General features: G+C 37.6%; 5 protein-coding genes across 7 annotated transcripts in view; 3 read left to right on the top strand and 2 right to left on the bottom strand.

Annotated features, from left to right (window-relative positions):
- The window catches only part of LOC311285653 (ras-related protein Rab-38-like), a 42,496-nt gene extending 37,199 nt beyond the window's left edge, over positions 1-5,297 (top strand). Inside the window, exons 2-3 of the mRNA XM_084401409.1 lie at positions 1,787-2,067; positions 3,311-5,297. Of these exons, the coding sequence (XP_084257535.1) occupies positions 1,787-2,067; positions 3,311-3,463 (434 nt within the window). The 3' untranslated portion in view covers positions 3,464-5,297. The remainder of the gene's footprint in view (positions 1-1,786; positions 2,068-3,310) is intronic.
- Positions 5,298-28,845: 23,548 nt separating this feature from the next.
- Positions 28,846-39,798, bottom strand: tmem135 (transmembrane protein 135). Its single transcript, XM_084400821.1, has 15 exons — positions 39,616-39,798; positions 37,730-37,857; positions 37,233-37,325; positions 35,761-35,794; positions 35,481-35,546; positions 35,288-35,334; positions 34,697-34,738; positions 34,381-34,548; positions 31,988-32,057; positions 31,581-31,748; positions 31,358-31,421; positions 31,203-31,279; positions 30,459-30,557; positions 30,073-30,140; positions 28,846-29,990 (listed from the first exon to the last, which is right to left on the bottom strand). Exons 1-15 carry the CDS (start codon positions 39,754-39,756, stop codon positions 29,858-29,860), a joined length of 1,398 nt encoding a protein of 465 aa, XP_084256947.1. The 5' UTR covers positions 39,757-39,798; the 3' UTR covers positions 28,846-29,857.
- A 901-nt stretch (positions 39,799-40,699) lies between these two features.
- cct8 (chaperonin containing TCP1, subunit 8 (theta)) lies at positions 40,700-49,921 on the bottom strand. Of its 2 annotated transcripts, none has more exons than XM_084400382.1 (15): positions 49,413-49,921; positions 48,261-48,351; positions 48,083-48,162; positions 47,424-47,573; positions 45,645-45,825; positions 45,480-45,541; positions 45,243-45,380; positions 44,893-45,071; positions 44,708-44,774; positions 44,467-44,554; positions 44,088-44,203; positions 43,926-43,997; positions 43,683-43,847; positions 41,696-41,815; positions 40,700-40,940 (listed from the first exon to the last, which is right to left on the bottom strand). In XM_084400382.1, exons 1-15 carry the CDS (start codon positions 49,470-49,472, stop codon positions 40,869-40,871), a joined length of 1,641 nt encoding a protein of 546 aa, XP_084256508.1. In that variant the 5' UTR covers positions 49,473-49,921; the 3' UTR covers positions 40,700-40,868. The 2 variants fall into 2 exon arrangements, with proteins under 2 accessions (XP_084256508.1, XP_084256507.1); XM_084400381.1 differs by having other exon boundaries at positions 40,700-41,572; positions 49,413-49,640.
- A 495-nt stretch (positions 49,922-50,416) lies between these two features.
- Positions 50,417-58,956, top strand: map3k7cl (map3k7 C-terminal like). Of its 2 annotated transcripts, XM_084400379.1 has the most exons (5): positions 50,417-50,703; positions 51,160-51,241; positions 53,038-53,096; positions 55,417-55,532; positions 58,376-58,956. In XM_084400379.1, exons 2-5 carry the CDS (start codon positions 51,166-51,168, stop codon positions 58,554-58,556), a joined length of 432 nt encoding a protein of 143 aa, XP_084256505.1. In that variant the 5' UTR covers positions 50,417-50,703; positions 51,160-51,165; the 3' UTR covers positions 58,557-58,956. The 2 variants fall into 2 exon arrangements, with proteins under 2 accessions (XP_084256505.1, XP_084256506.1); XM_084400380.1 differs by lacking the exon at positions 50,417-50,703 and having other exon boundaries at positions 51,054-51,241.
- A 712-nt stretch (positions 58,957-59,668) lies between these two features.
- Positions 59,669-67,082, top strand: bach1b (BTB and CNC homology 1, basic leucine zipper transcription factor 1 b). Its single transcript, XM_084400276.1, has 5 exons — positions 59,669-59,795; positions 61,661-61,911; positions 62,086-63,177; positions 64,585-64,791; positions 65,913-67,082. Exons 2-5 carry the CDS (start codon positions 61,672-61,674, stop codon positions 66,357-66,359), a joined length of 1,986 nt encoding a protein of 661 aa, XP_084256402.1. The 5' UTR covers positions 59,669-59,795; positions 61,661-61,671; the 3' UTR covers positions 66,360-67,082.
- The last annotated feature ends 2,267 nt before the right edge of the window (positions 67,083-69,349 follow it).

Raw genomic sequence — 69,349 nt, 5'->3', positions numbered from 1 at the left:
ATGTTAGTTGATCTTATTCTGCAACCCAAAAAAGAAGTCTCTCTTGTTTATCGTCCTCCTCACGTGTCAGGCACGCGCAGCTTAAAGAACTCGTTTTCCGCGTGCCCGCATGGAAAGGTCTCATGTGAGAGAGATAGCACGCGGATGACATTGTAGGGAAATCTCTGTAGGCAAACCACGGGTTAGTGTACTTCCAGCACTATAGGCTACTATTGAGAGATGAGATGATAAACTTGCCATACATAGTCATAAACTCCTCATTGTTGCCCTGGAAGTCACCTGACATACAATTTCATGAAGTGAAACATGCTGAGTTCATTTTCCTTGTTAGTGACTAATAGTTTTCTCTGAACGCACGCACGTTGCATGTTGTCAAGTTAGATGACCATAACAATTTCATCAAATTTAAGTCAATGATAGCAGTAACAGCAGCACATCTGAAGTTTTCAAGTGCACATGATTTCATAAACACAACTTGATTGATGATTTACATTATAATCCATTATTCATAATTCATTGTTGTTGTTGCTGTACAACACCTGTGTAATATCTCAAAAGCCCATATGGATTATCAAAACCAATACAGCATCTCGTGTTTCGTGGTTCATAGTGTGAAGCAGACTGCTGTCAGACTCATGGAGATCAACATGCACCTCCTGATTCTAATTTAGAATAAATAACAGAACTAACTGAGGGAAACAGCTGTCCTAGGGAATGTTGTGTAATGCTGGCAGCCCAGAAGAGTGGCTGCATTCAGAGTCAGACAAGAGAAAGGCACACAGATGGAATGTGCCATTAGCTGGAAAAAAAATCCGCAGTAATGAGCATAGTCGACTGAATAAGAAGAACAAGAAAGTTTGCTGTGAATAGTGCTCAGAACGATGCACGTTGCTGGAAATTACTCAATGAATTGTATAGACTCATGTGTTTTTGTCCTGTAGATTCATTATAATAAATGTAATCATGCCAAATTTATCTTGGCACAGGCCTTTTCTTAGAATTTGAGAGTGTCTGGCATGAGCTGCTAAAATATCTTACTGTGTCTGTCTATGCAATTTATTTATACAATATACACTAGTGTAGTGTTCAAACGTCACTAAGATTTTTCTGAAGAAATAAATAGATTCATTCAGCAAGGATGCATTAAATCGATCAAAAGTGACAGTAAAGACATTTGTAATATTACAAAACATTTATTCTATTTCAAATAAATCACCTACAAAAACACAGTGTACCAAACTGTACACTTTCAAAGAGCTCAGATAAAAAACAAATAAAGAAAGAGATAAAAAAGAGAGATAAAACAAGAGGAGAAACAAATAATAACATTTTCTACTCAATAAAGTATCCTGAAAAAGCTGTATCTAGGTCTCCAAAAAAAAAAAAAAATTTTTTATTAACATTGATAATAATAAACAATATTTCTTGAGCATCAAAACAGAATGATTTCTGAAGGATCATGTGACACCAAAGACTGGAGTAATGATGCTGAAAATTCAGCTTTGCATCACAGGAATAAATTACAAGTAGAAATTTATAAAAATATCAAAGTTGTTTTGAATTGTAAATAATTCTTTCACAAAATTACTGTTTTTGCTGTATTTTTTATCAAATAAATGCAGCCTTGCTTGGTGAGACTTCTTTCGAAAACAAAACAAAACAATCTTACCAACCCAAAACTTTTGAACAGGAATATATATATATCTGTGCTGCATCTGGCTTGTTGTGTTGTGCTTTTTCCAATTGTTTTGTACCTTTTTTCCTCCCTCTCCATCTGCACTGGAAGGTCAGGAGAGGTTCGGGAACATGACGCGGGTTTATTACCGGGAGGCCGTGGGGGCATTCATTGTTTTTGATGTTACCAGACCCAGCACGTTTGAGGCAGTCTCCAAATGGAAGGAGGATCTGGACTCAAAATTAATACTTTCAAATGGCCAGAGTGTCGCCACAGTGCTCCTGGCCAATAAGTGCGACCAAAATAGAGACTTTCTGACTAACAACGGCCTGAAGATGGACCAGTACTGCAAGGAGAATGGATTTGTGGGCTGGTTTGAGACGTCTGCTAAGGTAAAATATAACATTTGCTATGATTTTAGATGGAGCAACAGTAATGACAGAGAATGTTTGTGTTCAAACTTGCTAAGAATATACAGAACCATGGTATAGTGAGGGTTTTAGATGCTAATACCATACCATACCCTAATTTTATATATGCCACTGTACTATATTCACTAAGTGTATTCATGTATGGAATTTAAACTAATAAAAGAGACGTTTTTGGACATGGTATCAGGGTAATACAGTGTTTTGCATGGTATTCTTTGGAGTACCTTGTAAATACTCTGGTTTATGAATATAGTAATTATCTCTACAATGTTAAATATCAAATACCATGGTTTTACCATCTGTTACCACCACCAGGGCACCGCCACAGTACTAGTTTGGAAAGTCATTGGTTAATTTTTATTTCACTGATTCAACATTAGTCTTAGAATTCATATTTGTCCTTTTGGTGTGAATAGTGCATCACGCAAAAGCACATTTTTGTATTTGCAGGTGTATTTGTCACCAACAATAAATTGAATCCAATTGTGAAAGTGTGTGGAGGATTACCAACAAAGAGAGTTTGCCATGTGATGGCTGCCCGAATATTTAGTCCTAACCCTACCCATAAGTTAGGGAAATGATTGGTAAATAACACTGATGTAGAAGCACCTAAACCTAGTTGTAATCTTGACAAACTGTAAACTTGTCCCTCAAATCTGATTGGTTGATTGAACGTTGCACTTGGTGAAATCACGTTCAGGATTAGCCTTTATGTTGGCTACAATAAAATAGCTTTTCTCGCCTGCTGACCGCATACTAACAAATATCTTTTGATGGAACTTGTATTGTCAGAACCTTTAGAGCTTGATTAAAGCTTCTGATTGAAGCTTATTAATATTTGCACGCTAATTACAGCTGCCACTCACATGCAGAGCAGTTGCCGAGGGAAACGGGAGAATGGACTTTTGGTACATGTAGGCCATCTCATTAAATCCCATTGAGATGTGTCAAAGGCATATATTTATTTATTTATTTCAGAACCTCTATTCATTCATTCTTAATGAAGAGTCCAGTCAGTCTTAAATTAATCTCCAGCTATGAGCATTTTCATGGGTTTTAATAATTCATTACTGTTCCCAGGTCAAGTTCAATGGGAGATGAGATCAAACACAGTCTCCTTCCCGAATGATCAAACTGAACATTTTGAAACCTGGTAATCAAAAAAAAGTTTCATGTATGTTCTTTCTCTCTCTCCAAATTTAAGGAAAACCTCAACATAAACGAAGCTGCCAACTTCCTAGTGAAACACATCATTGCCAGTGAGAACGATATCCTGAAATCAGTAGTTCCAGATACCATCTCTCCTCAGCTCAACTCTGGTAAAGAAATGACCTGTTCTGCATGTTTCAAACCTTGAGAGGAGGTGGCAACAATGTATGGCAGCAGCATTGGTGGTCCTTGGACTGAAGAGGATGTAGATCTTCACATCAGAATCCCTCTGATTCCAGCACTATTGTCGACCATCGAAAAGTCGCAACCAGCAGAAAGATCTGTCCGTTAGATACACCTGTCTACAGCATTAAATTACAGACACTTTGAGCTTGCACACAGAGTAAATGTATTCATGTTTGAAGCTGCACCTTATGTTTTTGTGAGTGAATTAGGCGAGTTTTTTTGTGTTGTTGTATATCAAAAACCTGGGGAGTTCTGGACTAGCATGCTTGACTGCACAAGGTGAGAGATGAGAACTTCTCTCTGTCAGACACAGACATATGGCTGATTATGCCTTTAGAAGTCTAGAGTCTTCAGTATGTAATATAGTTGTGTGTGGTTCTGGTGGACTGGGGTTGTCAAATTAAAATGTACAACATCAAGATATTTTCAGAACTGGTTTGCATCTGCATTTCAGCTATATTTCTGACTAAACTCAAAAACATTTTTAAAGACCCCATAAAGTTGCACTAAGAGCAGTTTTATTCTCTCTTTAAGTTTAAGCAGGACATACCACAGGGCTTGTTCTTTTTCTTTCTTTCACTTTTTTGTTTAAATAAACAGGTATGCTTTAGTTATGTCACAAGGTGGTACAGGTGGTATTTGTGGGAGGGATATTCTCACTCTAGAAAGCATTTGATTGGACAAATATATGTGTAGTGCAGGATGAGTCATCAATATTTTGCTTTGGATTTCTCATCAGCGACAACTGCTCATTTCAAAAGCAAAAAGTAATTTTTGTTAAAGTTGGGCCAGACTTTTTCAATTATTTAGCCTGCTTTAACTCCACCCCTTTCTTACAATTGATTGCACAAGCATTAAGATCCGCCTCCATCCAATCAACAACCAATGGACCAAATCCCCACCCAACTTTCTTTTTCTTTTTCGATATTCCGTTACACTTGGATAATATACGTCACAATACAGAAAAAAAGATCTGTCGCTTCTTCTGTTTTATTTCAACTTTAATGTTTAGGAGTTCACCTCAAAGCTGAAAAAATTGACTTAAAGCTTATGGTTTTGATTTATGTGGGGTGTTTAGACCAGTTCACTATGAAATATATTCTGTAGTATGCTTATTTTACCATCCTTTATATTTATTGACACTGTTAATGGACTGGCATGCTAAGATAAACACTATTTTATGGGATTTCTATCATTATTATCATGGGATCTGAACTTGCATTCTGAGGCTTGCATGTCTAGTGTGTTAATAATCAGGCTAAATGTCTATTAAATGTTTGCAGAGAGTAGATATTTCAAACTGTATCTCTAAAAAGAGAGCTGCCAACCTCTTCCCTCATCCACTCCATCTCCTAACACCCTGGCTCTTCTTATCTACTGCCATCCTTCCATTTCATCCCCCCTTCACTCCCATTCCACTCTCTGCATCTCTCAGTGATTCAGTGTATGACTCATTGACATTATATAAATCTCCCATGATTCCCTACATCACCATGTGCTTTATTTAAATCCTTTAATGTGTATATTGATCCACAGCCTTATCCATCTGCACCTGCTGCAAACAGAGTTTTTTATTCTCAGATAGTATTTGTCTATGTGGGAGGTGTTGTATATTAGGGATTGTATTGTATTGTATCATTAAATAAGTGTTCATGAGCCATTTTGTCGAGACGTTGTCAGTTGTTTCAAAGTATGAAGAAATGCTATGCTATGTCACATATTCACTTGAAAAAATGTGTGGTATACTGTCTACATTTAAAGCTGTAGAGTGAAATAAATCTCTTGTTTTGTTGACTGGATTTTCATTCTTACAGGATTAGCATTATTAACATAAAAGTTATTATCACCAATTATATTTAAGTGCATGTATAACAACATAAACGTGATCTCTCAGGTGGAATAACAGGCTGTGGGAAGGCTAGACAAATTACAGCCTTGTAGTTATTTTCCCACCTATACTCAACTCTTGTGTTATCACCATGACAACTGCATGGCGCTTTTTTTGCGTCCAAGCCTCTGCAGGCTATACTTTTGTGCTTTGATTCTTCATAAAGCTTGAGAAGGTGATTCATACCAGGTTCCTGGAAATCCTTACAAAAACCCAAAATTCAGAGAATTCACTCAGAACACAGATTCAATCCATAATGTGCCTAGCACTCACTTTTTCTATTGTTCAAAAAGTTGTTTAGAATGAGGATTCTAGCGAGTGTTGAGTTCATTTATTTGCCATGCAAGCTAGATGTTCATGGGTGAGGACACCAGTGCTCTGAGAACCTTTGTGTCCTCTTAATGGACCACATGACTGCATCTGCTTTTTTCACAGGAATTAGATTTGACTACCACAGGTTTCTGGAAAACGCACAGGATTTCTCATAGTCACATGAGTGCCATTACTCAGCACATAAGAGCTTAAGAAAGAAGAGAGATAAAGAGTGAGGTGAAAGTAAGGTACTATTATCCTCATGGACTCTTCAAACTAGCCTGATATATTCTAAACTTAATTTTTGCAAATACTCTACAAGCTGACGAGTTATTTGGTCTCTATTTTTATATCTGTTAGTCACAATGATGCAGTTACTCTAAAAGTATTGTCGAACTCCTAAAAAATGAAATTCTGGAATACAGGACTGTATGCTGTCATAAATTTTTTTTTTATTTAGTGATCCGAATTCACTGGACATAACATGCAGTGAAGTGTAAAATTATTCTTAGATTACGTAAATACTTACATTTTGTTTACTTACTATTCTGACGTTCACAACTTTCAAGAACACAAAACTTTCTTATACTTTTAAGTCGAACCAACAAGCATAACAGGTGAGTTAGATGGTAGGTGGGGATTTGGAGTAATTTGAATGACTCGACTGTTTTAATCCATTCCCCCCAAAAATTCAATTGTTTACTGATTTGTTCCATTCACTGATCAATTTGCGGCAATCACCGTTTTTGGAGGCCACAGAGAGTTGGGGACCATCGCGTGGAGGCTGAGGAGGAGACAAGGTTTCTCTGGCTGCCCTTGAGTCTGAGCAGAACTTTGACTGTCAGGAGGATGATTTTGTCTCGCTGGATGCAGACAAGAAATGCTCTGCCTATATTTTTCAAGCAGGGAAGATCATGCACTTTGCATGTCACCTTAATCAAACACACCTGTCAGTCACCTTTTATGCCCTCTGCATCCTCAGGATTGGCATGTATCGGTGGATTTGCCCGATGCATACTGCCACAGTCCACCTGGGCACAGAAAATTTTGGAGGTCTCTGTCAACGGGATTGCCTACAAGTTTTAAGTCCCTAGCACCACTCAAACCTGTAAGATGTGCAGAAGCGGTGTTGTCTCTGTTGTGTCATCAGAACATAAGATTGTTCGTAGCTCTCCTGTAAGTAGTTCTCGTGGTGCTGAAACACTTGGCCCAGCAGGGCAAACATGTGTTGGTCAGAATGATAAATACGACAGTGGAGTTGTATATAAGCAGGCAAGTGGGTACTCGCTCTCTTCCCCTGCTACAATTGGCACGGACAGTCTTGATATGGGGCAGACCTGCGGTCCCCCCTGAAGTGGCATTTGCATCCTCAAATAGTGGCGCAGATCTGGGATCTGTTTTCGGCAGGGCCGATGTGGATCCTTTTGTGCCTGCAGAAAACCGCACTGTTTTCTTGATTATGGACAGGAGTGCCCAGCTGGGGGTGGATTCCCTGTCTTATGTATAGCCCAGGACTCAGCTGTCCACTTTCCCAGCGGGGGAACTGATACAGCCTACCCTGGAAAGGGTGCGGCGGGGAAGGTCTGTCACTGATTTTGGTGGCTACTTTCTGGACAGCAAAGACATGGTACGCAAGCATCATGACGTTGTGGTTAAGGACAGCGTGGTGTCTTTCCCTATGCAGGGACCTGCTGTCCCTGGCAGGAGGCAGATTCTGTACCCTCTACCTGAACAGTGGTCTCTAGGGGCCTACCTGTTGAGAAGGAGAATCTGATAGCTACAATATGGAGCACTTGCATTTTGAAGTAGCGCGTATTTGAAGCTTGGGGCAGGTGAAGATCTTTGTTGCCATATCAGTGCCCAATTGAGGGGATACTAATTCTTTTCCATAAGAAGGTCACTCCCCGATTCAGCTCCCCGATTCAGAAGGTCACACCACGATTCACTCTGGAAGTTTATTGGATGGCCATTTCGGCTTGTCATGAGGGCATTAATGGTGCAGCGCCAATGAGCGTGAGCCTTTCAAAGTATACTCCTTTGGTTGTGCGAGTGGAAAGATGCATTTGGCGTGTGTGGACTTTTTCCAAGTGCTCAAGTCACTCGGAAATGCTCTGCTGTACATGCACCGTCCGCACGGACATAAAAATCGGGCTGAAATATACTTTGGGCTTTAAGAGGCTCAGTGTTTTTAGGCTGTTATAAAATTAATGGTGCGGTCATGACCTGATCATAGGTCTGGAGGCTATGTGTGAACCTCTGTCCGTGCCTTTAGAATCCTTGAATCTAAGGATGCTGTCGTTGGTACTGGCATCAGCGAAGCGCGTTGGTGATCTTCATGCACTGTTGGTGCATCCCTCTTGCATCCAATTTGCGTTTGGTGGGGTTACGTTCAAACTGGGCATGCAGTGGGGAGAACAAGTATTTGATACACTCCCGATTTTGCAGGTTTTCCCACTTACAAAGCATGTAGAAGTCTGTAATTTTTATCATAGGTACACTTCAACTGTGAGTGACGGAATCTAAAACAAAAATCCAGAAAATCACATTGTATGATTTTTAAGTAATTAATTTGCATTTTATTGTATGACATAAGTATTTGATACATCAGAAAAGCAGAACTTAATATTTGGTACAGAAACCTTTGTTTGCAATTACAGAGATCATACGTTTCCTGTAGTTCTTGACCAGGTTTGCACACACTGCAGCAGGGATTTTGGCCCACTCCTCCATACAGACCTTCTCCAGATCCTTCAGGTTTCGGGGCTGTCGCTGGGCAATACGGACTTTCAGCTCCCTCCAAAGATTTTCTATCGGGTTCAAGTCTGGAGACTGGCTAGGCCACTCCAGGACCTTGAGATGCTTCTTACGGAGCCACTCCTTAGTTGCCCTGGCTGTGTGTTTCGGGTCGTTGTCATGCTGGAAGACCCAGCCACGACCCATCTTCAATCCTCTTACTGAGGGAAGGAGGTTGTTGGCCAAGATCTCGCGATACATGGCCCCATCCATCCTCCCCTCAATACGGTGAAGTCGTCCTGTCCCCTTTGCAGAAAAGCATCCCCAAAGAATGATGTTTCCACCTCCATGCTTCACGGTTGGGATGGTGTTCTTGGGGTTGTACTCATCCTTCTTCTTCCTCCAAACACGGCGAGTGGAGTTTAGACCAAAAAGCTCTATTTTTGTCTCATCAGACCACATGACCTTCTCCCATTCCTCCTCTGGATCATCCAGATGGTCATTGGCAAACTTCAGATGGGCCTGGACATGCGCTGGCTTGAGCAGGGGGACCTTGCGTGCGCGGCAGGATTTTTATCCATGACGGCGTAGTGTGTTACTAATGGTTTTCTTTGAGACTGTGGTCCCAGCTCTCTTCAGGTCATTGACCAGGTCCTGCCGTGTAGTTCTGGGCTGATCCCTCACCTTGCTCATGATCATTGATGCCCCACGAGGTGAGATCTTGCATGGTGCCCCAGACCGAAGGAGATTGACTGTCATCTTGAACTTCTTCCATTTTCTAATAATTGCACCAACAGTTGTTGCCTTCTCACCAAGCTGCTTGCCTATTGTCCTGTAGCCCATCCCAGCCTTGTGCAGGTCTACAATTTTATCCCTGATGTCCTTACACAGCTCTCTGGTCTTGGCCATTGTGGAGAGGTTGGAGTCTGTTTGATTGAGTGTGTGGACAGGTGTCTTTTATACAGGTAACAAGTTCAAACAGGTGCAGTTAATACAGGTAATGAGTGAAGAACAGGAGGGCTTCTTAAAGAAAAACTAACAGGTCTGTGAGAGCCGGAATTCTTACTGGTTGGTAGGTGATCAAATACTTATGTCATGCAATAAAATGCAAATGAATTATTTAAAAATCATACAATGTGATTTTCTGGATTTTTGTTTTAGATTCTGTCTCTCACAGTTGAAGTGTACCTATGATAAAAATTACAGACCTCTACATGCTTTGTAAGTAGGAAAACCTGCATGCAAAATCGGCAGTGTATCAAATACTTGTTCTCCCCACTGTATATGCCTAAAGTCATGTCGGGAGTGCACTCTCATTCAAACTGCTTGCCCTGTAAATCCTCTGACTTAAAGGAAGACAGGAGACTTGCTTTGTGCCCTGTGCGAGTAGTACGCAGGTCCATTGAGCAGATGCAGGCTGTGCACTGACAAGCTCGGCCAGTGGGAAGCCGTCTTTCGCATTGGATTGTAGAGAGCTATGTCTATAGCACATAAGACGTTGCCTGCAGGGGTGTGTGCACACTCTACGAGGGGCATGGAAACGTTATGGGCATGGTTTAAGATTTTCGTGCGGCTGCCAGTTGGGCTTCACCACACATGGCACACATGTCCGGTTTACAGACTAGATGTCACTGTGGCAACGGTAGCTTAGTCCGAGCTCCCCGCAGGTACTTTTTACCACGGGCCGTCGCTCCCTTGAAAAGGGAAAAGGGGTATGTGGTTGTGCTGGTCCATTATGTTTAGTTCAGCAAATTTGCGGGGCGGGAATATATGTCCCATGTCATGTGTTGTACCAAGTGAACCGACTGAATGAAAACGTTGAGTTTTGCATATAACTACTGTTCCCAGAAGGAGGGAAACGAGGTACAACACCTCTGAACCTTGCACAGTCGGAGGCTTGGTGAAGAGTTGGACTTGAACAAAGGGAATGTCGCATGCATCTGCATTTATATGCTGTGGACAGGTAACGTCGTCATTCGTCTTTGGCCTTTAAAGGATTAGTTCACCCCAAAATGAAAATTTCCTAATAATTTACTCACCCCAATGCCATCCAAGATATCCATGTCTTTCTTTCCTCAGTGGGAGAGAAATTATGTTTTTTGAGGAAAACATTTCTCGATTTTTCTTCTAACAATGGACTTCATTGTCTCCCATTGTTTTTAAGTCCAAATCAATGCAGTTTCAAAAGTCTTTGAAGTGTTTAAACGGGCTGTACGTGATCACAGCTGAAGAAGAGGTTGTTATCTAGCGAAACGATAGGTCATTTAAAAAAAATGTAAATAATTTATAGACTTTTTACCTTCAATAGTTCGGATTGAGCTGATCAACAAACGGACAGGGAACTACGTCATCACGTTGAAAGGTCACGCCGGCGCCAGCAATACTATTTGAATACTATTATTCATATTCATCAGAATGTTATTCATATACTATTCATATTCATATTCACTGAATACTATTACTATATATATATATAATAGCAAACAATACTATTTGAACTATCCTCCTACGTACGGTCGCATTGTAAACAGTGGGGCGGTACTTCTGCCGGCGCCGGCGTGACCTTTCAACGTGGTGACGTAGTTCCCTGTCCGTTTGTTGATCAGCTCAATCCGAACTATTGAAGGTAAAAAGTCTATAAATTATATATATATTTTTTAAATGACCTATCGTTTCGCTAGATAACAACCTCTTCTTCAGCTGTGATCACGTACAGCCCGTTTAAACACTTCAAAGACTTTTGAAACTGCATTGATTTGGACTTAAAAACGATGGTAACCAATGAAGTCCATTGTTAGAAGAAAAATCCAGAAATGTTTTCCTCAAAAAACATAATGACATTATGTTTTTATCCAAAAACTCGAGACATGGATATCTTGGATGGCATTGGGGTGAGTAAATTATTAGGAAATGTTCATTTTTGGGGTGAACTAATCCTTTAAGGCGTGAATAACGGTGTCTTCAGCAAATGGCTCATGAGCGTGATATCCCAAAGTCATGTGTTGTACCCCGTTTCCCTCCAGAAAACAGTATTTATATGCATAAATCATCATTCGTTGTTGCATAAGAATGTGGGCAATGAGAGTGTGTCTTTTATGTGTAATGAACACAGAATGAGTCATTGAATCATTCGCTGAATGAATGACCATGCAGGCATTTTACACATTTACCATTTTTTTCCACGTATCACCACTATTGGGAGTGTTGTCTCATGAGTGTTTATGTGATTATCAATTGTCTACGAAAAAGAAAACACTTTGCTTTCCATAACATTTAGTAGAACATTTCACCTAGAAAACATTAGATTAAATCAAATTAAATAATACAAAAGTGTAATAATTTGCATATAGCTCTTCTTAAGAAGATACTATTAAAGAAATCCCCATCTTCTAAACAGGTAATTGTAATAATGATGGAACAATTTAAGTCATGGCAACATTTAAAAGGATAGTTCACCCAAAAATGAAAAAAAAATATCATCATTTACTCACCCTCAAGTTGTTCCAAACCTGTATGAATTTCTTTCTTCTGCTGAACACAAAAGAAGATATTTTGAAGAATGTCAGTAACCAAACAGTTGATGAACCCCATTGACTTACATGGTTTTTTTTCCCTCCATACTATGGAAGTCAATGGGGCCTTGGGCCAGTTTGGTTGCCCATATTCTTCAAAATATCTTCTTTTGTATTTAGCAGAGGAAAGAAATTTGGTTTGGAACAACATGAGGGTGAATAAATGATGACAGAATTGACATTTTTGGGTGAACTATCCCTTTATCTTTATGCCCATTCAAGGCATGTAGGCTACTTAAAATAATTAAGTAGCCATACAAAACAAAACAAAAAACAAAGCCAAGCAAACTGCATTTTCAACAGCAGGATATAAGCATGCTAAAATAATTTATGCGCAGGAACTAGCTTTGGAGGCAGACTGCTCATAATAAGTCTCGAATTCCAGCGAGTGAGCGAGAGAGAACGAGTGAATGTGACGGAGAGAGTGAGGGTGTTACTCCTCTCTAACTGTGACAGATACCAGCTGCATCAGGAGCAAATTCCTCCTCAGCCCTTCATCAAAAAAAGTCTGATTAAACAGTCTTATTAATTTGCTGAAACATCCCCATGCCTTTGTCGTTTTCTGCAACTCTCGCAGATACGCAGAGATAAAGATGAAAGCAGAAAATTGAGTTGGAAGGGGAATTTTGCACATCCTGCACAGGACGCCAGGAGGACGTTTTTAGATCCAACAAGATGCTTAATGACATAATTGCCGTTCAGGTGGTGCCATTGAAATAGAATAGAAGAGTCTTAAATGTGGCGTTTATGGGGGAGTGGACATTTGCATGGCTACCTATGTTTATTAAAAGCTCTATGCGCTTCTCTTGAGCTCTCCGAACACTTCACATTAGCTGTGCTGGAGAGAGCATCCCACACACAGACACCCACACAGCCTGACACACAGACACTAATTCTCTCTCTCATATAAAGACACACACACACACACACACACACACACACACACAGAGTTACTCTCATATGGAGAGACACACACACACAGTTAGATGGAGATGAGCACACATAAACATCCTCCCACTCACATACTTTGCATTGTCCAGACTTATAGAGATAGAAATCGCTTTCTTATTTTCCTCATACTGTGGCAGTACCATGTACTGTACATGATGTACACTTCAAGGATTATGATGGTACTGCCATGATAAGTCCAAAAATATTGCACTGCTATGGTTTGTTCTAAAAAACATGGCATTGTGATGGCAAAACAAAACAACAACAACAGAAATCATGGCACTAGTGTTGTTGTTTGTGGTTTGCTTGTCTAATTTCTCTGCATTCAAATAGTATCACATAAGGAATAGTTAACTCTAGATCAAAGCAGATTACTGCAGGATCAAACCAAATATCAGGGAAGATTATCCATGTAGAAAATCACGAATTGCTTTAAAATGCAAGTTTTGTTTGTAAATAAATTAATATATATATATATATATATATATACAGTGAGGAAAATAAGTATTTGAACACCCTGCTATTTTGCCAGTTCTCCCACTTAGAAATCATGGAGGGGTCTGAAATTGTCATCGTAGGTGCATGTCCATTGTGAGAGACATAATCTAAAAAAAAAAATCCAGAAATCACAATGTATGATTTTTTAACTATTTATTTGTATGATACAGCTGCAAATAAGTATTTGAACAACTGAGAAAATCAATGTTAATATTTGGTACAGTAGCCTTTGTTTGCAATTACAGAGGTCAAACGTTTCCTGTAGTTTTTCACCAGGTTTGCACACACTGCAGGAGGGATTTTGGCCCACTCCTCCACACAGATCTTCTCTAGATCAGTCAGGTTTCTGGGCTGTCGCTAAGAAACACAGAGTTTGAGCTCCCTCCAAAGATTCTCTATTGGGTTTAGGTCTGGAGACTGGCTAGGCCACGCCAGAACCTTGATATGCTTCTTACAGAGCCACTCCTTGGTTATCCTGGCTGTGTGCTTTGGGTCATTGTCATGTTGGAAGACCCAGCCTCGACCCATCTTCAATGCTCTAACTGAGGGAAGGAGGTTGTTCCCCAAAATCTCGCAATACATGGCCCCGGTCATCCTCTCCTTAATACAGTGCAGTCGCCCTGTCCCATGTGCAGAAAAACACCCCCAAAGCATGATGCTACCACCCCCATGCTTGACAGTAGGGATGGTGTTCTTGGGATTGTACTCATCATTCTTCTTCCTCCAAACACGTTTAGTGGAATTATGACCAAAAAGTTCTATTTTGGTCTCATCTGACCACATGACTTTCTCCCATGACTCCTCTGGATCATCCAAATGCTCATTGGCAAACTTAAGACGGGCCTTGACATGTGCTGGTTTAAGCAGGGGAACCTTCCGTGCCATGCATGATTTCAAACCATGACGTCTTAGTGTATTACCAACAGTAACCTTGGAAACGGTGGTCCCAGCTCTTTTCAGGTCATTGACCAGCTCCTCCCGTGTAGTTCTGGGCTGATTTCTCACCTTTCTTAGGATCATTGAGACCCCACGAGGTGAGATCTTGCATGGAGCCCCAGTCCGAGGGAGATTGACAGTCATGTTTAGCTTCTTCCATTTTCTAATGATTGCTCCAACAGTGGACCTTTTTTCACCAAGCTGCTTGGCAATTTCCCCGTAGCCCTTTCCAGCCTTGTGGAGGTGTACAATTTTGTCTCTAGTGTCTTTGGACAGCTCTTTGGTCTTGGCCATGTTAGTAGTTGGATTCTTACTGATTGTATGGGGTGGACAGGTGTCTTTATGCAGCTAACGACCTCAAACAGGTTTGGCAGAATTTAGGATAATAAATGGAGTGGAGGTGGACATTTTAAAGGCAGACTAACAGGTCTTTGAGGGTCAGCATTCTAGCTGATAGACAGGTGTTCAAATACTTATTTGCAGCTGTATCATACAAATAAATAGTTAAAAAATCATACATTGTGATTTCTGGATTTTATTTTTTAGATTATGTCTCTCACAGTGGACATGCACCTACGATGACAATTTCAGACCCCACCATGATTTCTAAGTGGGAGAACTTGCAAAATAGCAGGGTGTTCAAATACTTATTTTCCTCACTGTATATATATTTAATAAATGAAATATCAAAAATGTCTCTCAATTCTTGAAAAAAGTGAGATAAAACAATATTACTTATAATCAAATAATGAAAATGTGTAAAAATATACTGGAGAGATATCTAAGATAATAATAATGATTTATTATTATTACAAATATGTGGGAAATATACTGAAAATATATCTCAAATTTAAACATTACAGTATGTTCATGGACACTGCAGTTTCTAAAATGTCTTTCTCACTTCTTGAGAAAAAAAAAAACAACAACAACAATAATAAACAGTATTGTTTTCATTATTGTTTTTTAATAAAATGTGTGTAAATATCCTAGAAATATCTTGCATATAATAATAATAATAATCATTATTATTATTATAATTATGTGTTCAAATATACTGTGTGAGATATGTATTGCATATGAAAATGGCCATGTTCACAGACACTGCAGTTTCTAAAATGTCTTTCACGTCTTGAGGTACATTTATATCTGCAGTGCCGTTATCTGGTGGCCAGTAGTGCAATTTAAACCCTGATGCACACAGTCAGAGGAAATATTGTGACTGATGGAGAGATAATAATAATTGATACTGATTTGATAGATTCAAACTAACACGTATCCGGCAGTATATGTATAACTATAGTTCATCTCGTGTCTTGATCTTATCAGTCAGTCACACCAAATGTGAGAAAATGGCCAGTTTCACACTAAGTTTCATGGATAGAGAAACTTTGTGTGAGAAACTGTGTATAAAGATATCAGATGTGTTTAGAATAGCATTCCATCACTATTCATATTGCAATAGGCAGTGTGTAGTATATAATGTCCAGTATGCAGTTCTCTTCTATTCTAAACACAATCAAGTTCTTAATAAGAAAATGATGATCACTGGATTTTGTTGGATCTACTGGGTTTAAATCTCGTTTACTTCTAATCAAATGCTTTTAGGATGTTTAAAAAGCCAGATATTGTCCATTATGATGTCCATTCCTTTCTTTAATCAGACTGTTTCTCATGTCTGTAGCTATAAAAGTGAATCACTTGACTGGTATTAGCAAGACAAAACACTGACCTAGTTAATGTGTGGATGTGAGTTTTTTAATTCAGCTTGTCAGACTCCACTAATGTAAATCCACTTTTAGGGTCTAACAGCATTTGTGATGATTAACATGATCAACATTATATTATAAATGTTATATTTTAAAATGTATTGTGTACTAGTTGTTGGGTACAATAAAGATGATCTTCAAAAACTGATGACACATCCCTTTAAAATCTATATAAAAAAGAGTGGCGCCTTTAATGAGATTATTATTGCAAGATGCTTTTTTAAGCAATCAGACTAATGATTTTTTAACTGGCAGATGATAAAATGAAAAGAAAAAAAAAATATTGAGACCAGAACCTCATCTTCTTGTATTTCATCTTGTTGTCAATAAGCAACAACCCTAGCAACCACATAGCAACCATTCAACTGGATAACAATCCTAGCAACCACTCTGAACACCCCAGCAACCGCATAGCAATCCTAGTAACCACATAGCAAACCTAGCAACCATTCAAAACACCCTAGCAACTGGATAGCAACCCTAGCAACCACCCAGAACACCTAGCAACTGCATAGCAACCCACGCATCCACCTAGAACATCTTAGCAACCATTCAAAACACCCTAGCAACTGCATTGCAACCACTCAGAACATCCAAGGAACCGCATAGAAACCCTAGCAACTACTCAGAATACCCTAGCAACTGCAGAGCAACCCTAGCATCCACCCAGAACATCCTAACAACTCTAGCAACCACTTAAAACACCCAACTGCATTGTGACCCTAGCAACTACTCAGAACACCCTAGCAGTGCATAGCAACCACTCATAACACCCTAACTACCGCATAGCAACCATAGCAATTAGCAACCATTCAAAACACCCTAGCAACAGCATAGTAACCCTAGTAGCAACCTCATTACAAGGTGCCCAAAAACACTCTCAAAACCTTAACAACCACATTGCAATTTCTTTCCACACCCACAACACCTTAGCATGTTGCAACAAGTTTTGCATGCATGGGCAAGCGCTCTTCATAATTTCTTCAGAAAATGTCAAAATCTAGTCTTAAATGTACAATCTGCAAATGTGTCAATATTTTAAGGTTGGTGAGTCATCATATCTATTGTAGAAATGACAGTAGTTTAATTTCCTGTTTAAAGATGAGTAGAATGATGCTGATGGAGTCATGATGCTGAATATGCAAGTTGTCCCTGTTATTGGATCAACTCTCAGGGCTATTTCAGGAATCAATTAACACATTTTGTCTGAAGTGACAGATATTTGACAGCCTTCTAAATGTATGTCAGTCAAAACAGGCTGCGCTGGAGGAGGATGTGTGGTGACGACATCAGTCGAGCGCAAGACTGAATCTTTTACTGCTCAGGTGTGTGACGTACTTGTGTTTTCCTAAAACAGCCCTTCAAAATATACTTCAAAGCTTATAAATCCTTTGTTAGTCCAGTAATAAGACAGATTTGGTTTTGAAATGTTGCATTAATATTGTCATGTTTTGCATCTCATTGATCATTTTCAATTCACAAAGTTGCAGGGTTCATTGCATGCCATTTTGTTCAAATGACAGGTCTGTCATTGTCTTGAGGCAAGACTAGCGCACCTCCTTCCATCAATAAGTGGGACATTTGAAGAGGAGATTATATATCTCATCTCAAATTGTTTTATAAAATGCAACCTGGAAGTATATAATTATATAGACCTCATGGCAGTGTTGTTTGATAACTAAAACTAAAAATCATTAAAAATCATTTTCATTAGTTGAAATTAAGCTGGAATACACTGAATATTTAATAAGCTCAATAACCTGAAATTTAAATAAGATTAAAACCTTAGAATAATTGAAAATTTAAATGTTGCCATATGGAAACTGAATATTTTATATTCTATATATTTTGACAAAGTTGGCAGTTAAAAGAAATACTAAAACTAAAAGCTTTTTTTACTGTTAGAAAAATGGCCAAACTTAAATGTATGAATATCATTCATTTAAATAGCATACATAAAACCAAGTGGCTAATGGTCATTTTAATCAAGCGTAACAAGTAAGCAGACTTTATTGCAAATTTTTTGCAATAAAGTCACGAATTTTTGAAAATATAAAAATGAAAGCCAATTCAAAATATTAATTAATATTAATTTTGATTAACACTATTGTACTTAAACAATACTAAAAAAACACTGCCTGGAGGATCATTGGTCTGTTCAGATAGCAGAAAAACTATTCTTAAATTAATAAAATAAAATATATTTTTATATTGATTAGCTTATTTCAATCATTTTATTGTTATTTAACTTATATTTAATAGTGCTCACAAATCGATTAATCGCCATTAATCGCAGCAGATACAAACAATGGGTAAATTAATCAAATGTAATATTTTATATTGATTAGCTTATTTAAATTGTTTTCATTGTTATAGTTTATTTATTATTATTTGTTCTTTATTTTAGATTTAATAGTGCTGTCAAATCGATTAATCGCATCTAACATAAAAGTTTTTAATATATATACGTGTGTGTGTATGCATATATATACACTGTGTATACGTATGCATAATGTATTTACAAACTTTTATGTAAGATGTGATAAATCAATTTGACAGCACAAAATTTTAAATATAAAATAAATAATATTTTATTTTATTTTATTCATTTAAGAATGGTTTGTCTCTGCTATCTGAACAGACCAATGAACCTCCAGGCGGTGTTATTCCATGCAGGCAGTGTTATAATTGTGACAGCACTAATATTTAATCATTTTTATACTTTGACAAAAAATTAAGCCACGTCCACAAAGTTTTTGTAAAAAACTGTAACGTTTGATTTTTTGGGATAACGCTTGTATGATAAACAATTGTTGAACAGTGTTGAGTTGCCACCATTTAGTGTAAAATCTGCATCTTAAAGCAAAACCAGCCTAGGTCCACAATTGTGAAACAGAGACAGCGAGACTACATTCAGACCCAAGTGACCAAGAAAAAACCTGTTTTTCCCCATAAAACACAAGGACAGTGTCATGGCCGGAGATAATGTCCTATATTGGCTGGTCTAGTGACTCACTGGCTCCAGTAAGCTCATTTATGTCTGCCTTGGCCTCTCCATCCACTCTATGGCACCAGACAAAGTCAAAGGGGGTGACATTTTGTCCCAGATTTTATGGTTATGTTGCAGGTTTATGAGGACCACACAGCAGTAATGTGTAATGTTTAACTCCGTTTAGGTCGCAGAGGGATCAGAATACAGCTAAAAATGTCCTGACTCAGTCAGTCTGCTCCGCATCCAAACCATTATGAGAACAAAAACTGTTCGCAGTTTGGTTTGCATTGCAGTGGATTCTGCAAATAGGCCATAGAGCAGAGGTGTATAATCAGCTCTTTCCTGTAATTAGACAGAGCACAAGTGAATGAGAGAGGACATAATGTGTCCCGTTCTGTTCTGTTTGGCACTCTTGGGCCTTGCCCTCCAGACATGTCTAATAGGAAGAGAGTTTAATTAAAAGAGAGAAAGAATGAATTTGGATGTCTCCATGATGAATGAGCTGTGGAGGCCGGTTCGAATATTTAGTAGTGATGAGGTGGGCAGCGATTGAAAGCGTTCGGCTTTTGATTCATTCACAATATTTTTCTCATAGAAGGAAAAAGTTGTCAGTTTCTAATCGCATAAGAGAAAGTAAAACTAAAACCTAAAAGTGTTATTTAACTGCACTCTCCCTCTCTCTCTGGTGACTTAAAGCAGATTTGTTGACACATTTGAATAACATATAATGGTAGTTTCTGGCGTAAATGGGTTATTCCTACAGTTGCGGGTTTGTTGAAAACATTTTTTTTTGTCTTGTCAATAATGTCTGTCTATATTAAAAACACACTGGTCAAGTTCAGGCTATAAGTATAACCTAAAAATCCTGACCAAATATTTTACAGTTCACAATCAGATTCTATGAATCTTGTCCACCCTGTTACATGACTTATTTACAATGCAGTGTAACAGGGTGGACGTTTTAAGATAATAGAGCTCGGGATCGTTGCGTCACGCCGCAATGCATTGTGGGAATCACGGTACGGAAGTAGATGTACTGTATAGTAGCGTATAGTAGGCAGTAGGTAACGTTGATCATTTGGTCATTAATTTAGGTTATTTTTTGGAAAATGGTTCAGTATTGCTGTATTGTGAACTGCTGTAATCGGTCTCATGATCGACAGGGCAAACGCCTCATAAATCATATTAGTTTTCCCTATTTTCGTCGAATGGCTTGGGTCGCCACTGGTCGTCAACCAGACGAAAACAGTGGATTATTGCACGTATGATAAATTTCTCCTGAAGTGTAACAAACCCGCATAAGCTTCGTAGCTCACAGAATCTGACAAGTGTGTGTGTGTGTGTGTGTGTGTGTGTGTGTCACCACTGATGCTTGGTTCACGGTGCGAACGATTGTTTTCTCCGCGTTTACTTTGTAGATCTGCAGATCTTGCACTCATCCATTTGTGAACTGCAAGTGAGCCTCCAGTGACAAGTTTCTACTTTTCTAAAAGTGTCTACTTTTAAACAAACAATTCAAAACGAAAGAAAACAGACAGCTCTCTGCTTATGTAAGTTAATCCGTATGCAATTTGCATTTCTCTCTGGCGCGTTCACTTAGCAGCTACAGCGAGGATCGCCAATCAGCATCGTCAACCTCATCTTTGCAGCCGACTGTGACAAAAAAAAACCCATTTGTTTATTAAACAATTAAAATGTGTGTGAATGTTTGCCGAGGGCACAGGAAATTGTAAATCCGGAGGTGTAAGCGCTCACTCCACAGACCAGGTAGGAAAATAGCAGGGAAACTGAGGCTTGGTATTAGCCTACTCCAGACTTTATTCATAGGGTTCGATTCGCCTATAGTGAGATACCTATTAAGTTTGTCAGTATACGGTATAGGCAACTTTTTTTGTCACGGCCCATAACTTTTTCTCTTTCTTTCTCGGTGCCGGTGGAGACCGGTCGGCTACGCTATTACTTTATTCCGAACGCTTCTGCGTTGCCTCTAAAATGGCCGCCGTTACCCACAATGCATCATTCCATAACGTCTACGCCCGAGCTCTATAAAGGCCATTACTAGCTAAGAAAGACATGCTAGCAGAAGATTATCATTAAAGAAGAATATATTTTCATGTCAAAAACATTCTCATGTCCAGTTTAATTTGACATGTTATGTTTTATGCTTGTTAAGCCTGGAACACACCAAGCCGACGGTCGGCCATCGGGCAGTTTTTGTGCGTCGGCCGACCAAGTTTCCTCAGTGTGTTCCGCACCGTCGGCTGCAATTGGTCCTCGTCAGCTTTTTTTCGGCCGATTCGACATGTTGAATCGGCGTCGGGCCGTCGGTGAAAGAGGGAACTCTGATTGGCTGTTAGATTGGCTTAGTGAACGAGTCAGTGCACGAGAATAATAGCAAAACAGCGAGCAAAGTCAAAACGGTACAGATAGACTGTTACGTCATCTTACCTGAGTGTTCCTTGGCGAATATTTCAATATTAACACGAGAGGAGTGGAATAAAGAAAGTGTTTAGCAGGATTGATATTCAAAACGGTAAGCATGCACTGCTTTGTTTACAGTTTGTGTATCTGCAGCCGGCAGCATCGGTTTCCCTTTTTGAATGACGAATATAGACTAATATATCTGCAGAAATAGACAGTTGTCTCATTCACAAGCAGGCACAGAACGCGCATGCTAGCTAACAGTCGGCAGTAGTTCTCTTGGTGTGTTCAAGTGCTGACGCGAGGTGACAACACAGTCGGCTTTCATCAGTGCTATAGTTCGTCGGCGTCGGCTTGGTGTGTTCCAGGCTTTAAGGAAAAACGTCTCCGTTTTAAGCATATCGTTGTCGTGTAAACGATTCATCCCTCAATATAATTTGAGCATAAGTGTTGGGACAACTGGGTTCGTTAAGGGTACGTTTACACGACTATGCTTAAAACAGAGACGTTTTTCCATTGAGTTTTCCGCGCATAGACGACATCATTGTCAAAACGATCCCCATTCACACGGATCCGCAAAACCGACTAAAAAGGCTGTATTCTGCTGCCAGGCAATTATGGCACTGAAACACTACAGACTGAACACATAATACGCATGTGCGTAATGTCATCGTCTTCAGAGATTCGCGTTTTTGTTGTTTACACAGAGACCTTTTTCAAAAACTTGCACTTTGCAACCCGTTTTCAAAACTTTCCGTTTTCAGGCACCCAAAACGTCATTGCATGAAAAAAAAAAAAAAAAACGGCCAAAGTGCGTAAAAAGTTTTTAGTTTTTAGTTGAAAACGGTGTCATTTAAACAGCCCCTAAGTGATCCGCTGTGTCCTGTTGCATTAATTGTTCTAATTAAACGCAGGGAATAAGTAGTATCAGTTATATCCATTGCTTCTGCATTCTGAGTCTTGCGTTTGGGGACAAAACACATAAGCCAGGATGAAGATGAGGGAGCTGATTTGGATGCTAAAAGAAAAGAGGAACTCAATTAGAGATAGCCTATAGGACACACAATGGGCATTGCCAAATCAACAGTTTGGAATGTTCTGAAAAAGAAAGAAACCACTGGCATCTTCAGCAACTGACATCAACCAGGGGTGCATTTCCCAAAAGCATTGTTAGCCAACTTTGGTTGCATGTTCCATTGAACTCTATTGATAACGACGGAACTTGCAACCATGGTCACATTGGCTTTGGAAAACACACCACATGTCGGCTGAGAAAAACAACAGCAGCTGATAACAGACAAATCCTAAAAGCTGTGAAAAAGAACCCTAAAATAAGTGTCAGTAAAATCACCAATCTCCAGAAAGCTGAAATGGTCTCACAATCTACCGTTCACAGGAGACTTAGACAGAATAATTACAGAGGCTACACAGCAAGATGCAAACCTCTGATCAGCACCAAACATAGAAAGGCCAGATTAGAGTTTGCAAGAAAGCACAGAGATGAGCCTGTAGAATTCTGGAACAGTTTAATGGACAGATGAGACAAAGACGAACTTTCATCAAAGTGATGGGAAAGCAAAAGTGTGGAGGAATAAAAAGGAACTGCAAATGACCTAAAGCCTCATCGGAGGTAGTGTCATGGCGTGGGCATGCATGGCTGCCCTGGGAACAGGTTAATTCATCTTTATTGATGACTTAATAAATGATGGCAGCAGCAGAATGAATTCAGAAGTGTACAAAACCATCTTGGCTACCAATGTTTAAGAAAATGCCACCAGACTCATTGGGAAACTCTTTAATATTGCAAGAGGACAATGACCCAAAAATCACTGCCAACTCAATCAAGGAGTTTAACAGGGGAAAGAAATGGAAGGACCTACATTGGCCAAGTCACTCTCCAGATTTAAATCCTACCAAACATGCATTTCACCAGCTGAAGAGGAGACTAAAGGCAGAAACTCCCCCAAAAACAAGCACATGGCTGCATTATAGGCTTTGAAAAGCATTTCAAAGGATGAAACCAAGAGTCTGGTGATGTCTACGGGTCAAAGACTCACTGCTGTGATTGTGTGCAAGGGATTTGCAACTAAATACTAGCTTCTAACTTGTACATTTGCAATGGGTTGCAATACTCAATACTAAAATTAAAATAATATAATATAAAAATGAAATAATAATATAAAAATGTAACTAAAATTAGATAAAAGTCCTCTAAAAGGCTGTAATTGTTACTTGGTAAAACATGTATGTGTTGAAACAGCTAATAATTAAATGTGACATTCTGTATTTTTGACTCATATTACTCACTTTAATCATATTTAAAGATTTCTTGACTCCTGAGCAAACGGAGCAATTTTGTCTTAGTTTAACCAAAAATGAAAATTCTGTCATCATTTTCTCACCCTGATGTCGTTCCAAACCCATAAGACTTTTGTTCATCTTCGGAACACAAATGAAGATCTTTTTGATGAAATCTGAGCTCTTTCTGTCCCTCGATTGACACTTAGACGTTTCAAAAAGTAAATAAAGAGATTGTAAAACTAATCCATATGAATTGAGCGGTTTAGTCAAAATTTTCTGAAGAGACATGATCGCTTTATATGATGAACAGATTGAATTTAGGGTTTTATTCAGAAATAAACATTCATCAACTCACACATCAGTTGTGGTAAACGAAAGCTCAAACATGTTCGCTTGACGTGTGAGAACCAATGAGGTTCATTCTCATGTTACGCAGCACGTTTGAGCTTCAACAAGGACCAATGAGGTTCATTCTTGTGTTACGCAGCACGTTTGAGCTTCAACAAGGACCAATGAGGTTCATTCTTGTGTTACGCAGCACGTTTGAGCTTCAGCAAGGACCAATGAGGTTCATTCTCGTGTTACACAGCACGTTTGAGCTTCAACAAGGACCAATGAGGTTCATTCTCATGTTAAGCAGCACGCTTGAGCTTCAGCAAGGACCAATGAGGTTCATTCTCGTGTTACACAGCACGTTTGAGCTTCAACAAGGACCAATGAGGTTCATTCTCATGTTAAGCAGCACGCTTGAGCTTCAGCAAGGACCAAAGAGGTTCATTCTCGTGTTACGCAGCACATTTGAGCTTCAGCAAGGACCAATGAGGTTCATTCTCATGTTACGCAGCACGTTTGAGCTTCAACAAGGACCAATGAGGTTCATTCTTGTGTTACGCAGCACGTTTGAGCTTCAACAAGGACCAATGAGGTTCATTCTCGTGTTACTCAGCACGTTTGAGCTTCAACAAGGACCAATGAGGTTCATTCTCATGTTAAGCAGCACGCTTGAGCTTCAGCAAGGACCAATGAGGTTCATTCTCGTGTTACGCAGCACGTTTGAGCTTCAGCAAGGACCAATGAGGTTCATTCTCGTGTTACGCAGCACGTTTGAGCTTCAGCAAGGACCAATGAGGTTCATTCTCGTGTTACGCAGCACGTTTGAGCTTCAGCAAGGACCAATGAGGTTCATTCTCGTGTTACGCAGCACGTTTGAGCTTCAGCAAGGACCAATGAGGTTCATTCTCGTGTTACTCAGCACGTTTGAGCTTCAGCAAGGACCAATGAGGTTCATTCTCGTGTTACGCAGCACGTTTGAGCTTCAGCAAGGACCAATGAGGTTCATTCTCGTGTTACGCAGCACGTTTGAGCTTCAGCAAGGACCAATGAGGTTCATTCTCATGTTACGCAGCACGTTTGAGCTTCAACAAGGACCAATGAGGTTCATTCTCATGTTACGCAGCACGTTTGAGATTCAGCAAGGACCAATGAGGTTCATTCTCGTGTTACGCAGCACGTTTGAGCTTCAACAAGGACCAATGAGGTTCATTCTCGTGTTACGCAGCACGTTTGAGCTTCAACAAGGACCAATGAGGTTCATTCTCGTGTTACGCAGCGCGTTTGAGCTTCAACAAGGACCAATGAGGTTCATTCTCGTGTTACGCAGCACGTTTGAGCTTCAACAAGGACCAATGAGGTTCATTCTCGTGTTACGCAGCACGTTTGAGCTTCAGCAAGGACCAATGAGGTTCATTCTCGTGTTACGCAGCGCGTTTGAGCTTCAACAAGGACCAATGAGGTTCATTCTCATGTTACGCAGCACGTTTGAGCTTCAGCAAGGACCAATGAGGTTTGTTCTCACGCATCAAGCCAGTTTGGTTGAGCTTCTGTTCATGTTCACTGATAAATGTATATATATGTGAATAAAAGTCTAAATTCAAAGCGATCATGTTTCTTCAGAAAATTTGGACTAAACCGTTCAATTTATATGGATGGATTCATAATGAAGGAAAAATTCTTTGTCTTCTATTCTTCTGTGTTCCGAAATGAAATCCTTATGGGTTTGGAACAACATGAGGGTGAGTAATTAATGACAGAATTCTCATTTTTGGGTGAACTAACCCTTTAACGTCCCAATACTTATGGAGGGCACTGTATAATAATCTCCAAATACTTCTATAATAACATTGGCTTTCCTCTGCCTGATTTGAAAATCAAATAAGCTGCCATGCAAAATGCCCCATTACTTTTTACAAAACAGACTTTCAATGAGGAGGGGATTATGAGTTAATGAATGTGGTGAGTAGTATTAATCTCCTCAGCAGTCTGCCTGGAGTATTCCTCACTCGATACCTGCCAGACTCATTAACATCCCGGGTCTCATTTAATAAATGTGTTAAAATAGGCTTAAGTAGATTAGATTTTATTATAGATTTTGTCTGCCGGTCCATATATTAAAATCCCTGCAGGTCAGCCAACCGCTCTTCTGCGACGGTTAAAGCTGGTAAAATATTCTCAAGCCAAATCAATCCAAAGTGTAGCGACAACACAAGACGACTTCTCTGACATCAATACAACAGCAAGCAGACATAACCGCATCACTTTGATCAGAGCATTTGTGTGGCCTCATTCTGCCATGGATCCTGACAACCTGGAGGCACAGGCAAGAAAGGACATGCCATGATTAGGTGTGCATCTGAGGCTAACCACACACACACACACACACACCTCGCCGGTTTCTAACAAACATGACAGCTTGACATTGCACCTGGGTTCGATTCATCTGGATCAGGTCCCAGACAAGTGTGAAGAAGAGAGACAGCACTGGAACTGAGACAAAGAGAGTTTGCAGCCCTCCTAGTAACCTTGTAGAAACGTTGCAGCTTTTGTACATTTTGAGGAATGCTCAGCTGCTGCATGTACAGTATATGGATGATGTTCAATAAATGCACACACTCTGGCCGCACACATTCACACTCTCATCCTTCAGACTGTTTGATGAGATTCAGTTGCCATGGAGACAGCTGAAAGTGATTGATTGGCCAGCACCTGAAAAGTGCTCACCGAAACTTCTAGATCAACCAGTTATTTTTAAAGGGCCCTGTGGGAAATCTCAGCATGAAGGACGTGAATCAAGAGAAAGTTTGCTACATTTGGGCTGAAGGTCACTGCAAAAATACTGGCACAATTAAAGACGGCTCTCCCATTTGCGTCGCGCATTAATGCGTAGATTTGCTCTAGAAGTTTGCGTTTGCACGGTTTTGAGACCACAGGACGGATATCTGTCCTTCAGCTCTTTCTCTGGTTAAGAAATAACCGTGAAAATGAGAATCGTCACCACAAATCGGAGACCAAATTAATATTTCTCCTTGGAGATGCGGTAAGGACAGTCTTAAAGCCATCTCACACATAATTCCATCCCTTTTCCATCAACAGAACGGAGATGAAAATGCTATTCATTTATCAAGAAAGAAGAATGCCATTTCATTTACATACAGTAGCTCAACTTATAAGCATGACATCAGCAATGTCAAGGTCACTGGTTTGATTCCAAATCGTACAGCGCATTCAGGGTGCACACTTTATCAGTGAGCTGCAGTATAGTCTGACAAATATATAAATGTAGAGGTCAAATGTCTTTTTTGAGCGTTCTGAGTTTTCACTTATCCGCCAGTTCAAATGAATCATTGTTCATGAACAGATCCTCTCTCGGACTAGACATGACTCTCACACTGGGCCGCTCAGAGGGCCGGAGACTGGACAGAAAGTCGAGAAGCATGGACACAAAGGCTTGTCTGTAAATAAAGACAATGTGAAAGTGAGAGGACAAAACAAAGCAATTTGTAACCATTTCGAAGACAATTTCTGCTGTGTCAGGAGGATCATGTGAACTGAATACAAAGTGCAACACTGAGAAGATTCAGAGCCTCTCCTCGATGGACAATTACTGAATTTTGTCGTCCAGGGCCATAATTTAAGATACAATGAAAATATATATATTTCTTTTTTAAAAGTCTATTTTGGATGCAAATAAACAAAGGTTCAGTATTAAGTTGGTCTACTACTAGAAATAAAGATACTACTATTATCATCTCTGTTTACAAATCAACACCTATATTAGTCTTGCAAATGTTTTTAAATTAATGAGTGCACTCATGGATTCAAATATTGGATGATCTGCGATTTAAACGGAGTATAACATCGCCCTCCAGTGGACGTTTGAACAAATCGGTTATATATAGTTTTTTTTTTTGTTTTTTTTTAATGTATCACTCATCTAAATAGCATGTTAAACTATCAAACCAATCCAAATCAATCTTTAAGACAACATGAAAAAAAAGTGATTATTAGTCATAATTATATATTTATTAGTCAGTCATATTATGAAATATTACCATTTAAAAGAACTGATGTATATTTGAATACATTTAAAAATGTAATTTATTCCTGTGATGCAAAGCTGAATTGTTAGCATCATTACTCCAGTCTTCAGTGTCACATGATCCTACAGAAATCATTCGAATATGCTGATTTGCTGCTCAAGAAACATTTATTATTATCAATGTTGAAAACAGTTCTTGTTCCTTAACATTTTTGTGGAAACAATGATACCATTCAAACATTTGTGGTAAAATTACCAAAAAAAAAAGGGCGGGATTAATACTTTTATTCATCAGGGATGCATTAAATTGATCAAAAGTGACAGTGAAGACATTTATAATGTCACAAAAGATTTTCTGTTTTTTAATAAATGCAAAATAATTGTTATTCATTGAACTTTCTATTCATCAAAGAATCCTGAAAAGTATCACAATTTCCACAAAAATATATTCCACCGTTTCACAACCGTAAAAATATATTATTTTTGATTAAATAAAATGCAGCCTTGTTGAGCAGCAGAGACTTCTCTCAAAACATAAAATGTGTGCATGTGCGTGGGTGCGCGTGTGTATATATAGCTAAATAAAACACTAGACCTTATTTCATCTGAACTTTTTTTTAATATAAAAGCTTTTGCTTTTATACAAACATCAAAGACATAAGGCTTTCTTTTTTTCTTTTTACATAAATTACATTTCAAAAACACAGCAATACTGCGATTATATTGTCAGATTTTACACTATATTATTATTAATAAAAAATAAAAAAAGATTTGCTACTGAAAATGAAGGTGAAAGTCCATTAAGATGAGTTTTAATCTGCTTATCTCTCCTGAAAAAAATATTTGCAAATAATAAATCTGCAATAAAAGGTGGGTAGTAAATGTGTAGTTCTGTACTAATAACATTCCATAAAAGCCTCTACTTACCAGAAGGTCTCAAATGATCTGTACAAGAATTAAGTGCGCACTAAAGACAGAAGAGATCATACACAACCCTGATGTCAGCAAGATCTTTTTACATTGGCTGAACCCGCATTTCCTGACTATGGCAGACAGTTAATTACAGATTTGATCGTTTTTGGTAGGATTTGAAATGACAATGACCAAAAATAATCCAGCATCACCTTTTAAGATGGCCGACGTTGTGCTGTAAACAACAGTCTGAATTTTCCTAACTAAACAAAAAAATTAAAATCATTTTATATTCTCAAAGCCGATTAGTTAATGCTACAGATTAAAAAAACACAGAGGTTGCAGGTCAAATCCAAAACAGTTCAGGAATTGCTGAGTTAGTGTGAACACATTCCTGGGCTGTCATTCTGCCCTTGAGAATCCAATAAGCCACCATTATCCTATAAACCTCAAATCATCTCCAAATGCTTATAATGTGCGTACAGAGAGGTCACATCTTGCCTGCGGTAATTATATTGCAAAATGTTTCAGATCCACATTAACGTAAACGTATAACTGCCTTTACACTTTCACTTCACATTTAATGAGCGCCAGGCCGAGAGAATGTAAGACAGAGAGATTGTGTGCAAGAGCTTTCCGTGCCTTCGTGTCATTGTTGGTCTATGTGAAGACATCTCACAGGTGCCCACGGGTCTGTCAGCCCAACTGCACGTCCATGTCGATGGGACACAGCACGTATCTGGGGTCAAGTTTAGGCGTGTAGTCACCAAACTGTCTGGAAGCCTCGGTCCCGAAAACATCAAGCACTTTTCTGTTCATCAGAGCAAACCTGGACAAAGAAAAGTTGAAAAGAAAGTTCAACAATGCATAATGAGACTTGATAATCAATCAGATTTACCATTAATACTCACCTGCCCTTTGTCAACCGCAGTAGAAACTTCCAGTATGATGGTCTCAGATTTTGCACTTCCATGACCGCCTGATCAGATCCATCCAGGACATATCAAACAAAATTATTTCAAAATAAATCACATGAACAATGGGCATGTTTCCAGTAGGTTTTTGAAATTGTCTTGAATTTATTGCTTTGTAATTTAAAACCTGGCAAACCTATTTTTGCCTTACTTTAATTTAAACTGCACTTGGCGTGATTCTCATTCAGTTCATGACGGAGTCATCAATAAGTCACACGGGCACAAACAGCTTCTGCATTTTAATGTAGTTTGTATTTTCCCTTGGTGTAAAACTGTCCTTGGATATCCAGAAGGTCCTTTTAGGTAGATTTTAAAGAACTCACCGCTTGAAAACAGATGGCGGTGGAGACGGCATAGATTATGGTGTCAGCTTCAGAGAAGTAAGGAAACCTGCCTGCCTCGATCCCTTTGAAATACAATGTCTAAAAAGACAGTGAACAGATTATTAACAATGTATACACATACACTGAGTTACATTTTAAATAAAAATAATCATTTTAATGATTAAATAAAAAAATAAATACACTGAACAAATTATAAACGCCACTTTTTTTTTGCCCCCATTTTTCATGAGCTGAACTCAAAGATCTATGACTTTATCTATGCACACAAAAGGCCTATTTCTCTCAAATATTGTTCACAAATCTGTCTAAATCTGTGTTAATGAGCACTTCTCCTTTGCCGAGATAATCCATCCACCTCACAGGTTTCATGCATGATCCAGCATGATTATTGCACAGGTGTGCCTTAGGCTGGCCACAATAAAAGCCCACTCTAAAATGTGCAGTTTTACTGTATTGGTTGGGGGGACCCTTTAAAAACACAAAGCAAACATCTATATGAGTGTGTATATATATATATATATATATATATATATATATATATATATATATATATATATATATATATATATATATATAAATAGACATAGCAGATCTAGGCAGGTGGAGCTGGGGAGGTAGAGGGTTTCAGAAGAACTCTGACAAGCCAAAAGCAAACACTGAACAAGACACATCATTGAGAAGCCCTACTCATTTGAAACCACTAAAAAACAAGATAATTCTTACCTCCACTAGTTTAGAGAAGAGGTACATGGAGATAGTGGTGCTCTTGTAGAAGAACATTGACGTACCGGCAAGAAAACCTGAAAAGATAGAGAAAAAGGTGAGCTGAGAATCTCTAATGGCTGTGCAAAAGGAAAGGGGTTCAAAAAAAAATTTACCTGCAATGAGAGCATGGAGCTCGTCATCCAGGTTCCGCATCCATCTCAGTAAACAGCTTGTGCCCTTACATAAAATGGAAGCGAGATGAAGAGAGAGAAATATCACATCTGAAAAATAGGTTACTGAGAAAGGTGAAGGAAACAAAAAAAACTCAACAAGTTGCAGAGAATCTTGCTGTCTCATAGGAAAGACAAGCACTGGATCTTAGTGGAGATGAAGTACCTTGTATATACTGACAAAAGATCCCAGGAAAGCTCCTAGCTGGAAGTTCTCTTTGTTGTAGAGCAGCCAGAGCAGACGAGAAGGTTTGGTGAAGGCCTGTCTGAATGCTGATGGAACCTTCAAACAGCACTGAATGAGGTAACCCACGCTGAACATCCGGATGAAACCCTTTAAAAACACAAAGCAAAAATCTCAGAAGCTGCTCTCCAGAAAACATCTAGCAACTTCACATCAGCTGCTAGTTAGTGAGCAAAGGGCACTGCTATTTCAACAGAGCCTTTCACCCAGATGAATGCTACACGTTTATGCATTCGCATTCGGTCTCTCTCCCATTTTAAACACATATGCTCAGAACAAACAGATGGATGGTTTGAAAGACAGCAGGTTTGGTGGTCTCAGACTCTTACTTTAACACAGTAGGAGATGCAGTTGTCCTGATAGTGTTTGCAACATCTATGCCTGGGTCCATGTTTGCATCTAAAGGGGACAACACACGCACAATGAATGCAAATGCACAATACCTTATGAAGCAGGGGAACATTCACACATGACAATGAAGCTGACTGCTGACTGAACAACCAAGAATATAAATTAACTCACAAAGTGGCAAATGAAAGTAAAACCATTTTTTCCCATTATAAATGTATAAAACAGCACTGCATGAGGTAGTACATTTTTATTTGTGGTCAGTAGGGCTGTGCTCAGAATGTCGATACAACGATACATCATCGTGAACTCCTGACAATACGCGTTTCGATACCGTCGTGCTTTTGAATTTTTTAGGGCTCGAATTTCGGTGCGTTATTGTGCATAATTTCCTGCAGGTTTCCCACTTATAATGTGGGAAATTCCACCTCACAGTCACAAACAGCTTGCGAGAAACAAAAGTTATTTTTCGTGGATTGTATCGATTTAACAGACAAAAACACGCAAAATGATCTAAAAAAAATGTCGGTCTTGGTGAGTATCCTCTAAACACAGTCAGTTATGTCTTAAAAAAAGCATAAAACGCATTTGACAGTATAATGAAAACAGGATCCGTGCACTAGCTCTTAAAGTGACAGCAGCCATATGTGTCCGTCATTAATTTTGTTGTCAAAACAACAAAAGATAGCTTTAATTTGAAGGAATCTGGATTAATAGCGTATGTATTTAATTTAGTCAGGACTAAAAAACTACCCAGCGTTATTTTACGTTTGATTACAGTTTCTGTAGTATTTCTCAATACTAGTGCTAGACCTATTCAGAAACTATCTTTATTCTATTGTATTTATTTGTGCTACTTTTTACAATTTATTTTAAAGATTGAAATCAATCTCAAAAGATTACAAATGCATTAATGCGCTTCATATGTCAGGATTTACAGCCATACAGCGTTGTCGAGAATAACAGCTTCAGACAATTGCTTCACGAGTGTGAGCCACGCTGCACAATACCAACACGGCAATTTTGAACAGAAACGGCAATTCCGGTTGTATGAAGTTAAGCGAGACGTTCTTCTGTCACTTCTGCACAGAGAGTTTTACTCTTAACCCTGAGCATGTCGAACAATTGTTGTTTCTGCTTAAAAATGTAATCGTTTAAAATTATTTCATCATAATGTGAAGAAATGACTTTGTTTGGTTGACATTCCAACACTTAAGACCAAATTGTTAAATACTATGTGTTTAAAAGAGTTTGAGAAAACCAAGTCCAATTTAAGTTGTTACAGTTTTTGCTTTTATGGAATGTTTTAAGTTTTGTTTAGTCATTGAGCATTGTTGACACTATAATTGACACTGTAATTGTCATTTCAGTTATTGAGGCAGAGACTTTAAAACCATAAGGAAGAGCCATTCTAAGCTTTTTTGTGACAATTTTTTTTATTTCATTTAACTCATTGTTTTTTTGATGACAAAAACTAAATAGTTTTTCAGTTATCACAACTGTTATAACACTGGTTATTCAATAAACAGATATTACTGTTACTAAACTCTGCTCAAAAGAAATGTAAATTCCAAATTGATCCATATTGTGATACGTATCGTATCGCGGCTTTAGTATTGTGATGCGTATCGTATCGTGGCTCTAGTATTGTGATGCGTATCGTATCGTGGCTTTAGTATTGTGATGCGTATCGTATCGTGACATTGTTGGTGATACACAGCCCTAGTGGTCAGTAATAAAAAAAATATATATAAAAAAAAGAAATTAATACTTGTATTGATAAAGGATGCATTAAATTGATCAAAAGTGACAGCAAATACATTTAGAAAAGTTTCAAATTTCCAATTCAAATAAATGCTGTTCTTTTGAACTTTCCATTCACCAAATAATCCTTAAAAAAAGCCTCACGGTTTCCACAAAAATATTAGCAGCACAACTGTTTTTAACTTTGATAAGAAGAGATGATTCTTGAGCATTAAAATAAGGATCATGTGACACTGAAGACTGGAGTAATGTTAAAGTAATTTAAAATATATTAAAATAGAAAACAGTTATTTCAAATTGTTATAAATATTTCACAATATTACCGTTTCTAATGTATCTTTAATATCAATGCAGCCTTGGTGAGCACAAAAATCGTATTGACACCAAACTTTTGAATGGTATTGTGTATGTGTAGTTTTTATAATATATTGATTAAAAATTATTTAAGTAATTATGTCAAATAAAATAAACTGTCTTAACTAAGTTTTAATGTTTAATTATATAATACTTTTGGCGGTATCGGATAGAATTAAATACATTTTTCTGTCAAAAATACCGGTCTTGAATACAAGTTTGAAATGTATGTTTTCTAGGTGTGTATCTCACTCACATAGAGTCTAGGAGTTTGCGTGTAAATGCTGTGATGCAGCTCCCCCTGGAGGCAGGCGTGTGCTCTGGTCTCTCATCCGGTGGCTGCGCGTCTCTCTCTGAACCCTGTGCGTACGCGTGCTCAGCCAGGCTAGAGTGTGTCGGGATCTCCTCCTTCCCAACTATAAATCTGCCATAGCCAGACACATAATCTCCTTTAGCAGCCTGACATGACTTTAAACTCTGAACAGGGTGTTTCCTAGGGGGCCTTAAGATTAACAGAAAATCCTTGGGAATTTAAGTAGTATGTACAGAATTCAAATAAATTATAAACTTACTTTAAGGAAGAGAAAGCAAAGCCATTCAGTCCGTCTTTGCATCTGAAGATAAAACCAGAAATGGGAAGGGTCAAAGTTTGTAATCAAACAACTATATATGTGTTCTGAAGAATGTGCGTGTCCGTCTTAAAGGGATAGTTTGCCCAAAAATGACAATACGGTCATCATTTACTCACCCTCATGTTGTTCCAAACCCAAATGAGTTTCTATCTTCTGCTGAACACAAAAGATGATATTTTGAAGAATGTTGATAACCAGACAGTTGATGGGCCCCATTGACTTCCATAGTAGTTTTCTTCCATACTATGGAAGTCGATTGGGACCATTAACTGTTTGGTTACCAACATTCTTCAAAATATCTTTTGTGTTCTGCAGAAGAAAGAAATTCATACAGGTTTGGAACAACTTGAGGGTGAGTAAATTACAGAATTTTAATTTTTCGCTGAACTATCCCTTTAATGCTGGTCCTGAAGAACCTCAGCAAGTCTTGGAGCCTCTACTAATGAGAAGATGTTGTGTTAAATAAACGAGATAACCAGAGCTGGCGTCTTCCAGAACCAGGACTGAGAACCAATAAGCTGACCAACATACCTGAAGAAAAACATGTAGAGAGATGCAGTCAAGCAGAAGAGAAGAACCTAGGGGGAAAAATGTGAAAATATGAGATGGACAAACAAAACGCTGTGATCAGGTTAAAAACATTTCTGTTGCTTTTAATCAATTGAATGCATCTGTGCTTTTTTTTTTTTTAATCTTATTAACGGTAACGTAAACTGTAACGTACCTCTCCATGTTTCATAGGCTTAACGAGACCCCTCGTGACAGCCATCCGAAAAATCGTCTCCGTTGCCTGGAAATAACACAGAGCACTTTAGATCAAAATTAGCTAAGGGTTCCTTGAAACGGACAATTTTTGATCACAGCTTTCCAGAAACAGTAACATAAGTGACAGATAACAGATGCAATGTTGACAACTGCCAGGAAATGGTCAAGCAAGTATGAAAAAACTGTCAAGAAGACTTAACACAGTGGAACTGAAAAGAAGCGATGCTGAATCGTCTCACCAGATTTGCCATGTAAATTGTAAGAAGTCCTCTCCTGCATAAGAACACAGAAGAATTACATAGGATCTCTAACCTTTTTGCAATGTTAAAGGGATACTCCACTTTTTTTGGAAATAGGCTCATTTTACAACTCCCCCAGAGTTAAACAGTTGAGTTTTACCGTTTTTGAATCCATTCAGCCGAACTCCGGGTCTGGGGGTCCCACTTTTAGCATAGCTTAGCATAATGAATTGAACCGGACAAGACCATTAGCATCTCTCTCAAAAAAATGAACAAAGAGTTTCGATATTTTTCCTATTTAAAACTTGACTCTTCTGTAGTTACATCGTGTACTAAGACCGACGGAAAATGAAAAGTTGCGATTTTCTAAGCTGATACGGCTAGGAACTATACTCTCATTCCTGCGTAATAATCAAGAAACTTTGCTGCAGTACCATGGGTCCAGCAGGCGTAATGATATGACGCAGCACCTGATAATAGTCCCCAGCTCAGTAGTCTATTATCAGGCGGCATGCGCTGTGTCATATCATTACGCCTGCTGGACCCATGGTACTGCAGCAAAGTTTCTTGATTATTACGCAGGAATGAGAGTATAGTTCCTAGCCATATCAGCCTAGAAAATCGCAACTTTACATTTTCCGTCGGTCTTAGTACACGATGTACCTACAGAAGAGTCAAGTTTTAAATAGGAAAAATATCGAAACTCTTTGTTCATTTTTTTTGAGAGAGATGCTAATGGTCTTGTCCGGTTCAATTCATTATGCTAAGCTATGCTAAAAGTGGGACCCCCAGACCCGGAGATCGGCTGAATGGATTCGAAAACGGTAAAACTCAACTGTTTAACTCTGGGGGAGTTGTAAAATGAGCCTATTTCCAAAAAAAGTGGAGTATCCCTTTAAGGCCCAGTCACACAAAGGACAATGACAATAAAGTTTTAATAATCAATAAAGAATGATTAAGTTTTAATAATTGTTTTAATTATATGAGAAAAGATACATCCACACCACAACTATAACAATAATTACACAGCAGAAAAATATCCTTGGAATCACTTTCAGAACAATTTTCCAGCTGATAAATGATCAAAACACTGACATCCAATCAGAATCCACCTGACCGTAACTCTTTCCCCACCAGCGTATAGATCAAAACAAAGAACAGAGCCTTTGCTTTTAAACAAAAAGTTTTATTCTAGCTTCATGCATTCTTTTATCAACAATTGAAAGTGGGTTTCATAAAAAAGGCAACATTTTGAACAAAAAGCTGAGAGAAATCAATATTTTTCCCCCAAAGACTATAACGTGCATTTAAGCACTGCTTTAATCACTTGTTTCTGCTCTTTTTTTGCCTGTGTTTTGATCCGGAGCTTCTCTACTTTTTCAGAAGTTGTGTAATAAATGTAGTTTAAACTTTGCATGAAATTTGTGTAAAAGGAAATCCGATCAGCGTGAACGGAAAACGTCAGGGCTAACCTGCTTTTCCGCTCTATTAGTATGGCGATGTATGAGGCCGGCAGTGCCGCCCCAAAGCCGGCCGACCAGGAGTAGAAACGTCCCAACAGCTTCCTGAATAACAGAAGAAAAAGAAAGGAAACAATGGAAAGGACAGTAGGTCATTTATATTCATAAACTACACAACAGAGCCAACTGACGTGCTTTCAACCGAGGATAATATCGCTGCTGAATATTTGTCTCATTTAGAAGGGATTTCAATGTATTCACAAATTAAGTGCGCTTCATTCCATTGAACCGGTCATGCAGAATAACGGTCATAAATCCCATAGTTTTATCTCAGTACATCATTTATTTACAATCCTATTTGGACGAATATGTGCGTACTAGACTCTGAACAGCTGATAAGGGCATGGATTCAAAGGTTGCTTTACTGCAGCTCTTATTGCAGCAACAGTACAAGTGGGACAGCAAACATTTCCAAGTATTGCTTGTTAGCAGAATTCGGTTAAGATTACCGGAGAATGCAGAAAAACGCAATGTAGAGGCCTCCATTTGCGGTCAGGAAAGACGTGGATTGCAGGATCTCAGGAAGCAGCCTTTTCTTGTAATAATCTTTTTTCCTCCTTCTTAAAATGGCTGCAATCTGGAACACAGAAAAAAAATTAAATCTATTGAATGTTGAGGATATTTCCTGTTATTCAAATAAATCCATTTCGGATTTTACTCTGAGCTTTTAAAGTCACCTTGTCACATTTTTATGGAATATTGCAGTATTTATTATAAATGATTTATCCGTTCACATCATTTTATTAAATTCATGCGGCCTCGTAATCTTTGATCAAAATAACTTCTCCCTCTTGCAGTGACATCTCTTCTCTGATGATGTGTTTACTGGCGCGAGGGCGAGACAACCTGTCACTCACATGATCAACCAATAGCAAAACGACAATGATCCAACCATCCAATCAATTCCCCATGGACAAAATCAAGTCCCGTCCTATATTTTTTCTTGTTTGAGAAGCTGGCAACTTCGGTTTCAAGCCAACTTTAAAAGGAAAAAGAATGCACTGAGAGCTTTTGTGGCACATTAGGCTACAGGACATTTTCAATATGACATTGGCTGTAACCTTTGTTGTGGCATTACACAAACACATTGGTTTCTGTAGATGCTGGCACTGTGCTTTGTCATCCAAATACCACTGACCTACTGTCTAACGATAGACTGACTGAGCCATAGTTTTTGCGAAATTGAATTGAATGCCAGCACTGCACTGTCTGCAACCCTACAGTTCAGGTGTTGCACCACTATGAACTAGATGATCCCTCTATCAGATCTATAAAGACTGACAGCCAGTTATGCCAAGTCATCACAGGCATGCACATACAAGATAACATTCCCTGATTAATAAATATACTAATGTGATGTGGCATTTAGCCAATCAAAACTGACAATTCCTTTTTTTATGGAATATTGCTGTATTTATTATAAATGATTTATCAGTGCACAGCATTATTAGGGCCAGAGCACCAATGGTTGCTAATTACCAGTTTATTTAATAAGGCAAAATTCGTGAACAAATCCTTCAAGCAGGTGTGACATCAAAATCTGTCTCCCAATGAGATTATGACTCCCCTGCTTCTCCCTATGACGGTTAGGATTAGTATTAGGTGTGAGCGTTAGCAATAGGGACCAATAGGTAGGGGCACTGTGAATGAATCAATCCGAAACAAGTGTGTCAAAATTTCGCTAGAAATTAAGATTCAACCGATTCATTGAAAAGATCCAAAACTCCAAAAACGATTCGTTCACGAATCTGATTGGTAAATTTTAATGTGAGACAGTGAACATCCTGGCCAAATAAAACATCTGAACCTAAATCTTGCTTTGATAAACGAATAGTTCATCTTAAATCTGCAGTTTCAGGTTAATGAGAATGATTGTGCAAATCTAACAGACAAACCAGGCAGTTTATCATCAAATTAAGTATGTCAAGCATCATTTCAATTCACAACATAATTCAAATAAGACTGCAATGCGGAAACGTGAACATTAAACAATAAGACAATGAACAATGAAAACGAAAGTGCCTTCGTTTTGCACAAAGTTACGCAAATGAGCATTTGACAGTTTGATCAGTATCATTCAGCAGCTCTCTCTCTCTCTCTCTCCTTCATCTCATGTCATCAGTCTAACGACCTTTCCTGGACGCTTTGAATGCTAGTAAATGTAAAACACGACGGGTTGAGACAGACTTTTGTGTTTTTATTACTAAATAACTTAGCAACTGTTACGGGCCCTCGCTCGCATCGTCCTGCAGGACTCTGATGTAACTTAGCTAACCAGGCTAACTGCGCCCTTGCCAGGGTGAATTAACGTTTAGCTCCGCGCAAATACACTCACCAGATACAGAGGAGCGTATATCTTGAATGAGACCTCCAGAGCACCGGCTGTCACCTGGAGGGTGGAATTCGTACATGAAGTACTCCATGTGTGTCCTATCTCATAGCAGCTATGCGGTATGGACTTACTGAGAGCAGCCATGATTAGTACCCGCACGTCGGGAGCGCGCGTCCACTGTTTTTGTTGCAAGAGCGCTCCCGATGAACGCGCGCACCATGGAAGGTCAGATAATGACAAAATGACCAGATACCTGCCACGGTTGTTTCCGCACAATAAAAATCATTTAATTGATTTATGTAATTATTATTATTTGTTAGTTACAATATAAGTGAACAATTTTTAATGATATTAATAACTTACATTTAATAATTTAGCAGACAAATAACTAGACGGGCAACAATATGGAAGTGCTGTGAAAGGTCCCAGTTAGTCCAGCACACTACACGTAATTACATAAAGATTCGGAACATTTCTCATAACTAAAGCAAAACTAAAGAACTAAAGCAAAACATTAACTGTGGTAACCATTTTTAGCTGGAGGGTGATGTGATGTATAATCGATTTTTAATAATACTGTCTTTGAAATTACCTTTTTTATGCATTCATTGCTATAATGAATCTGATTTTTTAAGATTTCTAAATATTGGCACCCCAATAACAGTTAGCAAACACATATCTATAAATTACATACAAATTTAATTTACTATAAATATAAAATGATTACTGTGCGCCAACTTAACAATTAGCAAATCTGTCTATATCTGTAGACTTTGGTATAACCAGACCTCCACATTTATAAAAGCTACTTAAATGTCCTAATTGAACTAAGGCTTAATCCTGGCTTAATTTAAACCCTGTCTGAGAAACCTGGCCAATATTTTTTGGGGAAAGGATTGAATCAACTCAGCACAATAATAATCCAATCTGCACAAAAATAGTGCTGCAAGGACTCCCATTACTATATAGAGGCATAGTGTTAATTTAACTGGATGAATATAATAACTAATTTTCAAGAATATCAAACTGTTGCAATTACACTGCATTTTGTTATACACCAAGAATTATTTAAAAGAAACGCCAAGGATGCTGACAGCTCAAGTGCCTTTATTGGGACAAGAAAAACAGCTCAGAGCCACTCATTGTTAATGTGGATGGCTTCTAAAAAAAAAAAATACAAAAAGAATGGGGCAAGATATTAAATACATAACACTTGAAAAGCTAAGACGATGACAGAGACACACAGGCTAGTGACATCAGTCATCCTCATCCCAGTCCTTCTTTCCCTGTGGAGCTTTGGGTCCACCAGCCGGCTTGGCCATTATAATCTGTGGAGGAGAAGCAGACATAATCAGACACTTAAAAGACAAGAGTAAAGACAGGCAATTGAGCACAGTGCAAACGTTAGCAAGGGAAAATCCTGAGGAAAAAGTGTTTTTAGTGCATGCAGCATGCAAGTAAACTGCACCAAAATCCCCAGATGACATTCAAAGTGTCACAGAGACTTAAGTTAGTGATGCTTGTGAAGTGCAAAACTAGATCTTAAACTGATAGTTATGAAACAACCATTATACTCCAATCATTATCTCTTGGTTTTCAGGATGAAATTATCCAATTAAAAAGTTCTAGGATAAAAACCATCTGAATTAATATTTATCATTGTGTTAATACAAATTAAAACAGCATAACTGTTATCTGTGATGTAAAGACTGCAGTCAGGCTAAACTTATTTCAACAACAAATTCAAGGTGCATTTCCACACAGTGCTCATGCAACCCAGTTCTCTCTAGTGGTTAATCACTCCAAACAGTGGCTTTAGTTTGTGCACCTTTGCTATTATTTTGATTTCTTATCAGTGATGTGTATCAAATTTGTCTGGTTCGTCTGCCCAATCGTCCTTGTCCCAGTGTCCTTGCTGTTTGGGGGCTCTGGGTCCCCCTGCTGGTTTTGCCATAATGATCTGGCATACACACATCACATTATAATCCCCCAAAAAACAGACTAACAAAGTACCCGAATTGATAAATATGGATGGAATAAGAAATTGAATGATATGCAAATAGTTGTAAAGTGAAGCACTAACCTGATCCACACGGAGGATGGTGATGGCTGCGTTTGTGGCCAACTTGATGCCCCAGTGCTTAACCAGGTATGGGTCGAGGATACCGGCCTCCAGCATGTCCTTCACCGCAGGCCCCTCTCCCTATATGGTTTAAAAAGTACATAGAAATCAATAACACATTAACAGGATCTCAGCAGAGTTTTTAAAATCGAATTGAAGGCTTAAGACCTGCATATATAAAATGATTACTGTATGGGCAGATAGAGCAATGTCTATGATAACATAATACAGGTTCAAATAAAAAGTTTTATAAAATGATAAAACCTTACATTTCAGCCTTTAAACCATTTTTATGAAAAGGGATGAGTTCAAAATGATACATTTATTCTAGATACATTTTTAGAAATGCGGTATGATATAAACAATTACAAACGCCTTGAGAAAAACATTGCCATAATTCATCAACAGTATATCATAAAGCAATCACCTTGCATAAATCAGGGTATCTGCACAATTTTTAAAGTCAAATTTAAGGCTTTTTAAGACCTGAAGAAATCAAAATTAATACCGTACATTAGGGGTGCGCAATATTGACAAAAATATGTCTAGATATTTTCAAAGATAATAATTTCTTTGTATTTATATGTATTCTAAATATTTTCTTTGATAATAATTAGATGATATTTTACTGATTGTGTTTTTGTAATGGTATCCTGGCTGGTTTAGGCCTGTTGTTGACAGCAGACCCACAAAGATATTCATATTTTTTATATTCTATGCAGTGGTCAGTTCACAATAGTGACCGAAATTAACATTTTTATTAAGGGGTAATATTTGCCACCTTAAATTGATTTCCAGGGGCATTTTCACCTATATATGGACATTGTTTCTAAACGTATTTAGAGGTATGCATCACCTTTTATGTCAAATTCTAACATTCAAATTATATTAGAATAACACAGTACCAATGTCAAAATAAGTCATTAAATTAAAATCCATCCTTGCAGTGCAGAGGTGACACAGAAACGGCATCAAAACTGGCATTAGCCTACTATATTTACACTTCATTTACAATTGCATAAATAAAGCTATTCAATATTTAAATATTAAATGATTTATAATTTTAACGTTTTAATTAAAGGATACTTTAAATATGAAACTAAAACCACCAGTAGATTGCGGCAAGAATAAGCGAGTTGGAGTCATTTATTCAACCGATTTGTTCAAACGGCTGATTCATTCAGAAAAACAAGTGATTGTTCATTGAATCATTAAAATGATTTGTTCAAAATGCGGATTTCAGTTAAAAATAAAAATCAATCAATCAATCAATCAATCAATCATCGCTGTCTGCTGGACCATGGCTTCATTATGAAATTCTCGTCGGCGATATAAAGTGAAAATGTACAATATTGTGTACAAAAAGTAACTCACAATGTTAACTTTATTGTTAATTTAACTGTTGTATAAAATAAATAGCACATTTGCAATTGTGCAAAGGAAAAAAGTGATATTCTAATATAACAACATAATATGATATAAATATAAGACAAAAACTCATTTGGGCACATCTATAACTGCACTGACACATCACGCAGCGAAAGCAAGCATGAGAGACAAACGCGATGTCAGCTCGCACTCGCAGTGCCTCGTACATAGTTAAAACAATGATTACAATATCATCATAGTTCATAGACAATATCGCACACTCCTAAGCACATAAAGAATGAACTTACAATTGAACTGACATTTACTCGTTTTTTAGCATTTTTCTGTCCCCAAATTTAAGACCTCTTGAAATGATAATTAAGACTATTCTTACAGCATCTAAGATATTTAAGACTTTTTGTAGCTAGACTTTGAAATGTATTATTTAAAATGCATGATTTAGGAACCTTATTTATTTATTTCAGGATTGCTGCCTCTAAATTATAAATAGCTTCTCTTCTCCCATTGCTGTTTCTACTTGTAGCCCTTACAAAGCAAGCGTTTGTTGCGGGCCCCTCACCTCAATATCAAAGCCATAGTTCTTGTTGCCCTCATGGTGTGTGGCGTAGAGTTTGGAGATCAGCTCGTTGCCCTTCACGCCAGAGTTTTCAGCCAGAGAACGGGGCACTGCTTCAAACGCCTCTGCGAACTTCTTGATGGCGTACTGCTCCAGGCCTGGGCAAGACTTTAGAGGACGTTTTAAAATTATTCACAGTGTTTAAGGTGTGCCAACAGCAAAAGGAAATTAGATAAATTTACTTACTTCTCCATAGGAGGTGAGGTGTTTCGCAAGCTCAATTTCAGTGGCACCGGCACCTGGACAAAGACGCGGATCCTGAGGGGACATAGTTCTGTTAGTGTCACTTTTTTTCATGATTTAGTTAGAAGTGGATTGGATTAGAGGTGGATTTTTAAACTAGCTCACCCTGACAAGGACTTTAAAGGTGTTAACACCATCATCGATGGCACGCTCAATGTCATCCATCAGGTTGTCTGTGGACCCACGAATTACTAAAGTAGAGATGGCTCCATCATCTTTATCTAGAAATAGGAGTGAGATGGCATGAGCTGTCTGGATACGTCACTCCCAGACCAAACAACAAAATTTGCTAATCAAGCTACAGAGTGCCAAGAAAACAAGTCTCAGTGAGTGACTCATTTCACCCCAAGGCTGCATTTATTTGATCAGAAATACAGTAAACATTTTAAATAACTGTTCTCTATTTTAATATATGATCAAATGTAATTTATTCCTGAGATGGTAAAGCAGAATTTTCAGCATCATTACTCCAGTCTTTTCTTACCATGTTTGAAAACCACAACCTGCGTATCTCCAACCTCGGACAGGTAAACACTGTCACAGCGTCCCATCTCTTCTGGAGTCGGCGGAGTCTGTTTGTCCAGAGGAAAAATTAACAACAGAGACACTGACGCAGAGCGAACATAATGATGCGAACTGGCTTATCACCAACTCACTGCTTTACACAAAGTGGCACTAGTGAAGTAGAGCTCTAATCCAGCCTGGAAAAATCAAGATTAACTCACCAATCTGGGCAACGCAGTGGCTCCGACAGTTTTGCATAGTCTTCTGAGGTCCCATTTTGAATTCAGCCTTGGTGAAGACCGAACAGCGTTCATAAATATCAGACATATAGCTAAATTCTCATTTAAAAACCCAAAAATTCTGAATCAAGCTGCACAAAAAAGGGAGGGATCTTCCTCTCTCTCACCTGACCACCATGAGCTTGTACTTGTTGGCGTAATGAAGGGCCATATCAGCAATTTTGCCACCTGTCACAATCACATTGGCCCCTGAATCAGCAATGGTCTTCACCTGGAGCTCCATCAGGTCCTCCTCTCCTTTACTGAAATTCATGAGCTCCTCTGCATTCTTTATAAGTACTGTGCCCTATGAAACATCAGAAAGAAATTTTGAAGGAAGAAAGCCCGAACAGCAATAAATAAAGGACAATGTGATTTATTGCTCTTTTTTGAACATCACACAAAGAAAATACTGTCCAGCCATAGAGACACAAGGTAAACAGTATAAAGACATTTAACTCAATTAGCTTTTTTCTACCTTGGTTTCAGTAGTCATGCAGTCAAACGGACAGGAGAACACTGCTATCTTTGCGTCTTTCACTGATGTGAGGTCTCCCTCTGTCTCTTTCTTAAATACCATCCCATGAAGCATAGTAGAAGAGTTCAGTCCACAGCCCTACAAAAAATACAAAAAACAATGTGACCCACAGGCACTCTAGGAATAATTTAGTTTAAAGCAATGGCCTAAATTTTATTTATTAAACTTTATACTTACCAAAATCTTGCACACTCTTACATTATCAACATTGAAATTGCCAGACTCAGGGAATATAGACACTGTAAAATAAATAATAAAATTAAAACGACCCCTAAAATTATATCACAAAATTCACTTTTGAAATTAACTTCCCCAAAGTACCCTAAAGAACTCATGCCTTACCACAGGCCTGTGCAATGAGGTTGGCCAGGAAGTCCTCGTTGCCGTACTGTTTGCTCATGACAGCTGAGCGGATCATGGCCGTGGCCTCTTCCAGATCGTGCAGGTTCTTAGCAGACGAGCAGACGCAATCAGGCAGAATTTCCAGAGCTTTCTTACATGCCATCTCATAGCCCTCAATCACCTGGGACAAATAATCAAAATAATCATCAACTAAGGCAAATAAACTATCTATAATGCAAATAAATGATATATTAGTTCACAACTTGGCATTAACTTGCAAGGTCAACACATTCTGAAATAATGTAAAGTTAAAATAAATAAATAAAACACAGTTTTTTATTGTGAAAACCAAACTTTGGGAATTTTCCAAGACTATCAAAATACACTATTTCATTTTTAAAAAGATTTCTTAAACTAGTTATAATAAAAACCTCGATCCTGACAGTAGCTACATTTACATGCACCCAAATGATCATTTTATAATTGGATTGATGGCTCAATTGGACTGAAAAGCTTTAATGTAAACACCTAAACTGATCTGATTGAGCTGGATCCAAAAAAAATTGGATTGGATTGAAGGGGGTAGTGTAGACCTGGAATGATTCAATCAGCAGGACAAAATGAATTATGTAAACGCTTAAATTGGACTATTTTCTCTATCAGATTCAAAAATACATTGCGCACATGTGCAACACCGTGATGTGTATTACTACATACGTTTTAGGTCATATGAACATGTTTATTAGGTCAGGATCAGTCTCATCCATTGATCAGTTCATATTTGCTAAATATTTGCTTTAAAAAAAAAAATATATATATATATGTTTTTTCTTCTGATATAAATGTCAGCTTTCTTTTTAGACATACCATCATGTCAAAAACAACAATTATGCTCACATCATCTCTGGAGGCATTATACCACAGACTTTAAAGGGATAGTTCACCCAAAAATGAACATTCTGTCAGTAATTACTCACCCTCATGTTGTTCCAACCCCGTAAGACCTTCGTTTATCTTCGGAACACAAATTAAGATATTTTTGATTAAATCTGAGAGCTGGATCACTCCTCCATAGACTTCTAATGGATTGAAACTTGCTGGCCCAGTAAAGTTATTAAAGAGATCGTTAAAATAGTCCCAGTGACCCCAGTGGCTCAATCTTAAGTTTATCAAGCGACGAGAAAACTTTTTGTGCGCAAAAAAACAGACTTTATTCCACCATTCATTTCCTTCTCTCTGGACCTCGAGTGACGTACAACACAGAAGCGCTGCGCTGTTACACTACGTGAACTCACTCGAGGCCCAGAGAGAAGGAAATGAATAGTGGAATAAAGTAGTTTTTTTGTTTCGTTTTTTGCGCACAAAAAGTATTCTCGTCGCTTAATAAACTTAAGATTGAGCCACTGGAGTCACTTGGACTATTTTAACAATCTCTTTAATAACTTTTCTGGGCCGGCAAGTTTCAATCCATTAGAAGTCTATGGAGGAGTGAGACTGCTCTCAGATTTCATCAAAAATATCTTAATTTGTGTTCCGAAGATGAACGAAGGTCTTACGGGGTTGGAACAACATGAGGGTGAGTAATTACTGACAGAATGTTCCTTTTTGGGTGAACTATCCCTTTAAACTGTGGATTAAAAAAAATAAAAAAATAATGTAATGCAAATCGGATTGCAACGTTTAGGCTTCTTATAAACAGAACTTTCTGAATCTCAAATCAGATAATTAATGAAAATTAGTGCACAGTGACATACTGCATTAGATCTGTTGTTTACTGACCTCTGAAACGGACAGGCCCATCCTCAGCAGCTCCTCTGCGAGCTCCAGCAGAGCACCAGCAAACACCAACACAAAGTTTGTGCCATCACCTACTTCCTGCTCTTGCATGTGGGATGCCATCACGATCATTTTGGCTGCTGGGTGCTGAACCTTGGAGGAGGGAAAAATAGACACAATAAATGGAGATATTCTTCCAAATTATAAGCATTAAAGGTACAGTAAGTGATTTCTGAGAAACACTATGACATTTGAAATCAACCCAAACAAACCCTTTCGTCATTGCTCCACCCCCAAAATGCATGAACATGCAATACAAGAGTGGATGTCTCTTTATCATAGGTGCGTCTCTGGAAATGAAGTTCATGTCCTCATATATTGAGACGGCAGATGCAGAAAACACTGGTGTGTGAGATTGTGTATCAGACAAAACTGCGCCATTTATTCACACAGACACATAGAAATGTTGTCGCATTTATTTCTGCTGTGATGGGCTGTTAGATTAATCCATATCGAGTAAAAAATATCCAGAGCTTATCATCGATATGATATTGTTTATCGCCCAGCCCTAGCTCTAAGTCTGATCCACTTTCAACAGCGTTTCTCAGAAATCACTTACTGCACCTTCAATTAATGAGTTTATCACAATTCCTAATATTTACCTCCAGCTCTCTCAGAATAGTGGCAGCGTCATTTGTGACAAAGAGTTTCTCCAAGTGGTTGATGACCATTTTGTTCATACCTGTACAGAATGAAATGAACATGCACAGTCCAGTCAGAATCCAGTAGTTTCACATAAAAAAGGTCCAAGACCACATTAAACAAACAAATTAGCCTCACCATTGGGTCCATATGCAGTTCTTGTGGTCTGTGCCAGTTCCTTGCATGCCTGGATGTTCCTGTAAACAGCCTCTTCAAGACCCGAATAGTGCTGATTGTGAAGAACAAACAAGACAAAGGTAATTTCATATTTTGAAAATCTAAAACACGTGGGGTTTGTTAGTGGTTTTAAAATACAAAATTGAGTAACACGCAACCTGATTTCCTTTTTTAAAAGTATTTAAATGTAAATAAATTAAATACTAGGCAGTGACAGATCAGCCATTCAAGTTGATATTTTCATAATGTATAGCATAATAAAAAATGGGGGCCAATTTTGCTTTCATTGTGCAGTAATTTTATAATTAAGTTTATGATGTAAAAATAAATAAATAAATAATAATAATAATATGCACACCCTTACATATTAATTGTAATATGTAATTTTACATATAAAATTGTCATTCAAAGACAACAAAATGGATGGATCATAAAGAATAGTATTTTTGATATCTGTTGGATATATTGATGCTCATCAAAACTACATATGTCAGAACTATAGGTGTGAAAATCTGAAATAAATAATTTAATCTCAAATGCTAAATAATTAAAATCTAAATGTTTACAAAAGTTAATTAATTGCAAAAACTGATTTTTTCAAAACAAGTTATTGTGCTAAATACAATAACTAAGTTAAATGATCTGCGTTAGGCTAAATGATCAGCTATCAACAAACGAATACGCAGATAAATGAGGACCTGCACAAAACAAATAAAATTGTATATTTTAAATAAATAGTGTTGTAATTCTGACGTTTAACAAAAGCATTTTCCTTTTCTAATACTGTATGATTACAAGCCATTTGGATGAGTGATGGAAGTGTGAGGAGTGTCTGTCAGTGGCACATGTTTTCAGCTAACATGCTAACTTCATACATCACTTACTTTCTAACGGAACCCTTTCACTATCTAACCTTCGATAATTCATGAAGACCTAATGTTATTAACGACCTTGTACAAAACGTTAATATTCAGTTGAAGTCTCAAGCGTCTGGCAGTTTTACCGGTAGTTGGACGGCATGAGGCCCATGTTCTAGAAACATCTATGGGAAGTCACTGCGTGCGCTCTTAAAAACAACACAATACGAGCAAAACACGGTTTCAGCAGCCCTACCTTTGCACCATCCTTTAACATCTGGGCAAAGCCCGGGGCTTTGGGGACGTGAAGAGCCATTTGGACCAGATAAGGTGGATATTAGACTGATGCAGGGTGAGGCTGCAGCGCACTGGAAGCATGCAGCTAAGAAAGAACAGGCGCAGCAGCAGAGAGCAGAAACACGGATTGCTGATCCAGATAGGCGAGATAGTGGAGCGCCGATAAAGTGCCCACCCAGAAGAAAATCTGAAAAAAAGCAAGCTACTTAATATTTATTAATCATAAATGATTTCGCGATCAAAATGACTGATAATTTCCAGCAATTTGCGAAGCTTTTTATTTATTTATTAAAATACCACATTTACGATATTATGTAGCCTATGCTAAATTAGATGCTAAATAGACATAGGCCTACATAACACAAAAGACAAACAAAATGCATAAATCTTGTTAGATAGCTTTTCTATTAGATATCATTAGATAGTTAGCTAGGCTAGTGGTGTACTATCTAGCATTAAATGGATCACTTTTAATAATGTATATATATATATATATATATATATATATATATATATATATATGCCTATGTCTATATATATATTTAGAATAATCACTTTTAATAATTCATAATCAAAAGAATAAGACATTTCTAAATAGTTTCCTGAGCCTTATTTACTTATTTTAAATGTGTTTTATTTTTTTTAAACTTATTTAGATAAATATCTTTCTATTTTTAATATTTTCTCTCTGTGTGACTGTTGTTTTAAACAATTTGATGTACACAACTGAATGATTGCGCAGATGATTATTGTTTTGCAATAAAAAAGACTAATCAAAAAGCAAAAAACAACCTATCAGTGCTCAAAAACACACAAAAAACGACAAATTACAAACCCTAACCATCTTCAAAGGACACAATTACAATGAAAATCAAACCTTTACATTGTTCTCGTCAATGTGTGGGTCACTCAAAGCTGATTGGAGAGGTGGACATTGTCCTAGTGTAAAGTCACGCCATCTGAGCCATTTAATTGGTGTCCGTCTCACACACACACACAGAATCACAGTGCCCCTCTGACAGCCTCCTGCTGAAGATCTCTTTCCTTTGGCTGTGTTTTGTGAACCTGCTTCTTGCTTCTCAGTTTACACTACGAGGATTATGACAGATTTAATGTGACTGTATATTACAGTATAGTCAAGAAGATCTACAGGCTTCTCAATGGAGTGTCTTCAGCTCGGTGTCTTTTGCTGAGCGACTCTTTTAAGATTTGTATTAGAGAGTTTTCTGTAAATACGTTTCTGTTGTCAGGTAAGGGGTTTTATTGTCTCATATTATCATATGAAACAAATTCAACTTCTTGAGAATCTTCTTTTAATCTTAACAAAGTAAAATTACAGTAGCCAACAAGTTATGCTTGTAGCCTCTTTCACACTTTCATGACATTAACATTGGACTTGTGTCTTCCTTAATGTTCAGCCATAAAATACAGCTTTAGCAATATAGTAAATATGCATAAATATAGTATTAACATACACAAATATGATTTCATAAAAAAAACACTTTGCAACCAATTCAGAAGTATGATCTCATTTGCGGTTTGGAAGAGGATTTAACTTCAATTGTTTAATCCCTGATGCAACTTTGGGCACACGATGAAACCTTTTCACGACCCCCCTGAAAGGCTGCTGATCTCATTCTTCTGAGATTAATAATATATAAGGTTTACATCCAGCCTTGTTTAATCCAAATCTGTTATCTTTCTAGGAATAAATGATCACCTCAACTCGACGAGTCTCTGCAGATAAACCTGAAGTACAAATCGCTTTCAGCCTCAACGAAAACTCAGGCAAGGCATCTGATGAGAATGTGAAAATGATTGTTTTAGATGTTTACATCATGTGTTTGACAAAGACACTGTGAATGAGAGACTAAAATAGAGCTGCGTCCCCTCGCTCTGCTCGGTCCGTGCGATGCGTGACTTCTACCAAAATGGCAACAAGTAAAACCCACCTAAACCCTCTTATGTGGGATCAATTCAACTTTTGCCATCCTTTACAAAGAAACAGGTGGCCCTCTATTTTAGTTGATCTCTGGCATCTTAAAAACAAAATATCTACCTAGCCACAAAGTCAACAGTGCTGTCAAAGTGTTTTACAGCTATTCAGGCAAATGCTTTGATGGCAGCTGCTGCCTGGGCATTGCAGCGTCAGGTTTCTGTTTTAATACCTCACTGCTGCATGATTCACTCATTTGCTTTTAGAACACTGGCCTAAATTTAAAAGCATTTAATGCTTCACGCTTCGCCGCTACTTTGCCCCGCGTCCTTTTCTTTCTTTCCCAAAAGTGGAACACAAATAGAACCCAGCACATAAACACACTATATTTATCTGTCTTTCCCATAATTCCATGCAAACTTGTTTTGAAGCATGTAGACCAATCTTTTGTGTAAATGACAACAGTCACTTGTTAATGAAACCATAAAACAAAAACGAAAAAAAAAAGTGTATTTAAATAAATAAAAATGAACATAACTGGGAAAATCTAAACAGCAAATAACTAAAAAGGAAACTTAAAATAATAAATAATAATTTGATATATAAAATAATGATAATCTGGGAAAAAGTGAAGCTAAAATAAATTACAATTCATTTTAATAACAATTTAAATCAAAATAAGATCAAATAAAATACATTTTCATGACTCCAAAACTAACTTAAACTAACAATAATATATCACACACATTATACAACATGATGTATTGTACAGTATATATCACTATAGCTTTGTGATTAATTTTAGCAGCTATTTTTGTATTTATAGAAGAATGTGTGTGTATATATATTTACACTAAATAACTATATAATTAAATTGAAGACTTCAATTGAAGTTGCTGCCTTACATTTTTAAGTACAATAACTTGGATGTTTAAGTATTTTTAACTTAAATTACATTAAACTGACTTAAAAAAATTAGATGAAAATTACTTAACTTATTTTGAAGATTTAGAGCAATGTAAAAACATATGTTGTCATAACTTATTGATCTTTTTTTTTTTTTTTTAGCAAAAAAATAAATCCCCACCTGGCCACATTCTGCGGGAATAAGGCGCATATCATGTTTCAGATAATACCCTTGCAAATTTCAATGTATATATATCTTCTAATTGGCCGTTTGGCTGATGCATGACTGTAAACAGGCCTGTTTTTAGCAGGCTGCATCAGAGGATTCTCGCTTGGACATGCTGTAGCTCATTGCTGGCATGGCGGGAATCAGTACAGACAAGCTGTCTGTCAGAGTGCTCGTTACAGACAAGTCATTGCGAAGAACACGGGAGATAGTTACTTTCAATCTGTCCGTTTAGGATTTAGACTCCATGGTCGAACAGGTGGCGTTCGAATTTGGCTTTTCGCACTGATCCGGAACCAGTTTCCAGGCGAATAACAATGTGAATGTTTACGCTAAGGAAACTGGACCTAGATCAGTGTAAACAGCTAACTGGACATGCTGTGGTGTCATGTGAACTGTGGTATGATTTAGCTGATTAGATGGATATAGATGTCACCACTAAGGCCTTGGAGTAAAGATCTCAAACATTAGCATTCTCATTCCAGACATGTTCATCTGGCTTTCTTTTCCTCTCAGAGTTGAAAGATGCAGAAGATCCCCTTCCATCATTCCCTGACCTTGAGCAACGCCTGCAGGTAAAGTTATTAATAATCTATTTTGCTGTATGCTTGGAATACAATTACAGAGTCTGCTGCATAGAGAATACAGCTCAAATAAGCCTTTGATGGCTGTAGATATTATGTATCTGACTCTATATCTCACAACTAAAGGTGTACTGTGTATGATAATAATGGTTCGGGGTCATATGGTGTGACTTTTGGCGTAGAAAAAACTGCAGAAAAGGCTTAATCCACTGTATTAATATTAATGCTATAGTGTGTGTGTGTGTACCTGTTTTTCTATCCCGGTGGGGACTTCAACCTGAATGCACACAGACTCATGGGGACTCGTGTCACAGTGGGGACCTAAATAGAGGTCCCCATGGGTAAACAAGCTTATAAATCATACAGAATGAGTTTTTTTGGAAATGTAAAAATGCAGAAAGTTTTCTATGATGGGTAGGTTTAGGGGTAGGGTTAGTGTAAGGAGACAGAATATACAGTTTGTACAGTATAAAAACCATTAAGTCTATGGATTAAGTAAGTGGTGGGTTTGTGAGGCAGGGTGCAATTGAAATGTTCCTGCATGTAAGATTCATGAGGAAAGAAGCTAAATCAGAGAGGAATAGAGTCACATCCACCCAGACAACATTATAAACAACATGAAAATAATATAGGGATAGTTCACCCAAAAATGAAAATTCTGTCATCATTTACTTGCCCTCATATTGTTTCAAACCTGCATGAATTTCTTTCCACTGATGAACAAAAAAGAAGATATTTTGAAGAATGTCGGTAACCAAACAGTTGAAGGAAACCATTGACTTCTAGTATATTTTTGCCTACTATGGAAGTCAATGGGGACCACAGACTGTTTAGTTACCCATATTCTTCAAAATATGTTGTGTTCAACAGAGGCAAGAAATTCATACAGGTTTGGAACATGACAGAATTAACATTTTTGAGTGAACTATCCTTTTAAAAGCGTTCACTGATGTCTATTGGCTGAGGACATTTGTTCCTTCTTATTTTCACATATTGTTACACAACTTATTATTCGGTTAATTTCATGGATCAAACTTTCTCAAAGAGGGAATATTTTAGCAATGCTTCTGTAAGACCACAAGATGGCATCGGTTACTTTTAAAGTTCTCGCTACAGTAACCAGGAAATCAATTGAACTTATTTACATTATTAAAGGTAAGCATGTCATTTTTAATAGTAATGACAATAATAATAATTTTAATTATTAATTATTAATAAATACAAATAATCGTGCCACTAAAGGGCCATGTGACACACAGTTTTTAATATACCATTTTTGGTCTTATTTTGGACAATCTATGTATGAAAAATAAATGCTTGTTTCCATAATGTGAAAACTTTTTTTTTTTTTTTTTCGGGTGATGTCCTTCAACTTTTCAGAGTCCGATCAATTCCCGATGGACAAAATGTCCAGGGCTGGCCTGCATTTTTTTTTTTTTTCATTGTTTTAGTCAAATATATTTTGAAAATGCTGTTTCATGCTGACATGAAGGGTTGGGTTTTACATTTCCTCATAACTAGTACAAAAATGTCTCTGTCTCTAATATGAAATACTCACAGACAGGTTTTTTTTCTTTCTGTGAAAGAAAGCTTTCTTAGAAAACTTTTCTCTTAGAAAGAGAGCTTACATTATGAGGCATGAACTGCACTGAGTAGTGTGTAGATAATAAATCTGTAAGCGCTTTCATTCAAATTTGGTTTGTCATATTGTTAGGCTGTTATATGATTATGGATTATCAATGCCACGTGGTGTTTAGAATATCAGTGCCGCTCAATGTGACAAGGACTGTTTAAGGAAGATTCCCCATCTGAAACCTGAAATGGTCCTACCTGAAAAAAAAAACACTGGGTTAACATATATGCAAACACACAGATACACCCACACACACTTAAGGGGAAAAACTGGGAGAAGTTGAAGCGCTTAGTCGTGTGGATGATATTCTGTAGTACTGTGCCGTGAGTCATTGTGAAAGAAGAAGTTCCTGACACAAAAGGAATTAAAAAAAGTCAAGCGTCTCAATAATGTTCCACATATTGTTTTTGATCTGTTGATTGAAGCCTTCTTGTCAGGCTGTATGACGATTTTGTGTATATTCCAGGATGTAGCAGGCAATCCAAATATAACATCATAAAGAAAAAAAACCAAGTTCCTCAATTTATCCCCAGTCACTCTTGTAGCAAAAGTATACTGTATTTGTCAATTCACTCATTAAAAAGAGCAATTTTGGGTTGTACTGAAGTATTAGGAAAAATAAAACGCTTACAGTTTTATTTACATGTAATAATGTCATCATGTTCCTACCTTTAACAGCCGGTGCTGCCGTGTCGGTCTCTAAAGGAGTCCATAGAAGTGTACAAAGACCACTGCAAGATGGCCAATGAGTTCAACCAGGTCAAACATGAAATCGCCTGGCTGGAAGACAGAAAGTAAGCTTTAAAAATAACTTAAAACACATGCTCTATACATGCATTCATGATGTTACTGAGATTCAGAGCTGTTAACCACACTATTAATGTGCTATTTTGTTTCTACAATCAATAAATATATTCTGATACAGTATGTAGCCTATACATATAAACACACACATCTTTGTAAGTATGAACAGACAGATCATTGATCAAAGCTGCATTTGTCTGGAGTTTCCTTAAAAGTCATGCTCTGTGCCTGTGTAATCATGACAAGAGTTGACATCTGTATTGTGGTATACAGGGCTTTTTGTTTTTTTAACATTCACATAGGAAAACCACACTTTGATGAAAATGAAAGTGCACTGTAAAACACAACATTTGAATATACTCCACATTTTAAGATTGCAAACAACACTTTTTTTTCTTTTCTTTTTTTCAAACTAACTAGTATAGTAGTATCATTTTGTAAACATAACTACGAATATCTAATCAGCCGATCATATGGCAGCAAGTTGGGGCGATTTTAGGATTTCAGAATTGGGGGGATCAGCCCCCAATGAGGGCATATATATATATATATATATATATATATTGTGTGTGTGTTCATGCTTTTCTATCCCAGTGGGGACCTAAATAGAGGTCCCCATGGGTAAACAAGCTTATAAATCATACAGAATGAGTTTTTTTGGAAATGTAAAAATGCAGAAAGTTTTCTGTGATGGGTAGGTTTAGGGGTAGGGTTAGTGTAAGGAGATAGAATATACAGTTTGTACAGTATAAAAACCATTAAGTCTATGGAGAGTCCCCACAAAGATAGTAAACCAGACTGTGTGTGTGTGTGTATGTGAATATAGGGTAGGAATAAACAAAACAGTAGGTTAGGTCATATATACATATCAAGTCAATCCTTGAATATTGCTTTAATTTCAAATCATTTACCAACTAATATTCATTAAGAAATTGTTTTTTTTTTTGCTTTCTATTTATTAAAAAAATATAACAGCACATGAATCAATTTTCCACTTTTATAATTCAAAGTGACATCAAAAACCACAAATGGCTTTACTCTAAGGCTAATAAACGTGTCACAATCACCTGCTGGGGCAATATTTAGTTGAAAATGAAATAACTCACATGATGTTTCTCTGTCTTTGTCATCTACTCTTATAAGCAGTTTAAATGCAGAGATGCAAACTCATCAGGGGTGAAAAAGGTAAAAAAATAAAATAAATTAAACATGTAATATTTTAAACACTTTATCTGTTTGTTTTTTTTTTACTCTACAGTTGTGCAGTAGAATTCACTTAAAATAAGATCTACATTTCTCATTTTCATTCATGGAGATAACAAGGCAGACTAAAAGAGGAACCGAAGCCTGCCACCTTTTTCATTGGGGTTTTAAAGGGGACTGAGGCGATCACAAATTCGTACAGATTACAGAGTTAATCGCTAATTTTTCAGGGGGGGCTGGGTGGACATTTAGGGGGGCAGAAGCCCTCAAAATAGGCCTAGTGATGGCTCTGGCAGCAACTCATCGCATTTAGGCATGTAGACAGTCAAAAAGACGATCTGCTGAAGTTAAAACTGAGCATCAGAATAGGGAAGAAAGGTGATTTAATTGACTTTGAACGTGGCGTGGCCTTTGGTGCCAGACGAGCTGGTCTGAGTATTTCAGAAACTGCTGATCTATTGGGATTTCCACGCTCAACCATCTCTAGGGTTTACAGAGAATGGTTCGAAAAAGAGAAAATATCCCGTGAGTGGCAGTTCTGCCTTGTTGATGCCAGAGGAGAATGGCCAAACTTGTTCAAACTGACAGAAAGGCAACAGTAACTCAAATAACCACTGGTTACAACCGAGGTCTGACTGCAGAATCTACAAACCATCTCAAACTGGTTTCTTGAGCATGACAGTTAGTTCACTATACTCGAATGACCTCCACAGTCACCAGATCTCAGTCCAATTGAGCACCTTTAGGATAAGGTGGAACAGGAGATTCACATTACAAATACGTTATGCTTTCATGTCAATATGGACCAAAATCTCTGAGGAATGTTTCCAGAACCTTGTTGAATCTATGCCATGAAAAATTAAGAGAGTTCTGAAGGCAAAAGGGAGTCCAACCCAGTATTTTCCAGGATCCAAGGATTGTTTATGGAGGGAAACACAAAACATTTCATGACATCTAAATGCCACTGAAAATGTCCAGAGTTTGTTCTCTTTCTCATTTGCTTTTTTTTTTTCTTAAAGAGGAAAACACATGAACTTTTCCAGATACGCTGAGTTCTGATAAAGTGCCAAACTCAGCTGTTCAGGAATATACTGTAAATCAATTACATTTTCTGCAGATTTATTACTCATAACCATTTGCTGATGTTCCCTAATGGTATATATATATATATACAGTTTGTGTCTGATTCATCCTTGTGTGGTTATAGACACCCTTTTTTCACATTTTAAACATACATATTAAACGTGCCTGTCACCACACTACAACCCTGCTCGAACGATTAACTTGGTCCAAAGGGCAAAGCAGAACGGATCACCCGCTGACTCAGTGTCACTGTGAGCTACAGAGACAAGTCATCTAGACTTCTGCAGTTCTGTCTATAATAAAAAATGTTTTGTTTGTTCCACGATTGAGATTGTTTCAACCCAGCTACCAAAAGCTATGGTGCCAACAGGTTCACTTCCTATAAAATAGTTTCGGGCACGGAACAGCCACCTGTAGTCATGTGTGTGACACCCAAGCCACATAATGTGTTATTTTGGCACACACCTTTCATATATCATTAGAGTCATTAAAAAAAGTTATGTAATGAATGATCATGACATTTATTATATATGTGTGCCATTCTCAGGAAAGAGCTCATGGCTGAGCTGCTAGAGGACGAACAGGCTTCGATGGAGTTTGCGCAACTGGAGGAGGAATACAGGATACTTACGGAAGAGAACCGGAACCTGATAACAGCCCACAGCGAGCGAGCGCAGCAGCTCGAGACGCTCCGAGTGGTCAGTCAAAAGAGACAGGGCTCCTCGTGACCTTTGACACCAGTGCGAAAGATTTTTCTCTTCTGGGTCTTTACTACAGCTTATAAACATCTCAGCGTTCCTTCAGTGGTTATGTACTGAAGCGGAAAACTGATTTTGAATCAGTGTGCTTAGACTGAGACACTTAATCAATGTATATATCATATTTTAAGCTAATATGGGTCCTTTTCAGAGCAGATGGTCTTGTGGCCCAAAGATGAGGTGAGGGATCACCTCACTCATATATTTCTGAATTTGTATTCTGAATATATACTTCTTTGTGTGATTTAAGGGCGTGTTTGTGGATGCACTCGCCTATATTGTACAGTTGAAATTTTATCAGTGTTTTACCATGTAAACTGCTCTGCTGAAAAAGAGTAAATGTTACTCTGAGTAAAAGTTTTTACTGTTTACTGTCTGTCAGTTTCATAAAAAAGGAATTGAGGATCTACATTTCTGTTTAGCTATTTGAGTTGAATCAAGGTGATACGTATGACTACACACTGTGTAGTCACTCAGCAATAGGGAACTTGAGTTTCGAAATGTGATCTGATCATTTTAGGATTGTGAAACCTTTCAAAAATATCAATGGCTTACACCTCCTACGTCCTACCCCATACAGCTAAAATACCAGCCGTGTTTGTCCACAAACCAGTTTAGCAACATGAAATGTTTGCTTCCTCAAGATTCAGTGGTATTTTAGTTATGTCTACTCTAGACTTTTGTAATGCCGGTTTCATTTTCTTTGTCTGACTGATGATAGACCATTTATGTAAAAAAAAATTTTTTCACATTGGTGAAAAGAAAGCAGAATATCAGATTTCAGATAGGTCCGAATGCTCAATTTACCAGATATAGAATAATTAGCATATTGCATTTTGCTATTTAAGTTGCCGTTTTCTCTTTTTGACAAAGATTATTTATTTGTAAAGTTTCCCAACTCGGGACTGAGAAGGTTAAATTGTGTATGTGTGTGTGTGGCGTGGGTGGTGAAAACCAAGAAGGTCTGGTGGCGATTTTTTTTTTTTTTTTTAAGGAAGTCTTGATTGATTGACAGGACAGAGGGCCAATGAAAGAGGGCTGTGTTTGAGAAGGCGGGACAAAAACAATTTTGGGCTGAAGTCACACGACACCAGAGTGAAACACAAGCGCCGCCTTGTTTTCATAGTTACAAGTGATCGCTTTAAGCAACCCGAGTTAGTATGTAGTGTCAAATTCTTCTTTTACTCTCACTCTCCGGTGATATGACAGGTGAGTAGCTATATACGAAAGCTAGTGGTTTTGTTAGTTTATGTATGTCGAAACTGAGAGACAGAAAGTCATGGAAAATGGAGATCGCTCAACTTTATAATTAAAAGTTTAAAATATCTAATTTAAATCATGTTAATACTTATGAAAGAAGTTCAGCTATTCTACTGTTTCACGACATATCGGTGGAAGTTTTTTAATGATCGCGATCGTGGAAGCGATAATATTCTTCTATACAGATGTCTTTTTTTCGTCGGACGTAGGCTGTCTCAAAACATAGTGAACTTCCTACCTAGACAGCATATTTGGGCATCATATCCGCGCTTCGATGGTTCCATTCAAATATGTAAAGCACCTGAGATACCTTATAGCTGCAACTGTCTATGTAGGCTGCTCACTAGGTTTTGTAGCACAATCGTAATGTTCGGTATTTATTACATAAAATGCGCGTCTCGACACTCGACACATTATTTTAACAACATAAAATACTCTAGCTGAACTGTATGAGGCAACTGGTCCCTAAGTTCTTTAAAGTCGAGGAGTTTAGAGGAAAGGGACAGACGGGGAAAATGCTTGCTCATCCTTTATCAGCAAAACCGAATGAGTCAGCAGAGCGCGCACACTCTTGCGCCACACGCGCGCGCGCATGCATGCATACACACTCATGACTCGACTAGGTCAAAATATTATCAGTAACGTTAGTATTATCAGTTGAGATAAGGAGTTCCCGTGGGTAAGGACACGTACGTATAGAGTGTTTCAAAAAGCATTTCTTCTCTAGTCACTTTTGTTGTCGACCGAGTGTGAGGGTTTTTTTTTTTTTTTTAAGAAGTATTACGCGAGCATGAGCGCTGTTGTTCTGAAAATAAGGTCGGCTGTGATACCAATTTTCACCTTCACGAAACGAAGCGCCGCAAGCTAGACACAAACTGTAACAGAGTCGTTAGTGCTACTCTGAGTTCCAGAAGTAAACCCCATTAATTTTCTTTTTAGCTTTGACCTATTGTGAGCTATGAGGTTGTTAACCAATGGAAATGGCATATATGCTTATGTTGAAGCCAACAGTCCATATTATTTCAACTTATTTTTTAAATAATAGTGTTCAACAGTGAAATCCTGGTTGAAAAACTACATTACCATGATCCTGCAAAAAATCTCCACCAATCAGGTAATCGGAAAAAGCAAATACTCTAGCGCAAATACTCTACTCTTCCTATGCTCTCAAACTACTTAGCCTAAATATTTGTGTATAGATGCATATTTTGCAATAAACGAAAAATGTACTGATTCTGAATACACAGTTTAGATCAATAGTTTTATATTTATCCATTTATTTTTAAATTCGATTGTCATGGGATTGTAGTTATTTTACCTATAGGCCTACTCATTAAAGCACATAGCCTTGTACCTTTGTCTTTCTGTACGATTTTCAAATCGTTTTTTTTTTGTTTTTGTTTTTTTAAATAAAGGTTTGTTTGCTGGTTGTTTTTGGATCATGGCTTATAACCCTTTAATGAAAATACTTCTGGAACCAAATTCTCAACAAAAAAAAAGTGGATGGGCAACTGTTGCACACTATAAGGTGTTTGAAAATCAAAGGGGATTATACAATTGTTTTCTCTATAGTGATATATATGCAATATATCTTCTCTCTCTATATATGCAACATGTACAATGATTTAGAAAAATCTTTATCCAAAAATAGGAAATTGAAATTCATTGGTCAAACTGTGTGACGCCTGATTTATATGCCAAATGAATGAGTTATCTTAGTCTATTTGTCATGTTGCGAATCATTTTAGTATACACTTGACAGTTTCCTTGAATTGAGCACATGAAAATCTATTGTTTATGTTTTTACCATACAGATTAACTCAACATGTCGATGGAAAGCTCAAAGTTGTTTAAGTTCACCTTCCAGTCATCTGTGCACAGTTCCTACGTTCTGCAATGTCTGAATGAGCAGAGGAAGAAAGATCTTCTGTGTGATGTGACTATTGTGGCGGAGACCCAGAGTTTCCGGGCCCACCGGGCAGTTCTGGCATCCTGCAGTGATTACTTCAGCGCTCGTGTGTCCAGTCATACACCTGGAGGGATTGTCATCAACCTTCCTGATGAGGTAACAACATAATCAAAGGTCTGAATTGTTCAAGGAGGAAGTTCATGAGATCTTTGGCTCAGCATTGTGGCAGAAATATTTAATTCTTCAGTGTTAATATGAGATGTGATGCAAAGAAAAGGCAGATTTTCATGCATTTGATTTCAAATCTATTGGTTTTTTTTCCATCTTAAGGTTACCTCAGAGGGGTTTGAACCCTTGCTGGATTTTGCCTACACCTCAAAACTCATCTTTACCAAAGAGAACGTGCTGGACATCCGTAACTGTGCTTCAGTTCTTGGTTTCAAGAACTTGGACAAAGCCTGCTTTGACTTCCTTCTCCCCAAGTTCTTTGACAGCAGCAGAAGCACATCAAAAGTCCCAAAGAAGTGCTGTAAAACCAAATGCTGCAAATCACGAGGAGCTGAATTGAGCTCGATTAACAAGGACGATGCTATTGATGAAGATCAATCATTGCTTCAACCCTCACAGCCTCAGCTTAAAGCCAAAGAGCCATCTTGCCCTCCGTCGGTGGCCATTGAGGATGTCACAAAAAGCTGTTACAGTGGGAAAGACACAGATTACTCCTTCCTGTGCCCGAAATACCGCAAGTTTCAAATAGCTTGCGGGAAGGAGCGATCCTGTCTGGATGTCTGCGACTCGACACCCATGTCCCTTGACAAGACAGATGACGACTGTCCTTTAAACTACCTTCCTTGCTCGAGCAATGGAGACTGCAAGGAGACATTTTCATGCAATAAAACAGATGAAGATGAAGATTCTCTTCTTCCTGAATTTTGTCCTCTGAATCCTGGTCCTTGCACAGGCCAGCCATCCTTTCCAACCTGCAACGAGTCGGCACATTCCATTTGTGACTCAGGAGACTTGTCTAAACGGGGAATGTCCCCTCGCTCAGGAATAGATGATGCTGAGAGAACATACATGGAGCTCAGAGATGACCAAAGCAATGAACAGAGGAGCACAGAGGAAATCGAGGTGGCCAAGCAACTTACATCCTGGCCGGATTCTTTTCAGGCGTCTCCCTCTGGCCTGGGCTTGGTGGAGAAACCCTCAAATTGTCTGAAAAGCTGGTACCTGGATTCCAGAGCATTAGAGTGTCCATTTATGCAGAGCTGCGGCGCGGTGGGTGCTCAACTACACGATGGAGAGGGGGGATCCACGTCCCAGGGCAGTCCGTACTTACCTTCCAACCAATCAGGGGAGGACTCTGATAGTTTTGACACCGAGGGGGACAGTGAGTCTTACAGCAGTGAACGAGTGTGTGAGGTGAGGACTGGTTGTATTTATCAGATGTGCTTCATTGATCTGAACAAACCCTTATCTCAAAGTGTGCAGTTTGTTGAGGTATTACAAACTAATGTGTATTACATAAGTGATCAAACTTCCAATAGTTTGACAACTTTCTTATAGTCCTGAATAAAATGGGCAAAAAAACTAAAATAAATAAAACGTCAGACTTTATAGATGGAACATGAATAGAAAATGATATATTGCTTTATCAAAACCGATATGATGAAGATTATGAATATTTTATGCAAATACATACATATATTTAAATAATAATAATAATAATTATTGATTATTTGTTGTTGTTATTAACATCATTTTAATAATAATGATTAATATTGATATAATTAATTAATTAATACAATTAAATGAATTGCATTAATATAAATATAGTATTACAATAATAATAATTATTATTATTATTATTAATATCATTATATTTATCCAAAGTTGGTTTAAAATCAAAATGGTTGCAATTTTTTTTTGCATTTCTTACTTAAGTATGAGTTGCTGTTATTTTTATTATTATTATTTTAGTTGAATAATTAGCCAGCCATACATATCATTAGTTACTTCACTTGTTAATAGCATTGTTGGGTGATTTTCTTTGGAGACCCTCCATTTGTCAGCATACCTGCTATTAAGTCAAAATTAGAAAAAATATTGGTCAAGCGAATAATAATAATAAAAAAATACAGTTGGTGGTGGAGCAGTAAGCTTGTTTCCACCACAGAATAAAAGGTTTACATCTAGCAATTCTGACTTTTTTCTCGCAATTGCGAGTTTATATATCGCAATTCTGACTTTTTTTTCTCACAACTCTCCATTGAGAGTTATAAAGTCGCAATTGCGTGACAAAAAGTCAGAATTGTGAGTTTATATCTCGCAATTCTGACTTTATAACTTGCAATTTCGAGTTTATATCACACAATTCTGAGAAAAAAGTTGGAATTGCGAGATGCAAACTCGTATATGCGAGAAAAAAAGTCTGAATTGTGAGATAAAAAGTTGCAGTTACCCTTTTTTTATTCTGTCTGAAACAAGCATCCATAGTAAGCAAAAGCCTGGCACCTGTGGTACGAGTTTTTCTATTTGTTAATGCATGTTGGACTTTGCCCTGTTCAGTGCCTTTTGAGCAGGCTGGAATGTACCTACTTTGCACACCTGATAATGACTAGTCAGACTTACAGTAAAGTCAAAAGTCCACAAACGTCCTGAATGAAATCATTAACCCATTAATCTTTTACTCTTTAAATATCAAGCAAAGTTAACATTACAGTGTTTAAAATATAAACAGACCTGGTGCCATGACTAGGCAGGAGGAATATGACATATATGTTTAGTTGATGATAGACATGTTGACCCATTTCCGTTCTTTCACTCCAGATGGCGCTGCCGCTCTCCGTGGAACAGATCGTGTCTCTGAGCAGGAACGACTTCCAGCAGATGCTGAAGCAGCAGTGCTTCACACGGGAGCAGCTCGATGTTGTGCATGACATCCGCAGACGGAGCAAAAACCGGATTGCAGCCCGTCGCTGCCGCAAGCGGAAACTTGACTGCATACACAACCTGGAGTGTGAAATCGAGAAACTGGTGAGTATCCGAAGTAATCCCTAAAGGCTCAAAGGTCATAATTGTACACAAGCACCTCAAATACCTCATTCAGGATGGAAGTTTTGATCTACAGCTGCTATTTCAGTGAATTTCACAAAAATGTGATCACATTTCACCCTAAAATCAAAGAAGAAAAATTAGAGATTTTATTGTTATTAAAGAAAATACAAAACTATTTTAAGGATTTAAATTTAATAAGAAATTTAATAAGATAAAATATTTTTTTTTAAATTGTGGGTTTCCTTAGTTAAAAATACAAAATATAATAAAACAATACAATGATAATGTATTAATATTTTAAATAGTATTTTATTTATTATTTATGGTAATGATCATTTAGGGGGGAAAGGTGCTGAAATATTATTTATAAATATATATATATATATATACACATACATATTTTTTTTGTATTATTAATTAATTAATTAATTAATTAATTAATTATTATTTTAAGAAAAATCTGATTTGTTATTATTTGATTTTTGGATGAAATATGACCTGGACAGGTGTTTGTGAGATTATACAGATCCACCTACAAATATTTATGTCTAATTTTAAGATTTATGTATTTGAATTGCATATAAAACCATTAGGATTACAGGTTTAACATGAACAGACTAATGAACTTAATGTGATGCGTATTTGTCAGTCATACACAAATGAAACAGGTAAAATATTTGTATTAGTACTAATAAACTGAATGTTTTAAACTGAACTGAATAATAATATAATAATAAACTGAACTGAATGAATAACCAGGTATATAAATGTATCACGTTTTACCTACCTGAATATTGCGTGTGCCACAGCTTTATTTTAACTGAATAAATGTAATTGTTTTCACGTTTCATGTTTTTATGCTGATTCTAAGACATGTTTTTTGAATATATGACTATTTAATTAAGATCAAATAGATGCAAATATGTATGAGGTAACCTGTTTCATTTATGTATGACTGACAAATATGCATCACGATATTAAAATGTTTTTGTTCATGTTAAAATTGTGCAATCCAGTGAAATTGTATATGCAATTCAAATGCATAAATCTTAAAAAAATTTAATGGATATATCTTTTTTTTGTGTGTGTGTTCTATGTAGAGGAGCGAGCGCGAGAAGCTGACAGTAGAACGGATAAAGCTGAATCAGATGAAGTTGAAGACCTGGCAGAGTTACTCGGGCCTGTACGAGAGGGTCTGTGCTGAAGCCGCCCTCAAACCTGAGCAGCTACAGGTGCTGGCCAAATATTCCTCTCCGGACTGCCCTCTGTCTGCTTTCCTGTGCTCCTCCCCAGACTCACACCCGGCCCAGGCTTCAGACCTTTCCACGCACACCTGTTGCTCTGGAGCCAAACCACCAGTTCATTCCTCAATGGAAAACACCGTAGCACAATCAAGCTCGCAGAACCTGTTACTACCTCTGGGGGTCGTAGAAGCTCAGTCACATACCTGTCCACCTGACGCCTCGGCATTTGAGAAAAGTGAGTGTCGTTCAATGGTGAAACTCAGCACAGATCTTCTCAGCACCAAGCATGAAACAAACAAATAGCAAAATTAGATGTGTTGGTTGAAGGAAGGACCACAGAAAATCACAGAAGGATTTTTTACATCTTAAACTGGCTCACTGAAGATGCATTTAACAAACGTGACATCACTACTGTCCTCGTCTGATTGTAGGTTGTACGTCTTGTGTGTGTGTATATATATATATCTTTTTTTTTTTCTCAAACCCTTTAAGCATTAGCATTTAGTTTGTATTGGTCAGTGTTCAATGAAGTATTCCTTTACCTAACACATGTCCCTGAACATCCTCACATCCTCATAGAATCAATCAGCCAGGATCATTTTTGGACTCACAACACAACAAACCTCATCTCGCAGCTCAATAAACCTTTTCTTCTTCTCAGGGGACATAACGCTATTGGACTATTATTGTGCTGTAGTCTGTTTTTGCTGAAACTGTGCCACTCATTTAAGTCTGGAAACTTTATACAAGAGACTAGTGAATCTGGGATCAAACTCTCAGGTGTTCAGAACTGCACTTACTGTAGTTTCACTAATGCTGATTTTATGTAATTGAACTTTTTTCCAAAATCTAACGGTCATTTGTAAGCAAAAAAAAAAAAAATTATTATCTGATAATTTTTCTTTTTAAACTTAATGTGATTCTATTTTGATTATTGTGCTCTAACATCTCGCTTGGGACCAAATTATTCTCTCTTAAGAAACTGAAAGCTTAATAAATTATGAAAATGTGTATATTTGGAACAGACTTGGTTTCCTGATTTTTTTTTTTTTATGCTTCACAGTCACAGTATCTAAAGGATGAGCTACTGTACATCAGGGTTTCCCAAACTGAGGTTCGGGAGTTAATAAAAACCAAAAATGTAATAATTTAAACCAGTGCTTTTATTGTTAACTAAAACTATTATAAAACTATTACAAATATATTTTTTTTAAAGAGCATATGTATATATATATATATATATATATATATATATATTAGATGAAAAATGTAAACTACATAAATTAAAATTAGAAATGTTGAAACTACTGAAATAAAATAAGTTGAAGTACTAAAATGACAAAAAAAACATGTAAGCTAAATATAAATATATATATAAAAAAACTAATTAAAATGACAAAAGAACAGCACAAAACGTCAACTAAAATTAAAACTAATTCAAAATAAGTACTATAATTGCATATAAATACTAAGTTAACACTCATTAAATCATATTTTATTGTTTACCTGCATGTCATATATGACCATTAACAAATTTGCAGTTAAATTATCAAAATATTAACTTTACAAATGTACAGATACTTCAGGTCAATTTGTTTAGGTTAAATGGGTTTGGCTGAGACAAAAGTTTGGGAATCCTCATAATATTGAGTTTACACGACGGTTTTCATTATTTGCAGTTATACATTTGTACCAACAGATGGCAGAAGCCAACCAGACAAAGTTTCATATTTGCATCCCTTCATGCTTGATAAACTATCATAATTACAGCGCTGTAGTTGCGTATGTAATATGTAAACACGCTCCAGTCTAAACAAGGACAGCTTGAAGATAAATTCGTGAAATTATTTCTTATAACAATGTGTGTTCTCGCAGAACTAAGAATGGGCGCGGGAAAATGACAGGCTGTGAGGCATTTTTCATAATTTCAATCACTTTGATGGATATTCTTACCGACTGTCAGCCACAGAACAGTATGTTCGTGTTTGTGTTTGTGTGTCTGTTCCCTTGGGTTAATCTGCCATGATCATCACTTTCTGCACCCAGACAGCCATCGGATATAATTGATCTTCAAATGACAAAGGAAAGGACCATCAGAAAACGGATTCTTTTTTCGGTATTTCACTATTCAAACACAGTATTCATTGTGCAATAGCATATTATTGGCCACATTATAGTCAGAAAAGCAACATAATGGTTAAAACATCCTAATAATCAAAGAATAAAAACTGAATGAAATAGGTGAGCTGATGTGTGATTCAGTAAATGTATTCATTCAACATACAAACACAAATCCCTCTTGAGACCACAAGACACGTGGATTTAAATCTTCTCTTTCTTAAAGGGACAGTTCATCCTCCAAAATAAGAATAAAATTAATAAAAAGAACCATTGCCCATTTGACTTTGTTTACGCTGTGGAACACAAAAGAAGATGTTTAGCAGAACGTCCAGGCTGTTATTTTCGATGAAAGTGGACAGGGAATTACAGTCATTGTATGGGGAAATCTTCTTGTGTCATCTTCAGAAGAAAAAGTTATACAGGGTTTGACAGATATAGGGGCGAGCAAATTGTGATGGGCAACATGTCCCGCTGTTGTCTGTTTCAAAAAGACAACTGATGCTTTGCGCCAGGATTGTGGTCATGAAAGCTTACTGTTCTGAGAGGAGTTTCAGGTAAAATCAGCGAATGTCACATGCACGTATTCTGTGACCTCGATTACAATATAGAAGACAAAAAAAAAAAAAAAAAACGGCTTGGAGGTTTTGATTAAGAGTTATGAGGTTAGCAGATTAGGGACAGGGAAAACAGTATTACGGCGGTCTAAACTGAATCCCAGAATTAATCAAAATACTAAAAAGGAAAAAAAAAAACTTAAGCTGGCAGTAAACATCATCACATTCAGCAGCACAGTAATATTACGCCATCTGTGTGGATCTGAATAAAAGCTCTTAATCACTGATGTACTACACAGTTCAGATATACGATGATATTCACTAGGTATGTGAGTCACTAATAGGTTGCTGTGTTTTAAAATAAGCATCATTTCCATGGTTTCGGGCGTTAGGAACAGGGTGTTCCACTTTTTTTTTTTTTTTTTTTTTTTCTTACAGTCTATGGTTAGTATTCTGATATTGATCTTCTGAAACACCTTGGTCCAGACTAAACCATCTAAAAAGGTTAGATAACAGCACCCACTACACAACTTCTGACTTTTGTCTCTTGACCTTGGGTGTCTCCATGAGATCTGTTTCTGCAAAATATCAACAAAAAGAAGCTAAATCAAAAACGTA

Source organism: Rutilus rutilus (assembly GCF_951802725.1).
Source record: "Rutilus rutilus genome assembly, chromosome: 25".
Lineage (NCBI taxonomy): Eukaryota > Metazoa > Chordata > Actinopteri > Cypriniformes > Leuciscidae > Rutilus > Rutilus rutilus.
The sequence above is the reverse complement of the archived record's forward strand: the minus strand, read 5'-3'. Positions and strand labels throughout refer to the sequence as shown.

Bases quoted from the DNA above. Each gene is read 5' to 3' on its own strand.
- tmem135 (XM_084400821.1), bottom strand. From the start codon at position 39,756: ATGGCTGCTCTCAGTAAGTCCATACCGCATAGCTGCTATGAGATAGGA. The intron at 35,335-35,480 runs GTACGTTACAGT...TTTTCCCCCTAG, and splicing joins AGCCTATGAAACATGGAGAG to GTTCTTCTCTTCTGCTTGAC. The intron at 32,058-34,380 runs GTGAGTGAGATA...TGTCCCCTTTAG, and splicing joins CGCAAACTCCTAGACTCTAT to ATGCAAACATGGACCCAGGC.
- cct8 (XM_084400381.1), bottom strand. From the start codon at position 49,472: ATGGCTCTTCACGTCCCCAAAGCCCCGGGCTTTGCCCAGATGTTAAAG. The intron at 47,574-48,082 runs GTAAATATTAGG...CCCTCCTCCAAG, and splicing joins CTATTCTGAGAGAGCTGGAG to GTTCAGCACCCAGCAGCCAA. The intron at 44,775-44,892 runs GTGAGAGAGAGG...GTCTTCACCAAG, and splicing joins TACAAGCTCATGGTGGTCAG to GCTGAATTCAAAATGGGACC.
- map3k7cl (XM_084400379.1), top strand. From the start codon at position 51,166: ATGATCACCTCAACTCGACGAGTCTCTGCAGATAAACCTGAAGTACAA. The intron at 53,097-55,416 runs GTAAAGTTATTA...TACCTTTAACAG, and splicing joins ACCTTGAGCAACGCCTGCAG to CCGGTGCTGCCGTGTCGGTC. The intron at 55,533-58,375 runs GTAAGCTTTAAA...TGCCATTCTCAG, and splicing joins GCCTGGCTGGAAGACAGAAA to GAAAGAGCTCATGGCTGAGC.
- bach1b (XM_084400276.1), top strand. From the start codon at position 61,672: ATGTCGATGGAAAGCTCAAAGTTGTTTAAGTTCACCTTCCAGTCATCT. The intron at 61,912-62,085 runs GTAACAACATAA...TTCCATCTTAAG, and splicing joins TCATCAACCTTCCTGATGAG to GTTACCTCAGAGGGGTTTGA. The intron at 64,792-65,912 runs GTGAGTATCCGA...TGTTCTATGTAG, and splicing joins AGTGTGAAATCGAGAAACTG to AGGAGCGAGCGCGAGAAGCT.